We start from the raw sequence: 72,089 nt of genomic DNA on the forward strand, positions 1-72,089 counted from the left end.
AGTATCAAATGGATGAGTTAAAGGAGAAGTTCGAGTTTCTCCAAGCCTCCTTGGACCAGCAAGACCCAGAAGGTCTCGTTTGACTGGCTGTCGAGATATCTACGGTCTCTCTTGAAGACCTGGCTGCTCGTCAGAAGAAGGCTCAACTTGAGGGTCAGATGGCAGCGCTGGTAGATCAACTGGAATCTATGCAAGCTAAATATGATGGCTATAGAGCCAATCTTCCGTTTTAGGCTTTTAATTTCTTTTTGTATCTCGCCATACCTGTAATGTCCTATTCTGATTAATGAAACATTTCTATTTTGACAATCTCGACACTTTCGTTTATTCGATTTTGACTTCATGCAGCATTGACTTATACGCTTTTAGGTACTTGCCATTTATTGTAACAAATTGACGTTGACCGCTTAATTCTTTAATCAAGTAGGCATTATTAGACAGTGCTTTCTCGACTTTAAACGGCCCTTCCCAATTGGGGGCCCATTTTCCGTAAGCCCTATCTTTCTTGTCAATTGGCAGGATAACCTTCCACACGTAGTCCCCTGTGACAAAAGATCAATTTTTAACCCTCTTGTTGTATGCTTTAGCTATGCGATCCTTCTGCCTCATTAAGACGTCCAGCGCCAAGACTCTTTCCTCGTCGAGATTTACCAATTCGTCTAGCATCATGTTCCAATAGACTTCGCTAGGGATTTCTTCTTGTCTTTGAATTCTGCATGATTGCAAGTATACTTCTGCTGGTAGCACCGCTTCTTGGCCATAGGCCAGTCAAAAAGGTATTGTTCCTGTCGCTTCCCTTGATGAATTCCTGTAAGCCCACAGGACTTGGCTTAAAGACTTATGCCAGCTTTTTGGCTTTCGACCCACGTGCTTTTTAATCAAGCTTATTAGAGTTTTATTGGCGGCCTCTACTAGGTCGTTTGCCTGAGCATAGTAGGGGGTCGAGGTTAGAAGTTTTATGCCCCAGGATTCTGCAAAGGCTGCTACTTTTCGTCCTACGAACATTGTACCTTGGTCCGTTGTGAGTGACTCCGGCAATCCAAAACGATACACAATGTGATTCTGTATGAACTCGATTACCGTCTCTTGTGTCACGCTTTGTAGTGGAATGGCTTCGACCCATTTAGTAAAATAATCTATTGCTACAATTGTATACTTGTGCTGCCTTGACGAGGCTGGGTGAATCTCGCCAATTAAATCTATAGCCCATCCCCTAAAGGGCCATGGCTTGATAATAGAGTGTAACTCGCTAGCTGGCACGTGTTGGATTCCTGAATGTTTCTGACAATCTTGACAACCTTTTGCGTATTCGATGCAATCTTTCATGATAGTTGGCCAATACATCCCTTGCCTAAAAAGAATCCATTTCATCTTTGCCCCTGCTTGGTGAGCGCCACATAGGCCGTCGTGAGCGGCTGACACAGCTATGAACGCATCGTCTTCGCTCAAGCACTTCAACAATGTGCCATCGACATTCTTCTTGAACAATTCATTGCCTATGATGGTATAATTTAGAGCCCTATATTTGACTTTTTTGTCGGTTGACTCTACAGGGTTCTGGAAGTATTTGACGATTGGCTTTCTCCAATCATTGGGCGTAAGGTTATAGATGGCCATAACGTCGAGATCCAAAGGACTCAATTTCTCCTTGATCGTAATCAACTCTTTCAATTTTTGTTTATCTATCATGTACCCAGAAGCAATTTGTGCTAACTCATTGGCCTCTTGATTGCTTACCCTAGGTATGTAGCTAATTCCTGCTTGGTCAAAATTGGCTAGTAAACTCATGGCCTTCACGTAGTATTTTGCCAAATTTTCACTTATGCACTTATATTCCTTGGTAAGTTGCTTTACAACCAATTTTGAGTCACCTCTAACTTCGACGTTCTTTGCCCCCAAGGCCAACAATATTTCGAGGCCCGAGACTAAGGCCTCATATTCAGATTCGTTATTAGAGCAACTTTCTCGAATTCAAAACATGAATTTGGTTGGGATGCCTTGTGGGGATACTATGAACATACCGATTCCTGATCCTTCCTTATGGCTTGAGCCATCGAAAAGCAACTTCCAAGGCTGTAATCCTACATAAGCTATCTCTTCAGGCAAAGTGTGATCTGCCAAGAAATCAGCTACTGCTTGCCCCTTAATTGCCTTTAAAGGAGCATAAGTGAGCGAATATTCGGTTAATGCTAAAGACCATTTGCCAATTCGACTATGCAAAATAGGCTTGGATAACATGTGCTTTATTATATCAAAGTGAGAAAAAACCATTACATCAATTGGCTTTATATAATATTTCAGCTTGGTACAAGAAAAGTACAAACACAACACACAATTTCTCGATCATAGTGTATCGAGTCTCAGCATCGTTTAACACACGAATCAAATAAAATACGGCTCTTTCGATGCCATCTTCGTCTTCTTGTGCCAACATGCTGCCAATGGTTTCATCTGTAGCTGAAATATATAACCTCATTGGCTTCCCTTTTATAGGAGGAATCATCACCGGAGGGCTTGCCAAATAGTTTTTTAGCTCATCAAATGCTTTTTGGTGCTCTGCCTCCCAGCGAAAAATGTCTTCCTTCTTTAGTCGAAGAAGGGACGAGAAAGGCTTAGTTTTGTCGCTAAGGTTAGCAATGAACCTTCTAAGGAAATTGACTTTGCTCAATAGTGACTGCAGTTGTTTCTTGCTAGTTGGTGGACTTGTGTCGAGAATAGCCTTGGCTTTGTTCTTGTTGATTTCGATGCCTTTCTTGTGCACCACAAAACCCAAAAATTCACCTGCAATTACACCAAATGCACATTTAAGAGGATTCATTTTTAGGTCATGTATCCTCATTCTCTCGAATGACTTCCTCAAATGCGACAAGTGTTCATCCCTGGATGGGGACTTGACTACTATGTCATCAATATAAACCTGCATAAAAATTTCAATAAAGTCATGGAAGATAATATTCATTACCCTCTGGTAGGTCGCGCCAGCGTTTTTCAAACCAAATGGCATGCCCACCCACTCATATGTCACTAAAGCACCAGGACACCGAAATGTTGTTTTCGACACATCCTCCTTGGCAATGAAAATCTGGTTGTAGCCAGAATATCTATCTAAGAGACTTAAGTATTCATGGCCTACTGCTGAATCTACCATCATCTCGGCTATGGGCATGTGATATTCATCCTTGGGCGTGGCAGCATTCAGGTCTCGAAAATCTATGCAGACCCTCATCTTACCATTTTTCTTGATTACCAGGACTACATTGGCCAGCCACTCAACATATTTGGCCGCTCTAATGAACTTGCACCGTAGCAATCTTTCGATTTCTTCCTTGATTTTCACTAGAACGTCTGGATGGAATCTCCTTGGCAGTTGTTTTACTGGCTTTCTGTCATCTTTGATTGGCAGTTGTAATTCTACTAAGTCTCGACTCAAACCAGACATCTCATCGTAATCCCAGGCGAAACAATCTTTGAATTCTTTCAACAATTCTATCATTCTGCCTCTAAGCTCTGGGTCGATCAAGGAACTTATGTAGGTTGGTCTTTTCTTCGAGCCATCTCCCAAATCTATTTCCTCCAAAGGGTCCTGAGCCTCCATTTTCATGGCGTCCACTAAAGGTTTTTCGAACCCCAACAGACCATCATCATAAATGCAATCCAACCTCAGATCATACACGTCTTCTTTGGCCTCTTCACTTGGCTCATCTCCGCGTGCACTATCATTTCCATTCCGAGATAGCATCTCGACAGGTGAAACTACAACTTCAATCTGTCATTTAATAGCCATGTTTTTAGCCATTTTGTCGGCCTCTAGAGCCGTTTTTACCTTGGTTTCGGCCGCGTAAGCCGAAATCCAAGCCAAGCTCGAATTAATCATCATTATGCTGTGTTGCCACATTGGTGGCAGCCTCATCACTTGCCACTTCTTTATCGGCAGCTTCTTCTTCTTCACTGTGCCATCCACTCATAGCATCCACCTTGCAGGACTCATTGAGGTGCAATCCTCGAATTGGGTCTAGTGTCACTGAGTATTCTGAGTAAGGGTTGAAGTACTGATTGACCACTGTGTCAAGTGGAGCAATTGTAGCCAAACTCTTCTCAAAATTCTTCTTGTCGACATAGCCTGCTTCTGCCAAATAGTAACTTTGGTCAGCTTGCACATTCTCGACAACTCCATCTGCTTTCTGAAGGTGTGAAAAACGACTAGAAGGGGGGGGTTGAATAGCGTTTTCAATATAAAAGCTTTCCCCTTAAGATTTAAAGTAAATCTTTTCGGTTTCTCTAAGATAGATGGTGCAGCGGATAAAGATAGAGAGAAGAGAAAAGCACACAAGTATTTTATCCTGGTTCACTTGATAAATCCCTCAAGCTAATCCAGTCCACCCGTTAAGGTGATTTCTTCCTTCTTAGAATGAAGGCAATCCACTAATCAGATAATTGTTACAACTGCACTTGAAACCTACAAGTGACTAACAATACACTGACTTAGCTATCACTAAGATTCACTCTCTTAGTCTTCTCTAGGATCCGATCAACCTTGATCTCCTAAAGGAATCACCACTAAGATTCACTCTCTTAGTCTTCTTAAGGATACTGACCTACCCGGTCCCTTAAGGAAAATCAAACAACTGTTTGAGGTTGGTGTTTACAAAGGTTTGCTTCTAAATAAGCTGAGTGTAAACTAAATAAGAACAGATGAAGAAAGTAGAGGCTTGAATCTTTTCTTGTATTGCAGCTCTTGATTTCTCTCACTCTTAGTCTTTCTTCTTTTCTTCAGCCTTTTATAGTCCAAGGTGCAAAGGATATTTCTGTTGAGAGAATATAACCGTTGGAGGGCATTTCTGGAACTTCCAGAACCTGCTGTGGCTGAACCTTGGTAGGTAGGCTTTTCAGAATAGTACACTGCTCTTGTACTTCTCGATAGAGACATTTGCCTTTAACCATTGACTTCTGATCAGAGTCATGCTTCGTGTTGGAACTTGTGAAGCTTGGTGATCAGAGTCAGAGGGATGCTTGGATCCTCTGACCTTCGTAACTTCTGCTTCTGGACCTTCAGAGCTTCTGAACCTTCAGAGCCTCTGGTCTTCAGATCTTCTGATCCTCTGATCTTCTGATCCTCTGATCCTCAGATCCTCTGATCTTCAGATCCTCTGATCTTCAGATCCTCTGATCTTCAGATCTTCTGATCCTCTGATCTTCTGATCCTCTGATCTTCTGATCCTCTGATCCTCTGATCCTTCTGACGAATATATCTTCTGGTGTCAGAATCAGAACCTGTTTGTCAAAACACTCAAGACAAACATTAGAGTATCATAGTTGTTCATCCACAAATAAATACTTGTTATCATCAAAACATAGAGTTGTACCACATGACCAAATCTTGATCTTACAATCTCCCCCTTTTTGATGATGACAAAACCATGTATTTTGATGAGCAACTCTAAACAAATAAACTGAATACACTCAGAGTATAAGGTATCAGAGTTAAAACTTATCCTGATGTGTATAGTTTATCTTGCTCCTTCTGAATCCAAGACTCGTGCTTGATTCTGAGCTAAGCTCCCCCTGAATCTAATACTTAATATCAACGTTAGTAATATATAGATTCTGAGCTAAATAATATAGGAGTTGTCAAGATACTATAAGTTCTCCCCCTTTTTGTCATAAGCAAAAAGAATGAAGGTGGAAAAAAAATAGTAAGAGCATAAGACGAAATACTCCCCCTCAGAAGGAATACCAAGGGATACTTGGCTGCTGATTAGTATATCTTCTTATGAGAGCAGAAGTGTCAAAGTCCAGAGGTTCTGGTGACATCTCCATTCTGGAAAAAATTCCATCTTCAGATGCTTCAGAATGACAAGCTATGAAACTACTCTTCTTCTGATGACGCAAGTCAGAAGTTGTAGTAGCATCTTCTGATGTTGTTGCTTCTGGTTTGACAAGTTCTGAGTCTTTGTTTCTTTCTGAAACGGTCATGCTCATCTCTACAAGCTTTTTCAGCTAGCTTTGACTTGACCAAAACTTACTCTACTGATGCCTCCAAGATTAACTTCACCTTCAGGTTCAAGTTTTGGATCTTGGGACATATGCCTTTCTCCCGTCATGTGTTGCTTGCATCCACTGTCCAGGTTCCATGGTTGGAGTTTCGATGGACCTATTGAAGATATCTGCAACATATATAATCTTATCCCTAGGTACCCACTTTCTGGGTCCTTTCTTGTTAGTTAGCCCAGAAGTTCTGACAACTTTGGGTCTTTCAACAGGATAATATAAAGGAATTTTAGCATGATATTTTGACATAGAGAGAGTTCCTTTTATAAGAGGAGGTTTAGCAGCTTCAGCAGGTACAGGGTCAGGCAATATGGTACTAGAGGGAACAAAGCATTCATACAAAGATTTAGCTTTAGGCACAGAGGGCTCATTTCTAATTGGTTTAGAATACCCAATGCCACGCATTCCATTTCTGCTTACGCCATAGATCATTGAAGCCATCAAGCTTTTATCTACGCTTTTAGCCAGGAATCTTTGAAAAGATTTTTCATACTTAGATTCATGCTTACTATCAGAGGCATCGCAGGCAATAACTTCTTCTAACTTAGCAATTTGATTCTTAAGCACAAAGTTAGAATTGATCAAAGCATGATTATCATTTTTCAAATCAGAAATAATTTTCTCATGTTCAACAGAAGTTTCAGAGGCAGCAGAGAAATTCTTTTTCAACCTTTTATGCTTAGTCAAGAGAGAGTTATATTTATCCATAATTTCAGACAAAGCATCTTTAAGTTCAGAAGTTGAGAAAGAATCAAATACCTCATTTTCATCGTCAGAGTCTGGATCTCCTTCTGATTCTGAGTCAGAGTCAACAGCATCCTTTGACTCTGCTCCTTTGTCTTTGACAATAGCCATGAGTCCTTGAACTTCACCATCAGAGTCAACATCCTCTGACTCTGATTCATCAAAAGTCACCATCAGACTTTTCTTTGGTTTGAAATGCTTCTTTAACTTTTTGTCCTTTGATGAGCCTTTGTATTTGCTCTGCCTGTGCTTCCAGATGCAGTTGAATTTTCTGGATATCAGAGTCAGCTCATCTTCATCAGAATCTTCTGATGCTTCTTCAGATTCTTCTGCTTCAGCTTGGAGAGCTTTTGACTTCTCAGATTTAGCCTTCTCAGAGCGCTTCAGCTCATGGCATTTCAGTATGCTGATGAGTTCTTCTAAACTCATATGCTCAACATCTCTTGTAAGCTCTATTGAAGTCACTAAAGGCATCCAGCTTTCAGGAAGACTTCTGATGACCCTTATGACATGATCTTTTGTAGTGTAGCTTTTGTTGAGAGGTCTTATTCCAGCTACGAGCAACTGAAATCTGGAAAACATATCCTCAATGGATTCGTCAGGTTCCTTAAGGAAATTGCTGTTAGTGAGGGCGCAACTTTATTTCCTTATAGCACAGAGTCCTCAAGGGGCTGCGATGTTAAGCGCCATGGGGTGGGATGTTAAGCCCATCGAATCCTAAGGGTGACGCTGGATTAATAAATCCAACAATCTCCCCCCCAGTGTTAGCCGGGGGATTCGAACCCATGACCTTGCTCTGATACCAATTGAAGGTGTGAAAAACGACTAGAAGGGGGGGGTTGAATAGCGTTTTCAATATAAAAGCTTTCCCCTTAAGATTTAAAGTAAATCTTTTCGGTTTCTCTAAGATAGATGGTGCAGCGGATAAAGATAGAGAGAAGAGAAAAGCACACAAGTATTTTATCCTGGTTCACTTGATAAATCCCTCAAGCTAATCCAGTCCACCCGTTAAGGTGATTTCTTCCTTCTTAGAATGAAGGCAATCCACTAATCAGATAATTGTTACAACTGCACTTGAAACCTACAAGTGACTAACAATACACTGACTTAGCTATCACTAAGATTCACTCTCTTAGTCTTCTCTAGGATCCGATCAACCTTGATCTCCTAAAGGAATCACCACTAAGATTCACTCTCTTAGTCTTCTTAAGGATACTGACCTACCCGGTCCCTTAAGGAAAATCAAACAACTGTTTGAGGTTGGTGTTTACAAAGGTTTGCTTCTAAATAAGCTGAGTGTAAACTAAATAAGAACAGATGAAGAAAGTAGAGGCTTGAATCTTTTCTTGTATTGCAGCTCTTGATTTCTCTCACTCTTAGTCTTTCTTCTTTTCTTCAGCCTTTTATAGTCCAAGGTGCAAAGGATATTTCTGTTGAGAGAATATAACCGTTGGAGGGCATTTCTGGAACTTCCAGAACCTGCTGTGGCTGAACCTTGGTAGGTAGGCTTTTCAGAATAGTACACTGCTCTTGTACTTCTCGATAGAGACATTTGCCTTTAACCATTGACTTCTGATCAGAGTCATGCTTCGTGTTGGAACTTGTGAAGCTTGGTGATCAGAGTCAGAGGGATGCTTGGATCCTCTGACCTTCGTAACTTCTGCTTCTGGACCTTCAGAGCTTCTGAACCTTCAGAGCCTCTGGTCTTCAGATCTTCTGATCCTCTGATCTTCTGATCCTCTGATCCTCAGATCCTCTGATCTTCAGATCCTCTGATCTTCAGATCCTCTGATCTTCAGATCTTCTGATCCTCTGATCTTCTGATCCTCTGATCTTCTGATCCTCTGATCCTCTGATCCTTCTGACGAATATATCTTCTGGTGTCAGAATCAGAACCTGTTTGTCAAAACACTCAAGACAAACATTAGAGTATCATAGTTGTTCATCCACAAATAAATACTTGTTATCATCAAAACATAGAGTTGTACCACATGACCAAATCTTGATCTTACACTTTCCATATGGAGATTCTCTGATGTAGGGTAGAAGGCACTGGCCCTACTCCATGGATCCATTCTCTGCCCAATAAAAGGTTGTAGTTGGCCTTTGAGGGCACAACAATGAACAAGGTCGACCTACTGTCCCCACTGTTATATTCAGCATGATCGCACCCATGGAGGTGCTGGTCTTACCTTCATAGTCTGATAAGACCATGTCATGGGGAATCAAATCTGTCTCTGTCTTGCCCAACCTCTTCATCATGAACTTAGGCATTAGGTTGATAGCAGCACCACCATCGACAAGTACCTTATTGACCCCTTTGTCTTCCACTTTGGCCCACACAAACAAGGGCTTCAAATGACTCTTCATATGCTCGGAAGGCCTTTGGAAGATGGCCCTATCGTTTTCAACAGCTCCCCTCTGCATGACATAATAGCATAAAGGGTTATCATCAGCCTCTTCCTCGACATAGTAATCTTCGTCGCCTTCAATGACCTCGGATATTCGGTCAAAATCAGCCGGGAGTATGGACACTATGCAGATGATGTTGAGGTCTTCCCCATCACTTTCGTCGAAGTCCTTTAGCATGTCTTCATCTTCATCTTAATCTCCAGCAGCTACCTTTACCTTCTCTTGGGTGGGATTTGGCAGGGTCATTCCTTGCTTGATGGCTTGGTCCAGATGATTGATGGTGGACGCCACGCTTGACTTGTCTTCTGGGGCATCTGAAGGCTTGACATCCCACAGAGATCGAAATTTGCCACCCCTTTCCCGCTCCGCCTTTCTTTTCCTTAGGAAGCATCGAAATTGGGTCCTGGTCATCTGCTTTGGCCCATAGTAGTTCCTCGAGCCATAGGAGTAGTTCCTTGACACCTGAGAGTTATTAACGTATGAAGATCCTTGGCCTAAGTCGATTTTCTGCCACTTCTGCCTTGGCTTTGGTTTAGGTGGTGCTGACCTAAACCATTGGTTTCTGTGCACCTCAACATGGGGGAGGTAGGTTTTGTTCTTCCCCATTCGATCTTGGCCCATATGGCCGTAGTGCTCCTGGGTGGTCATCTCTTCATGAGGGTAAGTCAATCTTCTGGCCACATGCGCTTTCTGTTGATAATGCCTCTTCATTTCAGAGTCTTGGTAAGCCTTTGCTGCTGACTTGTCGAAAACGGCGCTGCATCTAGGGCACAACATGACTTCCTTCTCTCCATCTTGGCTTCGAGATAGGAACTCGACAAGAGTTTCTCCAGCTTTGGGGTAGACCTCCTCCAAGCTAGCTTCTCCACCTGGCGCTTCGACTGCTGCTTCTTTAGTTTCTGTTTCTTCCAGAATCAAACCCAAGTCGAGCTTCTCAGTGATGTCTACCATGCAAATGTGGAGGGGCTCCACATAATTGGCTTCAACTTTCTGGAGTGGATCTGAGTCGACCTTTGCTTGGCCTTTAGTCTTTTCGCCGTACTTGAGCCTACCAGAATCCAGAGCTCCTTGAACAAGGTCCCTGAAACGAACACACTGTGAGGTCCAGTGGCCAAAAAAGTTATGATACTTACAGTATTTTTTGCCTTTCTTCTGTTCAGGAGAAGGCAATTTTTGGTCTTTAGGGACCACAATTAAACCATCAGATACAAGTATGTCATAAATTGCATCACATTTGGTCATGTCGAAAGTATAAGTTTTAACAGTAGGAATACTGTCTTTGGGGGATTCTTCTCCCAACTTGTTTTCATAAGGCTTTAGTGCCTTGCACACATAAGGGTCTCCTGGCTGGAGCTCAACCAGATTGACGTCATTACGTCATTAATGTCGACTTCGGGGGTGACCTCCTGGTATGCGTACTGAGTTGGACATACCAACTCTGTATCTATGTAGGCCACTTTCTCTTTTTTAGGCCACTTGTGAGTTGTCTTAGCTTTCTCGTCGTTCTTCTCCGCTTTGAGTAATTCGACATACCTTACTCTATCAGCGAGCTGAGACATATCTCGAATATACTACGTATCGAGTTTCTTCCTAATTGAATACTCTAAACCACCTGCGGCCAGAACGACCAGTTCATGTTCTGGGACGTGAGTAAAGCATCGAGATTTCAACATCCTGAATCTATTCAGGTAGTCATCAATGGATTCAGCATTCTTTCTTTAGACGCTAGCCAAATCCTTTAGACTCACTTTAGTCCTACGTGTTGGTAGGGTTGTACGGGCCCGCGAGCTGGGATTGCGACCGGTGGAATTAGTTCAATCCTTGGCAGAGGTGCTATCTCGTTTTGTGCTCCTAACACTGTTGCCAGACGCCCCATCTGCTGGGCTAACTCTTGGTTATTGGCATTGGCGTTCTGGATCAAGGGATTGAAGATCTCTCCCATTTGTCGAGATAACATATTAACCATCTCGTGTTGGCTATCGTCAAACTGTTGCCTGATAGCCTGAAGTGACCCTGAGTTCATGCCCGTGGGCAAGTACATCTGCGAACTTTGCCCCGTGGCAAAGCCAGGAGGGCTCACTCGATTTCCTAAGTTCATCATTGTGCCATTTTCCCCGAATGGAGGCATCCCAAGAGGGGGCACATTCTCGGAGAACGTCGAGTAATTGCCCTGCAAGCCATGCATTAACGATGTAGGCATGCCAAAGGGCATATCTCTCGCAGGCGGCGGAAGGTTCGGTATAAACGATGTTTGTGCCACGTTGGCCACTCCTCTCGTCACATTTGGCAGTGTGACGGCGTGAACCGTGGTGGAGATAGGTATCTTGACCATGGTTGACATTACTATGCCCTGGGGTGGTGCTATAACGCCAGAATTCGTTCCAGGAGGCAACTCCTCCTCATTGTTACTACTGCTCCCACCAGGGCTATTCTGATTCACCACATTGGACCCTGCGGGGAGGTTCTACCTCGACTATTCGCCATACTTACTGTCCTACCACTTCTCAAGTGCATAAAACTAACTCACGCAAGCAAGGACGAAAAACAAGTAGCAAAAACAATAAACTTCACACAAAACGCTTCTGTAAAACTTGGTTTTCACAAAAACGGTCCCACTGGGCGTGCCAATTTGTTTACCGTGATATTTGGTAAACAAACATCTTCCAAATTTGACTGGAAAAAGTTTAAGAGTTTTGCGAATTAAGGGTTCTTTTGGGAAAACGTCTTGCCAAAGCGCGTGTGAAATCGGGTTTTTCGACAACCGTGTGTCAAAGGATAAAAGGAAATAATGATTCGAAAGCAAAACGAAAGACAATCAAAAGTGCTTGAGGATAAAATTCACTAAGTAAAAAGCTTTACATCAATCCAAACCCATAAAATCGACAGGAAATCTAATAAAAGCAACAATGACAACAAGTTCGAAACTATCTAAGTGCAGGAATCATAAACGGCTGGTTCGGCAACATACTCCTCCATGATCACGTTAGGCTCGTTGAGTCTTTTTGATGCGGACATGAGAGCTTTGTAGTGATTTTTAGAGTTCAGTCGGGAACCCTTTTTCTGCATTAAACTCCCATATTTATAGAGCTCTATGTCCTGTATGAACTTGACGGTTTCTTCTTCCTTGCTGGACGAGTTAGTGGGTCTTACCCCCCCCCCACGATCTGCTGCATGCTCCGGAAGTTCCATGCGTAGTGGTGGAGATGGTGTTCTTCAACCGTCTCTTGACCACATCATGGGAAGCGCACGTTCTCTTTATTGACTTAGTCAATGGTTGCGCGTGTTTAGTGTGCCCGCGTTTGTAGCTCGATTATCAACGTCCCCTCGTCGAAATCTGCTATCCATTTAACTTGGCCTTTTTCCTCACCTCTCATGGTCCATTTTCGACTGCCCCGTGCGTTTTGGGCCAAATATTTTAGGCCAACACTAGGTGTAATATATTATTCAATCACTTGCAGGGAAAAGTGGGGTGGAAAATAGAGAATGATGTGAAGGTGAGAAAACTTGTTGACCTTCTTTTCTCAAAGCGTTTGTGCTACATGCTCTTCGAACTGCGCAAAAAAGAAGAGATACCTCATTGGATTGTGGACCGGGCGAGCCCTTATAGGGGCAACGCCCTAACATAGCCCGCCATTGGCGCGTCCGTTGGCCTTTAAGATGGGCCTAAACACATGGCCCAAGTGGCCCATCAAGAGTGGGCTAACACGCGGGGCCCACGCCCCTCACCTATAAATAGGCCGGAGTTATCAATTGTAGATGACTTTTGCTCATTTCTCAATATTACAAGTAAAATTCTGTAATATTCTCTCTCTAATCTCTCTCTTTAGTGCAATCTCTCTTCACTCTAGGTATTACCCTACCTCACAATGTTCCATACTGGAACAGATTCTTGAAGGGGATTGGTTCACCCTACAATCATATTGGATGACTGATGATTAATTATGTGGTCTGCGGTCATGGGCCAAGTTATGGAGAAAAAGGGGTTCCCTTCACATGTTGGCATGTTGCTCTATTTCTAGCATGTTGAATGAATGATAATTAATTTCTAAGTTTTTTAAATAAATAAGTTTACATTTGTTCCGTACTAGGGAGATCTGACGGAAAGTAAACCCCTAGCAGAGTACTAAAAATATCACAAAAGGAATATTCTCATTAAATGTTTAAAAGGTTAAGTTCGTACAAGTGGGTGACCTCCCCTTTTATAGAGGGTGTGGTCATGACATGGACTTTTCCTATGTTTGGGCCTGACATCCAGGGCCCAAACCCCTATGCATACAGGACAAATACAAAAGAATCTTCCAGCTGGCTCGTGGGTCCCCCTAAGGGAAAGCAAGGATATTCACCGCGTCGCTGATTCCCGCCATGGCTGTCTTTGCTCAGTCGTTCGCTTGCTCTTGGGCGGGGCGTGAGTATCGTGTATGTCCCGCCCAGTCCACATGCCCCCAAGACATGAGACTCAGGTAACTTAAGTCGAAATGTCTTTAATATGTAACTTTGTTGCCCATTTTTATCATTTGCTTTGTGACGTGTCAGGATACCGCTATTTCTCGCCGCATCGTTGAAACATCACCAATTTATTTTCGTTGTTACATCGCCATTTTATTTTCGTTGTTACATCGCCATTTTCATATTTCGCCGCCTTTGTTACCGCTTCGAAGATAGATCGCCATTGGTCATAACCGTCAATCACGTCTTTTCAACTGACGCACGTTTCCTTATTTTCCGGGATTTCGTCATCATTTATCATAAATGCAATTTTCAGTTGTGCGTCTCGAGGAGTAACGTCTTTTCAAATTTCAAATCCCACGATCCCACGACTCTTCATGATCCCACGATCTTCACGGTCTCATTTCTCTCTCCTTCCTTTTCCTCTATAAAAACCTTTTTTATTTTTCACTTTTCACTCTCTGAAAACCTTTTTACCTTTCATTCTCCGAAAACCCTTACCCTCAAACTTTCTCTGCGACTTTCACCTTCTTCTCTCTGAACTCCGGCGAACCTCCGTCACACCGACCGTCGTCATTGCGCGGTGCTCCCCCATAGCCGACATCCTCTTTACTTAATCCTCCACTTCGTCCTCCGGTGAGTCCTTCTTCTTCTTTCTTAACATTGTTCGTCTTCTGCTTCTTTTTCTTTCTGCATCTGTTCATCTTCTTCTTTTTTTTTTTTTTTTATGAGATTTCCTAGTATGTCTACCCAAAATTTCAGCCTTTCTTCCTTAGAACTCTCTTCCCCTTCCACAGAGGGGGAAGTTTCTACCCTCAATGGGGGAGTTTCTGCCCCCACTATTATTGAAATTCATTCCTCGCCTTCCACCCACGAGGATTCCGGTCCCGCTGGCTCCCTAGACTCCATTCTCTCCTCCAATAGAGACTTGTCTTCACCCGAATGGCGTTCCAACGTGCATTTGGTTGAAGATAAATGTCTTTGGCGCTCAATCTGGGGCAGTGTTGGGAGCATCAACTCGCTTCGAATATCTTCCCAAGGGTTTACAAAGATAAATCCCGCCACCTCTAATAACGAAGATCACCTGTTAAATGTTCTTCCCTGTGGAGAGGATGATTGCGTTCTTTTACGCAAGGAACCTACTGATGAATCGCCCGATTTATTTTTTGTTTATGGTTATTTCTTCTTGGATTTGAATATCAAACTCCCTTTCTCGCCCTTCATATGCCACGTTCTTACCTTTTTGAACGTGGCGCCTTGTCAACTCCAGCCCAACGCCTGGGGTTTCATTCGCTGCTTCGAAATTCTCTGTGAACATTTGAGTTGCACTCCCACCTACCCCTTATTTTTCCTTTTTTATAAGACAGTCACCACAAAACCTACATCTGTCAAGTGGGTTCCCCTTTTGGCTCGCAAGAACATGAGCCGATTCACCGCCCTTAAAAGCCATTACAAAGTGTGGCAGAAAAAATATTTCAAAGTCATGGAGTCGCCTGAAATGAATAACTTGTTTCGAGATTCCAATAACCAACCTCTCTTCTCCTTTTACTGGACAAAAAACCCTCGCCGAAAAATATCCGTTTCATACGACGCCTTGGATGAATCCGAGCAAGCCATCGCCGATTACATCCGCACACTACCAGTGATCTCTGGTCATGACTTGATTGAAGCGTCGAAATCCGGCACTTTAAATCAATTTTTTAGTAAGTTCATAATTTTTTGCACAACTTGTTTTTCTTTTTGTTTATGTACCTCGCCTAATCGATGTTTTCCATGCAGCCACGATGGGAAAAAGCAAGGTTGATGCCAACCCCCTTAAGATGAAGGAATACCTCGCCCAGTCTGCTGCGGCGGCGAAGAAGAGGGCCGCCGAAACTGAGCAAAAGAAGAAGAATGAAGGTACTTCGGGCTCTGACAACGTCAGGGACCCTAAGCGTCAAAAAACTTCAGGCGCTGCTGGTGGTAAGCCTCTCCACCAATCGACTCTCGATCCAAAAGGTCATCCGGCTGAGAAAAAGAAGGGACATGACAATGTCTCGCCCCCTCAACAAGATTCAAGCGCGCTAATCAACCGCCCACCAACTCCATTTAACCAAGCTGGCCCTAGCTCAACCATTGGTGGCGAGGCTCCTCCCCCCTTGCTGAACTTGTCGGATCCTCACTTCAATGGGCTGGAATTCATGACCCGTACTTTTGACAACCGGATTCACAAGGACATTTCCGGTCAAGGCCCCCCCAACATTGCTTCCTTGGCGATCCATCACGCGCTTTCTGCCGCCAGTACTGTGGCGGGAATGGCTCAGTGCGTGAAGGAGTTGATATCGGCCAAGAACCGTTATGAAAAGAAGGCGGCTGATTATAAGACTGCATATGAGCGAGCGAAGGCCGATGCTGAAACCGCCAACAAAAACCTGAAGGCTGCTGAGGAGAGATGTGCTAAGTTAACTGATGACTTGGCTGCTTCTGACTTGCTCCTTCAGAAGACCAAGTCCCTAAAGGAAACCATCAACGACAAACACACTGCTGTTCAGGCCAAGTGTCAAAAACTGGAAAAGAAGTACGAACGCCTAAGTGCTTCCATCTTGGGGCGTGCTTCTCTCCAGTTTGCTCAAGGCTTTCTGGCGGCCAAAGAGCAAATTAGTGTGGTTGAGCCGGGCTTTGATCTTTCCCGTATTGGGTGGCTGAAGGAGATCAAGGATGGTCAGGTAGTTGGTGATGATGACATTAGCCTCGACCTCCTTCCCCAATTCGATGATGAAAGTGAGCCTGAAGAAGATGGCGAGGATGGGAATGAGCAGCACAAGAACGAGGATCACGAGAAGGAAGACCCTCAAGCTGGGACAAGCCAGGGCAACAACGCCAACAATGAGAATCTGGCTTGAATTTGTAATTTGTTTTTATTTTGTTGAGTCATCTTTATCTTTGGGGCCTTGCCCTTTTGTCTTTTATCATTCCAAATCTTGTACGGGCGTCGCCCCTTTTTCTTGCTTTTAATGAAGACCGTTTTAAATTTATTCGTTGTTACCTTGAGTTGTTATCAATTATTGTTGTTACTTAGGTCTATATACCTTAGTCGATTTTTCGACGAGGCTTGGTTTCTAGTGGCCACTAGAATTGCCAAGGCTTGCAATATTGGATGGCGATACTTTCTTATTCCGAAAGGTTTATTCGCGGTATTATATACCTTGATACGATTTATTTTGCATAAACTCGTAATATAAATTGAAAAAGCAACTTTTGTTGAAATAATCTTCATTTCTCTTTCATACATGAGAACAATTGTCTCCATTCTTTTTACATGCCGCCTCATTAAAAACCTCTCCAAAGAAAGGAAAAAAGAGTGCGGCTTCATTCACCTTTGGTTGTTTCTATTAACTAAAATACTGCTTTAGATGAGAGGCGTTCCATGTTCGTGGAACCTTTTGACCATTTAGTTGTTCCAACTTATAAGCTCCTCCTCCAACATCGCCTATAATCCTGTAAGGCCCGCCCCAGTTGGGTGAAAGTTTGTTGTGTTTATCGGGTATTGTATTTTTTCGGAGCACTAAGTCTCCTACCCTCATTTTTCTTGGCACTACTTTCGTTGAGAATTTTCTTGCAACCTTCATTTTTCCCGCCTCATTCCTTATGTGAGCCTCACGTTGTTCCTCGGGCAGCATGACTAGATTTGCTATCAAATTTTCCCCGTTGTCATTCTCATTAAACCGAGCCACTCGCCAATTTTGGTTTTCAATTTCCACTGGGAGCATGGCGTCAGTCCCATAATTTAAACGATACGGGGTTTCCTTTGTGCTTGTCTGTTCAGTGGTGTTGTATGCCCAAAGAACGCCTGGTAGTTCCTCCGCCCAAAGCCCTTTTGCTTCATCCAGTTTCTTCTTTAAACCTTTCAGGATAACCTTGTTAGCCGATTCAGCCTGCCCATTGGTTTGTGGATGTTCTACAGAGGCAAATCGCATCTCGATTCCCATTTCTGTACAAAATTCCCGGGTAACACTACTTGTGAATTGTGTTCCGTTATCCATTACTAATGCCATGGGGACCCCGAATCTACAAACAATCCTTCGCCACAAGAAGCTCCTGACCTTGGCGGCCGTGATAGTTGCCACTGCCTCAGCTTCTATCCACTTAGTGAAGTAATCAACCGCCACGATGATATATTTCATTTGTGCCTTCGCTACTGGGAATGGTCCCAAAATGTCTACCCCCCACATAGCAAATGGCCAAGGCGCCATCATGGTTGTTAACTCTTCTGGCGGAGCCTTGTGCAAGTCAGAGAAGACTTGGCATTTTTCACATTTCTTAACATACTCAAGACAGTCCTTCTTCATTGTCGGCCAATAAAATCCAGCTCTCACAATTTTCACCGCCAAGGATTTCCCGCCTATATGGCTTGAACAAACACCTTCATGGACTTCCGCCATTATTCCATGGGCGTCCCTGGTGTCAACGCATTTGAGCATAGGGGACATAATTCCCCGCCGATACAACTCACCATCCACCACTGTGTAAAAACTGGCTTCCCTTCGTTTCGCTCTTGTGTTCACATCGTCATCCTTTGGAGGGTTTTCTAGGAAGATTTTGATTGACTCCATCCAAGAAGGCTCGCCTTCAATTACTGACTTGACTGCTTTCAACTTTATTTCTACCAAATCAATGCTCGGGCGAGGCAGGGTTTCCTGAATGACTGTTTGGTAATTGCCCAATCTCCCTGTGCTCGCCAATTTTGCTAACACATCTGCCCTCTCATTTTGGCCCCTCGGGACATGTTCTATCTTAATTTCTTTGACCTCCATCATCAATCTGTGTACCACTTCCAAGTATTTGGAAAGTTGCGGATCCTTTACTTGGTACTCGCCTTTCACCTGTTTAACCACTAACTGCGAATCTCCCTTGATAAATAACTTTTGGACCCCCAGCTCAATGGCTAGCCTTAAGCCGGCAATCAAAGCCTCATACTCGGATTGATTGTTGCTCGCCTTGAACTCGAACTTCAGAGACTGTTCAATGACATTTTGTCTGGACTTTCAATTGTTATCCCAGCCCCACTTCCAGTCTTATTAGAGGATCCATCCACAGATAGGACCCATTCTCCTCGAGTCTTCTCGCCTTCCGTGGGTGTTAATTTCGCCACGAAGTCGATCAAACTTTGAACTGTGACTTGGCCCCTTGGCTCATATTGTATATCATATTCTGACAATTCCACTGACCAGCTAACCAATCGCCCTGACAAATCGGGCTTCTGAAGTACTTGTCTTAAGGGGACATCAGTTTTAACTTTAACTTGGAAACTTTGGAAATAAGGCCTAAGGCGCCTCGCAGTTTTCAAAATCGCCAATGCAGCCTTTTCAATTTTTTGGTACCGCAACTCTGCCCCCTGTAAAGTATGGCTCACGAAATATATAACTTTCTGCTTTTTCCCCTCTTCCTGGAGCAACACTGTACTCACCGCCTTGTCAGTAACTGCTAGATAGAGCACTAATGGAAAGCCTGGTGTTGGCTTGGAAAGTACTGGCAATGTGGCCAATGATTCCTTTAATTTGGTAAAAGCTTGTTCGCATTCCTCTGTCCACTGAAACTTTGAATTCTTTTTTAAGCATGTGAAGAATGGGGCCGCTTTGTCACCCGCCATTGGCAAGAAACGTGACAAGGCGGCCATTCGTCCTGTCAAACGCTGAACTTCTTTGACACTTGTTGGGCTTTTCATCTCGAAGATCGCCCTTCCCTTATCAGGATTCACTTCTATTCCTCTCGATGTCAACATGAATCCCAAGAACTTTCCTCCCTGGATCCCAAAAGAACACTTCTCAGGATTCAACTTCATTTGATATGTCCTTAATTGAGTAAACGCTTCCTTAAGATCGCCGCCATGATCACTAGCCCTGGCGGACTTTACGATCATGTCGTCCACATATACCTCCATATTCCTGCCCACTTGTTTTGAAAAGATTTTATCCATGAGCCGTTGGTACGTAGCTCCTGCATTCTTCAATCCAAAAGGCATTGTCTTGTAACAGTAATTCGCCTGATTGGTCATAAATGCTGTACTCTCTTCATCCGATGGATGCATCATGATTTGATTGTAGCCCGAGTAAGCATCCATGAGACTTAAAAGTTCATTCCCCGACGCTCCATCCACAAGTTTATCGACATTGGGAAGTGGATATGAATCTTTAGGACACACTTTGTTCAAGCTTGTGTAGTCCGTGCACATTCGCCACTTCCCATTAGATTTTTTGACCATCACAACATTGGCGAGCCATGTCGGGTACTGCACCTCACGGATGAAGCGAGCCTTGATTAGTTTCTCAGTCTCTAATTGTACTGCCTTATTCTTTTCATCACTCATTTTCCGCCTTGGCTGGGTGACTGGGGTCGCCCCTGGTCGAATAGCCAATTTGGGAGTGATCACATTGGGGTCAATCCCTGGTACATCATTGATGGTCCATGCAAAAAGATCCAAATTATCACCCAGCAGGGTGATCAACCTTTCCTCTTGCTCCTTTGTCAAACTGCTGCCAATCTTTAAAATTTTATCCTTAATTTGCACTTGCTTGGTTTCTTCCAGAGGTTGTGGGCGGAAATCATCAGCATCGTCTCTTGGATCCAAACTGAATCCCTCTTGCGGAAAGATCTCTGTGATTCTGTGACTTTCTTTGGCGGCCTTACGCCCATAAAGCGCCACACTTCTTAGATAACATTCTCTTGCTGAATTTTGGTCCACATGTAATACCCCCACCTTTCCATTGCAGGCTGGATATTTAACGGTCAAATGAGCTGTCGAAACGACCGCACATAGCTTGTTGAGGGTGTCTCGTCCCAAGAGTACATTGTAGTTGGCTCTGCACGCCAGGACTAAGTACTTCACTTGAAATTTCTTTACAAACTCTCCTTCGCCAAAAGCAGTTGGTATTTCCACATATCCTCGAACAGTGACACGGTCCCCTGTAAACCCTACCAAGGTTCCTTTATACGGCCTCAAGTCTGACTCTTTTAGCCCCAGGCGATCAAAGGCATCTCCATAAATGATATCCGCTGAAGACCCCTGGTCTAAAAATACTTTCTTAGTGACATAATTGTTAACCCTGATTGTTACCACAATTGGGTCGTTGTCATGGGGAATCACGTGCGCAAAATCCTGAGGAGTGAATATGATAGGGGAGTGATTCACCCAACACTCGCTTTCGCTTGCCTCATGTACTGAGTGTACTGCCGCCACATAGCGCTTTCTAGCCTTACTTGAAATTGCACCCCCGCCAAATCCTCCTGCAATAGATGAACATTCCCCAACAGGATCGCCCAACTCCTCCACTATCTCCTTGCCTTTGCCTTTGTCTCCTTGGGTGATCCTAGTGACTTCTGGCGTTGCTGTGTCTTTAACGAAGTTTGCCAGATGACCAGCCTTAATCAATCGATCAATTTCCCGCCTCAAATTCCAACAATTATCCGTCGTATGCCCCAACGCTTTGTGGTATTCGCACCACCTATTGGTATCTACATTAGCTGGCGGTCGCCGCGGTGGTGGCGGGTATTGCACAACATTTGTCTGCCCAACGGCCCTTAAAATGGTGCTTAAGGGCGCATTTAACTTTGTAAGTGGAACTGGAGCTGGCGTAGTACGATGCTGACCAGTTGTGGCTGCAGCGGGACCTTGAGAATTACGGTGCCATGTATTTTGAAATCCTGGTTTGGAGGTTTGGTATGGTCCCGGTCTTGGTACACGAGGGGTTTGTGCTACCCTGGTTTCCTTCCCTGCCTTAGGTTTATCCTGCGAAACCCCGCCGGAATGGGCTTGCTTGCGTCCTTCCTCTCTTTCTTGTTTTTTCTGATCATCCTGCTCAATTAATATGAATTCCTGAACACGAGCACGAAGGTCCATCATGTCTTTTGCTGGTCGCCTCGTCAAGTCCCGATTCAAGTCACCCGCACGAAGACCATTTTTGAAAGACGCCAAGCAAACATCCGGATTGTCCTCCTCCAGTTGAACCGCCATTTTACTAAATCGCGCCATGTAGCTCTTGAGCTTCTCCCCTGGCTGTTGATGTATGCTGATAAGATCAAACATGGTTGCCTTGGTAGTTTTATTGGCGGAGAATTGAGTTAAGAACTTTGTGGACAAATCAGTAAAATTGTCAATGGAGAAGGGCGGTTGACGGATGAACCATTGCATCGCCATCCCCTTGAATGTTGATGGTAACAACCTACACTTCACCTCATCTGTTGCTCCTCCAATAACCATTTTCGTGTTAAAATAACGCAAGTGTTCCATAGGGTCTGAGTCGCCTGAAAAGGCGTCCAATGCCATCGTTTGCAGATGTTTTGGTATGCCCACCCGTGTGAAGGCGGGAACAAAAGGTTGGAATTCAACAACGTCTTCGGCCTCGAGCCGTTGTTCTTGCTTATAGTCTTGTCGTTGAGTTAAGTACTGCACCTGGGCTTGCAACTGCTCGTTCTGGCTTTGTACTTTTTGCAAAGTGTCCAACATTTGTTGCAAGGCCGCCGGAGTGATTCCCGTCACCACCTCTGGAACTTTTCTCGGAACGCTGGTTTTGAGGTCATCCAGATTTACATACTCAGGCGGCGCTGATCGTCGCCTGACACCTGGATCTGATCTAGCTATCAGATCTGAAGGTCTTCCTGGAGCTGCATTCACCAACGAGACCGGTGACTGTGCCACCGAGTGAACCCCCGCCGAAGAAGCCTCCTGCTCCGGCTCTTGAGGTACTTCGCGGTTGTTGGACCGTCCACCGCCGCGGCCGCCGTGACGACCACCCCTCCGACGATGATCGCGGCGGCCCACACCACATGAACGAGTTTCCATGGATCTTAAAACGCACCCTCTATGTCAAGTAGTAGATCAGAGTAAGACCCACAGACGGCGCCAATGTTCCGTACTAGGGAGATCTGACGGAAAGTAAACCCTAGCAGAGTACTAAAAATATCACAAAAGGAATATTCTCATTAAATGTTTAAATGGTTAAGTTCGTACAAGTGGGTGACCTCCCCTTTTATAGAGGGTGTGGTCATGACATGGACTTTTCCTATGTTTGGGCCTGACATCCAGGGCCCAAACACCTATGCATACAGGACAAATCCAAAAGAATCTTCCAGCTGGCTCGTGGGTCCCCCTAAGGGAAAGCAAGGATATTCACCGCGTCGCTGATTCCCGCCATGGCTGTCTTTGCTCAGTCGTTCGCTTGCTCTTGGGCGGGGCGTGAGTATCGTGTATGTCCCGCCCAGTCCACATGCCCTGTTCCGTACTAGGGAGATCTGACGGAAAGTAAACCCTAGCAGAGTACTAAAAATATCACAAAAGGAATATTCTCATTAAATGTTTAAAAGGTTAAGTTCGTACAAGTGGGTGACCTCCCCTTTTATAGAGGGTGTGGTCATGACATGGACTTTTCCTATGTTTGGGCCTGACATCCAGGGCCCAAACCCCTATGCATACAGGACAAATCCAAAAGAATCTTCCAGCTGGCTCGTGGGTCCCCCTAAGGGAAAGCAAGGATATTCACCGCGTCGCTGATTCCCGCCATGGCTGTCTTTGCTCAGTCGTTCGCTTGCTCTTGGGCGGGGCGTGAGTATCGTGTATGTCCCGCCCAGTCCAACATTGAATATCTGTATTATACATATGCTTAATATTTATAGTATAAATTAAATAGGAGAGAGAGAGTTTGGACGACCACCACGTATCCAAGATGTCTTCAAATATACTCCCACCAAGAAGAAAGTGCATATTTAGGTAGACGTGAGGTCTAAAAATAATTATCTAACTATGATTAAACATTAATTGAATTACTAACATGTTAATATTAATTGTAACAAAACTTTATTTGTGCATCAAAAGTTTGAGGAGGGCAGTAGAGGATTGAGGATTAACTCCTCTGCTACTGTAACTCTAGGTTGATATGGTAGACGGAAAGCGCAAGAGGTGGATCTATAGTGTAGGTGATATGTCTGCGCGTTGCAAACTCGATGTTACTTTTCTGACTCAAGCTTCTTTGGGGTCTCAGAATTCACAGGTGGCCCTTGAGATTTTACAGTTTCTTCTCCAAATGATAGGAATAAAATAATGTGCTCATACTGAGGCTGGATCAACAAGAGACATTAAACACTAGCCTTGTTGCGAAGCTTTCCTAGTTGATGATAAAACAAGATAGGGGTGCTTTTGCTTTTGTTTCCCTTGAACACGATGATCACTTTCCTACTTATGAACCCGATGAAGATGTGGTTTATGTTGGATATTTGACGCCGAACAGCAACCTTGAAACAGTAACCGAACCTGTAACAAAATAAGCTGAGTCGCGAAACTCAATTCGTTGTCCTTGAGGGTTTTATCCCGGAATATGCAAAAGACCTCCCAAGGATTAAACAGCTTCCTTCGGCGTGGTCGGGAAACAGAACTGGTGAGAAACCAAATAATACTGTAATTGCTCAGGAACTAAGTAAGAGAAAGAAGAGAAGAGAAGAGAAGAGATGAGGATGATCAACAAATTGAAATTCTGCCTCTATTTATAGGCATGAAATTCGTTAGGGCTCGTGGATTTAACAAGTGCATCTTTATAGCATCATTCGAATCGTGGATTTAACAAGTGCATCTCTAGGGCTTGTGGAAAGGGTGAAGCAGCTCGTGGAGATGGAAAATGAGCTTTGCTAGGGCTCCGTCTTTGAGGACACCGACGAGGCGCTTCCGACCAGTGCAATCGAGAGAGGTGGAAAATGTCCTGGGGCTTCGTCGGAAGGAAGGTGGGAGCAGTTTGCAACATAGAGGAGGAGTGGCTGGAGTGTCCTTTTCAGTCTTTATTGATGGTCTCAGTGATGGTGTTATGAAAGAAATGGTCACAGCGGTATTTGCAAAACCAGGTGTTTTACAGGGTGTTTTTGTGCAATTTAAACGTCGTGAAGGCAGGAGATTCAGGTTCGGATTTGTTCGTTTTCAGAAGGATATGGATGCGCGACGTGCAATAAGGATGTTCAATGGTCTCAAGTTCAAAGGTGCCTTTCTCACGGTCAAGAGGGCGCGGTATCAGAAAAACCGAGTTATGACATCGCCTCCACAACAGAACAATTCAAGACTGAAGTTCGAAGTGAAAGGCAAGGTATGGAGACCAAAAGTGATGCTTCAGAATGAGACACAGGTGCAGATGGGGAATGATCGAATTTCAAACGTGATGTATTCTATGGAGGAGGAGGAGGAAACCGAGTGGGTTAATCGGTGTGCGTGTGCAACTTTTTATGGTGTTCACTCCATGGAAGCTGTCCAAGAAAAACTGAAGTCTTTTGGATTAATAAACATGAGCCTCAAAACAATGGGAGCGCGTGAGGTGCTGCTAGAGTTCGAGTCTAAGTCGGAAATGGAAGATACTCTCGCAGAAGCAGAGAGTGCTCTAGATGAGATCTTTGAGTGGGTAAAACCATGTTCTATGTTCATGGTGGGAAAATCTTATTTGGTATGGGTGAGGGTTTGGAGAGTTCCGGTTGGAGCATGGAATACGAGTTTTTTTGAGGCGATAGGTGATAAGCTGGGCCAGTTTGTGTGCGTGGATGGAATCACTTCTAAAAAAGAAAGACTGGATTATGGGAGGCTCTTGGTGATGACGACCAACCCGCTCATTGAACAACAGGTTTTAGTGGCAAACATCGAAGGTGAGCCTTGCGAGGTGCTGGTGGAGAAAGAGATGTCGGTGTATCAAGATTGGACGGGTTTGCGTCAGGGTAACCAGAAACAGTTGCAAGCAGAAGTTTCAGACTCAGAAGAGCAGTTTGATGAAGCGGTAGAGGAAGATCTGGAGTTGGCACAGGAGGAAGAGAAGGTAGATTTGGGGATGGCACACGAGGAAGAGGAAGTTCCGATGGGTGGAAGCACGACGACAGCTGTGGATACGCCATTAACGGTGACGGAGGCGTTACGTCATTTGAAAGACGCAGGTTATGGGGTGCAGGAGTTAATGACTTTGAAGTGCTTTCAAAACCTAGTTGTAACGGATGAGAATAAGAAACAGTTTCAGGAGCAAGTGGTGGGTCAAATGTCAGTTATTGATTTGAAAAATTTAAAGGTGCCTGCTGTGGTGCCTCCCTTCAAATGAGGGTGTGGTGCCTCTGTGTGCTTGGACCAGTAGGAACCCGCCATGTATTAAATGAGCTTCTTTTTTTTTTCCCGGAATGATTTTAAATTAATGGAAAATAATTTTGAAAAAACCGTTTAAAATAAAAATAAAGTTAATTATATTGCAAACTGGTCCTTCCCTAATTCAGTTACCATGGTTAAAGTAAGTTTTTTTAACCTTTCAGATTAATTGACTTGACTGTTCAGTTTCCCTCTCTTTTGAAAACTGAAACATTCATAATTGTTCATCATTCTCCATACTCCTCCCTTCCTCATTCACTATACTAAACGTTTCAGAGAAAAAGAGAGAGTTAGCAGAGACGACTAGGGTTCTTTGAGGTCCTGCGGCGGAAAGCACGACGCCGGCGAGAACGACGGTGGTTCTGTGAGATCGACGACGGGAAGGCGCGGTTTCACCGACCAAGGTATGCTCCATTCACATGCACTCGCTTTTGAACAAGTTGAATTAAAAAGTTTTGATTTTTTCGTCAAGATCGGCTAAATCCTTGAGAAAAAATCTTTGTTTTTCACCGTATATCATGCAAAGGTAACTTTGATGTTGATGGCTTCCTTCGTTGAATGATTTTTTTGCTGGAGAAACTTTGAAGTTGATTCAACCCCGTTTCCATCCCCAACCGTTTTTTCACTCACTGTATGCTTAAAAGTTATGATTTTTATGCTGTTGCATGACGTTTTGCATATGATTTGTTGGATGGCCTGATTTTTTTTCCGATTGCATGGTTGCTTGAATTGGTTGTTTGGAAAGAACAAATGTTTTCATGCTCCTTGTTTCCATCCCCAAGCTTCTCTGAAAAAAGTTTTGATTTTTATATTGTGGATCATGTTTATATTATGAAGAACATATGCATGTACGGTTTTCTTGTGATTGAATCTGGCCTGAACTGGAAAAAGGAGTTTTGAATGTTAAATTTAGCCTCATTTAGGCTACAAGTTTGGGTTTGGAATTTTTTTGTACTGAACATAACTGTAAAAATGAGTTTTTTTTTTATTTGTTAAATTTACCCTCTATTTTTTCCTCTACCTGTCCTAAACATATGCATGTATTAAGTTTTGTACTGAAAGAGAAAGGGCTACACTTGAAGATATAATTTATTTTGCATGGTTGTTGTTGAATGCATGGAATGCTTTGACTTACATCTATATGTGTGGATTATTAACTGATTTACTGTATTTTTGAAGAGATGAGTCCTGTCCAAAAGTATGCTCTGAAACCCTCTACTTGGCCTGATTTTAGTGTAGAGTTAGACCCCAAAATGGTAATCCTGTTTTTTTTTAATTTGAATTTGAATTTGTGTAGTATAGTCTTTTGTTTTTAAGTTTTAATAGGTTTATTTGTAAATTCTTAGGAGCACCTGCAAGTACCGAGTGATTTTTATGAGAAACATAAAACTGCCTTGGGGGATCGTGTTGTCATTATGGATCCAGTAGGTGGGGAGTTCTCTTTTAGGTTACTTGCTGGGAACTTAGGGGGCTTGATTTTTGAATGTGTTGCTGAATTTGTAAGGAGATATGGCCTGAAAGAAAATCACTTATGTGATTTTTTCTATTTTGGAAAAAACACATTTATTGTGAAGATTTTGGATGGTACCCTGAAAGAAATTAGCTATGGTGTTGGCACTTCCCTAAGCCAACCTATAGTAATTGATGATGGTGATGAGGAGGCTGTGGATGATGAGGATCCAGTGGGAGATGATGAGGATGCTGAAGTAGATGAGGAGGATGATGGAATTATGGAAGTTAGTGAAGGAGAGGAAGAAAATGGTGTGAACAGGGTTCTTCACCCATTTGATAAGGTGATTACTAAATCAGATTCAAAAGGAGATCAGACTTTGGTAAGTTCTAAAATAGATGAAGAAGTGTGTAAAAGTTCATTTTGCTCAAATGAAAGTTTCAAATTTAATCCAATTCTGTATTTTTTATTTTTTGCAGTCACTACCCATGATGTATGTTCGGAACCATGTTAGGCCAAATTGGCAGCACGTTGTTCTATGTAACACCCTCTAAACCCCGCATAATAATATATCATAAATCAGAGTAAAATGCATAACACAGAGGGTGTCACACTTATTCTCTAGAAACATAAATCAAAACACCTGTCATGCTCATAATAAATATATAAATTTTCCAACTTTAATGTCGCAACATCATATGCATAGCACAGCGGATTTATTTCAACTCCAAAATTTAACATAAAGAGAGTTCATAGGTAACTCTTAACATCAAGGTACAAAACTAAACGTTTCCCGGTGTTACATAACAGAGCATGACTCCCCTAACTAAACCGTAAATGAAAGACTAGCTCCTCCAACTAACCCTCGCGAGAAGCTCCACTATCTTCGGTACCTGAGCGATGTCGCATAAAACATCATTCCAACAGAAGGGTGAGAACTCATATCATATGGATAAGCATAATAATAAATAATGTAAAAGCTTATCTATGCTCCACATAAATTACTCACATTCACTAACAAATAATAAATTATGTAATTTTAACATAATTAATCAAGTTCACAGTTATGGCAAATACTCCATAAATTATAGCTCAATTAGAACATATATAATAGTCTCTAATTACCACCACATCAAATCTCTCCAAAAATATCACCATAACACATATGACTCAAGTGAGACCCGTGCAAATGCCTTTGGTACCAAAGTTGTTATCCTTAGCGGTATCACCGCGTCCACTCCAGACAGATAACCACCAATAAAGCCCTCGCTCTAGGCTTCAAAACCACTCCAGTTTTGGGACAAGTCACTAGCCTCCACGAGAACTAGCAAACATTGCCTCTTGACAACTATGCAGTGTATTGTGCAAAACTCAACTAACATATGCATATTCAGACCATCTCCAAGTCCTAATTATTTTAGCATATTCATCACCAGTTGCACAAAACACATATTACATGTTATCAATTATACAACTTGCAATCACAACAACTTAGCATCTCAAACATAACATCAATTCAGAAACAACATCATATAATGATTATGAAAAATAGATGTAAATTAAATATAATTCATATATAACAGGTTCTGCAACTATTTCCTAAAGACTGGATTTCTCTCTAAATTTTCCCAAAAACTCGCGACATGCTCATGCTCGCCATCTCGCGACATCTCACTGCACAACTCGCCATGTCGCGACATCTCACGACATCTCCCTACGCAACTCGCCATGTCGCGACATCTCATGACATCTCCCTACGCAACTCGCCATGTCGCGACATCTTGCGACATCTTCCTGCGCAACTCGCCATGTGCGCGCACCACACATCTAATGAACTATTAAACAGATGTAAATTATCAAATATACTCAGAAAAATCTAATATTTTTATCATGGTTCCGTATACACGTTTTGTAAACTTCTATAAATTTTCAAGTCACAATTCGAAGTACAAAAATCAGGAAAAATCGTACACTAACCGTAGTTCGTAAGAAACTGGACAACTTAACCTATACTCACTAAAATACACATAACTCGAGCTACAGATGTCGGAATGACGTGAAACCAGTGGCAAAGGTTTCGTAACAGAAAAACCTACAACTTTTATGAAGACTACTTCTTCAAATTCGGCCATTAACATAGCCCGAAAAAGGGTACAAGAGAACGTAAATTTCTGCGCATCATGCAAGCCTATCATCTACCCCAAAATCATCTAAAAACCAAACCCTAACTATTTCAATTTGAGAATTTTTGCAACCTAGGGTTCCTAAATCATGCTTTCTATCATTATCCACTATCATACCAATCCATAAAACATGAATTCAAACCCTTACCTCTTGTAGATCAGTTCTAAGTTTTCTCCTCTTTTCTCCTCTCCTTCTCTACTTTCACGTGTTTCTTGTTCTGCTTCTCTTCTAATCCTTATTTTTTTTCTTTTCTTTCTTTCTATTTCACTCCTAACCCTTAAATAGCCATACAATGGGCCCCACTCTCAATTACTCACACTAAACCCTAAAACCTTATTTATCTATATCACATAATCACTTAATTATCTAACAAAATCACTTAATTGCCATATACCATAATACTAATTAAAATAAAATAATAAATAACCTAATAACAGAAAATGGGGTGTTACATTCTACAAACCCCGGAGGGTAGAACCTACGCTTGTGAGTTGAAAAGGAGGAATCCAGGAGAGGATGATACTCCTTGCAACATTGGGAAGGATTGGAATAAGTTCGTTAAGGAGAACAAGTTGAAGAGGGGGGACACCGTGCACTTTAGACCAGATAGCGTTGCTAATAATATGATTTACGTTAGTATTATTCGTAGGAAGCAGCGTTGAATTTTTGAAGTTCTTGGTTATGTAACTTTTGGTGGTTTGGTGTGAACTTTGTAATGATTATGATGAATTTTGTGGTTGTTTTTGTATGGATGATGTTTGTTTGTTACAGTTTATGGATGCTTTTAAAAATTGCAATGTCATGTCATTATGTTTAAGGTTTCAATCTATTGACTTTATATTAGTAGATTTTGTAGAAAATTATCTATGGCATCCCAATCTTTTTGTTCACCACAAAGAAGAAATATTTATGCTGATGGAAGGTTATGCAACTGCGGTCTTGTTCCAGTCATTAGGACATCATGGTCCAGTGATAACTACGGACGAAGATATTATAATTGTCCTTTGCAGGTATAATTTTTTTTTTTACTTTTATTGTATTGTATTGTATGCAAGGAACTTAAAGCTTATGTAATGTTAAATATTTGTAGGCATGTGGGTATTTTGACTGGATTGATGCTCCTGGGCAAGGTGTTGTTGAAACCTCTGTGGCTCCTGTGGTGCATAATTTGCATTCTAATGCACCAGTTGTGGCACCAATTGCGGATAACTTTGAAGGCTTAGAGAGGACACAAGCTTTGATCGCTGAATACAAGAGAAGGGAGCAAATGTATCTGATCATTGTTGTTGTCTCATTGGTTGTTTCAATTCTATTAATTTTGTTTAAGTGAATTAAATGTGGTTATGTGAAACAGTAAACATGAGACGTGGTGAGATTGGTTGGATTGTTATGTTTAAGCTATTGACATTTGTAGTATTTTTTGAAGCTTTGGTCCCAGGTGAAGTAAACATGAGACGTGGTGAGATTGGTTGGATTGTTATGTTTAAGCTATTGACATTTGTAGTATTTTTTGAAGCTTTGGCCCCATGTTTTGCAATTGGAAACTTAAGTTCTTTTAAGCCAAATTGGTAGTATATTTGGTTGTAAAAAACTTTGGAAAAAATTAGATAAGATAGAGGGAAAATAAAATTAAGTGTTTAGGATCAATTTAAGCCAAAACGCAACTTAAGTGTTTAGGATCAATTTTAGCCAAAACGCAACTTAAGTGTTTAGGATCAATTTCAGCCAAAACGCAACTTAAGTGTTTAGAATCACTTAAGTCTTTAGAAACACTTAATAATACTACAAGTGTGTGGAAAAAACTTTGGAAACGCAACTTAAGTTTAGGATCAATTTAAGCCAAATCACTTAATTGAAAAATGATAGGTGATTTCTCTGAATCTTTTCTTTTTCAGATCAAGCGTAAACAAACCATAAGTCCACTTGTTTTTCCAGAGTAACGAGAATAAGCCATGACATGTAGTAAGCAACCTTGTCATAAAGTGAAATATCAAGTAAAAAAAGACTTAACAATTTTGATTTAATGAAAATAGATTAACTGTAGGAAGGCAATGTCATCAAAAGACAGTCAAAAGGCAGTGTATTAAAATCGAAAGATCACCAAAACAAAATCCAGCATACAAAATCAAAATTGGCTTAAAGTTTAACAAAATGGCTACAATGACAAGCGTCTAACACTGCGCAAGTTTCAACGAGACAAAACCCAAATCAACGAGACAAAAAGTTTCAACATAACACGATATTTTAGCAAGTTTGAGGCACTTTTTTCTTCTTTTTTGAAGCTTCAACGATCCTTTGGTAATAATCTAAAGCCTTTGTCAGCATCTGTCCTTGAAGCAAGTTATGTGAATGCAAAACAAGGTCCACACCCAGCTTCAATCTCGTGAAGTTATCTACCTACAAGAAATAAATTAATTTATTAATCAGTAAACAAAAACCTAATTTTGAACAAAAAAATCTTGAAGTTGCAATGTGGCTTACCTTGATATTGTACCCATTGCCTCCCATCTGGTTCATCCAAGAGGCGACCCATACACCAGAATCATTTCTATGACAGCAAGAAAAAGATGAATTAAGAGTTTTAATATTTGATTAACTTGTCAAGTAAACAAAATTATAACTTACGAATCATTGGGTTGAACCCTCCCTCCGTTAGGAACAACCACTTTGAATGCAGAGACAATAGGTTTTGGAGTATCAGAGGAGATATAAAATGAGCCATCAGCCAGAAGTTCCTCTAAATAAAGACACTAGCAGCCCCATAAAATACAAATTGTTAGCGCATGATTTGAAAAAGTGACCAGATATAAGTAATTTTTTTATACCAGCAGTTTTGTGTGTCTAATTCTGGTTGTCATTATGTCTTGATCCGGAAAGCTATCCAGATAGACCAGTTCCTTTTTGTTAAAGTCCACCACCAGAAGATACCAATGCTTGCTATCGTCATTAATAGGTACAAACATCTAAAAATGAAAGCAATATTGTAAGAAAACATTGTTTTAGAATTGGAAATTTTTGAACAAAAGTTATAGAAATACCTTTGACAGCAAGTCAATTTTCCCCATGAAGTGTCTTTTGTAGAATGTTTTGGTCGAATCAGGATGAGGAGTCCATGACAATACAGCTTGCTAAAATTTAAAGGAAAAAAATTAAGGTCAGCATGTATTTTTGATTAATTAATTTGAAAATTATGGGATTTAGGTAATTACCGAAACAGTTGTTGGTAAAAACCAAACTCCAGGATTCTGCGCAAATGACCGCTCCCTTGTAGTCAACATGCAAGCAAGCAAATTAATCACATCCTTAGTCAAGTGTTGTTTTGGCATTAGGCTGTGCAGTACACCTCGGGTGCCGTCTGCGAATGGGATGTTAGGCTTTACCAAATTCTCCTTCCTGCCAAGTATATGTACCAAGTGTTAATAACATTTTTTGGAGCAATAGTTTGTATTACATTTTTAGAATTAAGTAAAATTATGTTATAATAAATGGCTTACCAAGCATCATCTTCCTTTTTGGTTTTCTTGAAGACATATGATGCTACGGCCGTCTCAGCATATGACAGTTTATATGTGTGTTCTGCTTTGAATATTTTTGTTAAAAACTGCATAAAACATAATAACAAGGAAGACATTATAATAAAATAAATTTCACCTAAATTATATCATACATGTTACAATAACATTGTAATTTCATAGTAGCATAACTTACTGGTGGAATATAGCATGGTACTGCTATCTTTTGACAATTCAAGACCGACGGGGAGGACTCAAGGTCAGAATTCACTTGGGATTGGGAGAAGAGTTGCCTAACCAATGAGGTGGGGTTTGGAGGACACACCAAAGGCTTATATTTTTCAGCAGTTGGGTCAGAAGTACCAGCAGTTATTGCTGGGTTCTCAGGTATTTCACCAATTGGGTCCGGTATGTCAAAAATTGGGGTTGGCAGTTCAGCAGTTGGGGTTGGCAGATTTGTAGTTGGGGTTGGCAGTTCAGCAGTTGGGCTTGGCAGATCTGTAGTTGGGGTTGGCAAGTCAGGCGTGGGGCTTGGCAGATAAGCAATTGGTGTTGTCATTGGGTTTGCATCAGAAGGTGCAATCAATTGAGTCATTATTTCTTCAACCTCAGTGGGTATTGTATTACATGAAGGTACAATGGGGCTTTGAAAAACAGTTGACGAAGAGGGTTCAAATTGGGATGGCAAAGTGTTCTGAATGGCGAGATCGTTGGACTTCATCACTGTTTGGGTCAACCACCCAATACTCATCATGAGAGCTCTCATGTTTGCCTCCATCAAATTGAACTTAGTTTCATCCACAACTTCCTGGTACAATGATTAAAAAAAAATTAATAAAGAATCATGAAAAAACATCGAGGGATTCGAGTTCTGAAAAATTGCAAATTTGAACACATTTATGGGTCAAAAATTGCAACCTTTTTTTTCTTATCCTTTTGCTTTTGCTTATCTTCTGCGAGTTTCATGTGCACTTCTTCCAGAGAAATCTTATCACTACATGTAGCATGTCAGATAAGTCAGCAAAGGAACATCAAAATACAACAACTGGTGTAAAGCAGAAATTTTAACCCCAAACATGAACACAAATTTTAAACCCCAAATCAATATATGGGAATCAAAAACATCACATAAGTGTTACCTGGAAGACAGAAGTATCAAAGATGGGTTCGCCATGTCCGGGGAATTGACAGAGTTGCAGTCGATTTCCCGGTGACGTCTCTTCCGCTGACTTCGTCGCAATCCGGGGGCTGCCTTTGCACGCATGGTGGCTTCCAATCTGTTGATGGTGTGAAACTAGTGTTTATCTTCTTCCTTGTTGAAACAATCATAAATGGAGGCCATATATATGAGGAGAAATTGATAGTGGAATTGAGAAGATCAACTGACGCCATTATTATCATCTGCCCAACAAGTCCCAATGATAGAGCTACTCTGAAACGCCCCTCTCCCCCCACCCTCTTCAGCTTCCAATTTCATTGCCTGAAAGTCGTTTATCTTTATTTATATAGCGTTTTTTTTCTCTCTTATCCAGCCTAAAATATTTGCTTATTATACAACTTAAAATATTTTCATTATAGCTGCATTACCCACAAATTTTTTCTCTATTTAACCGTTGCATCACCCACAAATTTTTTCATTATTTTTCCTCAAAGTGACACATCGACGGATTCCTAAATCCTAACACATCGACGGATTCCTCAACGTGACCCATTAGGGGATTATTGGTGATCTACGGATTCCTAAACCCTAACACATCGACGGATTCTACAACTTTCATTGGTGATCTTAGTGGCTAAACCCTAACACTTGACGAATTCCTTAACGTGACCCATTGGGGTCACATTCATGATCTTAGTTGCTAAACCCTAACATATCGACGGATTCCTTAACAAGGTCCCTTGAATGATCACGGTGTCCTTCACGAGGCTCGAAGGGATCATTGGTGATCTTAGTGGCAAAACCCTAACACATCGACAGATTCCTCAACTTGACCCATTAGGGTCACATTGGTGATCTTAGTGGCTAAACCCTAACACATCGACGGATTCCTCAACACATCGACGGATTCCTCACATCTTAGTTGTTGTGATTGTTTTTGTGAGGCGCGTAATATGTCTTTGGAAAGCTAACTTGAAGACCTACAACTTTCATTTTCGAGAAAGCAGCCTTTAACTTGGCTCGAAGCTAACTTGAAGAACTACAACTTAATTCTACAACTTTCATTGGTGATCTTAGTGGCTAAACCCTAACACATCGACGGATTCCTCAACACATCGACGGATTCCTCACATCTTAGTTGTTGTGATTGTTTTTGTGAGGCGCGTAATATGTCTTTGGAAAGCTAACTTGAAGACCTACAACTTTCATTTTTGAGAAAGCAGCCTTTAACTTGGCCCGAAGCTAACTTGAAGAACTACAACTTAATTATACAACTTTCATTGGTGATCTTAGTGGCTAAACCCTAACACATCGACGGATTCCTCAACTCATCGACGGATTCCTCACATCTTAGTTGTTGTGATTGTTTTTGTGAGGCGCGTAATATGTCTTTGGAAAGCTAACTTGAAGACCTACAACTTTCATTTTCGAGAAAGCAGCCTTTAACTTGGCCCGAAGCTAACTTGAAGAACTACAACTTAATTATACAACTTTCATTGGTGATCTTAGTGGCTAAACCCTAACACTTGACGGATTCCTCAACGTGACCCATTAGGGTCACATTCATGATCTTAGTGATTATACCCTAACACATTGTTTGATATCTCTGGTTCAATTCTCACTGAGCATATTTTTGTCAATTTATACTATTTAAAAATCTTGCTTTCGATATGCACATTAATATTTGTTTAATATTAATAGGTTCAATATCATTTTCAAACTACTACTATAGCTCAAATGGTAAGAAAGAAAGAATTAATGGTATATGGTGGTCCTGAGTTCAAATCCAACCCATCAAAGTTTTTTTAACTATTAATTAAGTTTTTTTCTTTCAAATTTTCAATAACAATGTGACATTATTGGTTAATTTTAGTACTATACCTATAATTATTATTATATCAATAAAATAACAAAAATAATTCCAACGATAGCAACATAAAGTTGCTTTGGTTCAGTGGTTAGTCTAATTTAATAGTTGTTGGTGGTCTTGTCTTTGAATCCACCACATCAAACCTTAGCCTGATTTTCAATTTTTTTTCCAGATAAAATAAAAATTATTAGAAAAAAATAACAATGACATCATCCATTATGTAGCAACATGATTCAATTCGTTCAAAAAAAAAATGCAACATGATTCAAGGAAAATGATTGTCTAATACCACCATAAGTCAAAATCATCCTGGACATAAACAAAGCCCCATTTAAACATGATATAATGCAAAATATGGTAAACATAATTTGGACAAAACTAATCCCTCTTTGCCATCTTTGCTCTCCTCTCAACCTCATGAATAGTGGACAAAAACTGCTGACTTCCACTGGAAGAAGGGAAAGAAGAATATGGCGGGAACGAATGGAAAATCTGGCTAGGTGGGGGAAATTGAGGGAACATATTCATTCCGTCCCCAAAATTCAGCGTAGGACCTGCAGCATCAATTTGTGGACCAGCTGACGGTGATAAAACATCGCGTTCATTACCTTGAACACTACCAACATTGCCATTATCTCCAACCTAAAGTTTGTACCCAAATATTAGTTATTATTCATTCAATTACAGAAATGTAATATAAATCAAGGCAACAATAAACAGTGTGTTTACGCTTGCCTTTCTTTTGGCTGTGCCTATTTGCCTTGAAGTAGAACCTCCATTATCTCCTCCTGCTAATGACACCACAGTCTGCAATTTCAAATAAAATAATCAAAACATCATGTTTCAATAATAACAAAATGACAAATACAAGAAACAACATTGCCTTACATTTTCAGTAATGCTATCATCATCCAGCTCAACAGATGAATCTCCTTCATCTACTTCATCATCTTCGATTCCCTCAAACAATGTAGGACATGTCCGGATTGTGTGGCCACTCTTTCTGCAATTAGAACAGAGTCTTTTCTTCTTCTTAGTCTTCAACTTCTTTCGTGCACCTCGGGTTCTCACGACAACTGGGTCACGAATCACAAATAAATTACCTTCAGTAGATTTCGGATGACGACGTTTCTGAACTTTCGAGACCAGTTTGTATATATCCTCAATTACGGCTGAAAAATCTGTAGCATCATCAGCGGCATATTCACTAAGAAAATTGCATGCAGCAGAAATGGCACCTCTACGCAACAATTTCACTTTTTCAGAATCAAGCTCAATGGAGGGTATTGTGTGTATGTAATCCACCTTCGCAGTCTTGAACCACCGGTTGGAAACAAGAGATGCAGGAAATGTGGTGAAGTCCTCAATCCTCATAGCACATATGATGTGAGAACAAGGAATGCCCTTAAAATCAGATAGCCCACAATCACACTCAAATGTGGTCTGATTATTATCATAAACAACTAAGAATTGAGAACTGGATCTGCCACATACACTCAGCTTTATCATTACTGTGTTGCACACCTCTGACCGTTCAACAAGGTTAAGGCTCAAAGCTTGTTCCATGACATGTCTAACTTCCCTAAACATATTTCTGGTCAACAGTTTAGCAGCTCCTTGTTCAATGCCACTCAAAGCAGTGGTTAACACAGGCTCCCCATAACATGACCTAAAGTCAGAGGCTAACTCATTGTGCCTATACTCTTCCACAGCTCTCTCAAAATTATAAATGAAATCCAGCATACTATTTTTGCACGTCACATACTTCTTAATGAAAGAGTTGATACCTTCGCATAGCGAGGTAGTCCTAATTCCAGCAAAAAATCTCTCTCTCATAAATGCAGTTGCCCACATCTCCTTTGTTTCATACATTTGTTTAATCCATTTGTCCTCACGAAGATCATACTTTTCAATCATACTCTCCCACTTTGATTCAAACCGCTGAGGACTGAAATTACCAAAGATCAAATAGTCAAAGTCATCTAAGAATTTAGGCAAATGAATTTTCTTAACTGCATTTTGCTGAATGTGCCATCCACAAAGCCTGTGGGTTGAATTTGGAAACACTACCTTAATTGCCTCACGCATAGCTTTATCTCCATCTGTCACGGCAGCTTTAGGATGCTTCCCAAACATAGCTTCATCCAATCTTTGTAAAACCCACTTGTAAGTATCCACAGTCTCGTCAGAAACCAATGCACATGCAAAAATAGTAGTCTCCTTGTGATGATTGTAACCAGAAAATATAACAACAGGCTTGTTGTACTTGTTCTTTTTGTAAGTGCTGTCAAACACGATTACATCTCCAAAAGCTTGGTAGTCAAGACGACTGGTTCCATCACACCAGAACAAATTTTCAAGATTATCATTACTTGTTCTCGTGAACCTGAAATAAAACATCGGATCCTTCTCCCCTTTCCGCGTAAAATAGTTTAATGAACCAGAAGCATCACCAGCACCTAAACTGATCCTTTTATTCTTATCGACATGGTTGTATAAGTCCTTTTTCAAAAAACCAACTGAATCATGACCTCCTTTTTGTCCCATCATGAGACCCATTATGTTGCAACTCCTCACGCCATAGAGCTTTAGTGTGTCAACTTGAGCCTTATCACCATTAGTCAATCCCCTGAATGCCGGAATTAAATGAACTTGCTTAGCTAGTGTCAACTCATGATTGTGCTCAGGTTCAAAATAAACAACCTTCCACTTGCTGGAGTTTGCCTCGAAACGTACACGAAATTTAGCTTGGCATGATACTCTGGTAATTGGCTTAGCCTCTTTCACTCGACTAACCTTTTTCAAATGCTTCTCATGTCTCTCACCTTCCCTATTACAAACAAGCTGGCGACTAACAACATTACCTTTTCGATCGCGCCGAACATCATCCTTCCTAACCCCAAAACCTTTAAACTGGGCATAGTGCTGGTAAAACTCAACGGCATCCTGCTCAGACAAAAACTCCAGCTTCCTAATTTCATCAATAGTCAACTCAGGAATTAGCTTGCACTGTTGTTGGGAAGAATCATTATTGACCACATCATCTCCATCAGAATTATCTGAGATATCATTCAGAGCCTCAGACTCATTCATGCCTCCAGAATTAGACAAGTCCACATGAGCCTCTTCATTAATTTCAACCATTTTGGAACAACCTAAAATGAAACAGAGACATTAATCCCAGCTCTCAGTTCTTGGTTGTAATAAGAAACTCAAAAAAACAACTAAATGAAACAACACCAATATAGAACAAAACACCCTAAATACCATAAAGATTCAAATTTGCAGTCACGTCTATGAAGAACTACTAAATGGAGAAATTTGAAAGGATTTGGATTCACATTGACTATATGACGATAAAGCACAATAAACATGAATCCCAGTACCTAATTTATATCTATTAACCATACTTCTCCACTCTGCTAAATGACATTGATTTTTTTTTTAACTATAAAGGATGATTCATCCAATTAGAAAGTCCTGAAATTTGACGGGAAACTCTAATGCAGTAGCAGATTTATTTGTTCAGACTTGAACATGGAAGAGTTTTACTAAATTTTCAGTAAGCTAAGTTTGGGAAAGCCTCATGGTGTATTGCAAGAGAACGATTTCTAATTGACTCCAAACCTAAAACCCTTATACCCAAAATCACAGAAACACAAATCGGGTTTTAAAAATTTTGAAAGGATTTGGATTGTCATAGACTATGACGATAAAACCCTAAACCCGAAAAGCACAATAAACATGAATCCCAGTATTTTTGAAAACAAATTGACTCAAAAGCTTTTAAACCCTAATCCCCAAAATCACACAAACACGACTGCAAAATAATGGAAGATATTTTCAAAAACACACCTTTAGATCTTGAATCTTGACCGGTGAACGAGAACGCAGACGGAGGATGAATCGAAACGAGGATTTCACCGATTGACGTAGCAGAGAGCAGAGAAATTAGGGCAACGCGAATTAGGTGATGGTCTCTTGGATGATTTCTGTCGTCACTGGTGAAGATGAGTGCAGTAGTTGAAGATGAAGATGAGTGGAAGAGTGAGAGGTTGAATAGGAATCAGTTCCAATCTTCAATGATGGTAAAAATCAGTAGATAGATTTTTACCACAGCCAAGTTTCAAACAATTGCTAAAAGGACCTTCCTATTTTTAATTTCGGTATTTTTTTCGATTTATTGGAAAAAGGCTGAAAATGGATGAAAAAATAAAAAATAGATGTAGTAGTGGCCACATGTCACATTCCTATTGCACAGACCTCAAGGAGGCACCACACCCATACTTTACCACAGGCACCACAGAATTCACCAAATTTAAATTTGGGTGGATGGAAAGAATCATGTGTTGGCTACAAAATTACGGGAATCATGGGACAAGAAGGTGGGCTGGGCTCAGAATTGCGTGATGTTTGGCAACCTATATGGCCGTGTGTGAAAGTGTGGGCAAATCCTATTTTTATAGAGGTGGGGCCGACGTTAACAGCAAATCTTTTTGAAGATAGAAGTTTAGTGGGGGATGGTAAGTTGCAACAGGGCCACTTGCTAACGAGCCACGTGCCACAACAGGATACGCCGGTGCAAACTGGTTTAGAAGGAAAACGGCTATCGTTGAGAACGTTAAATGTTGTTGCGAGCTTAAGGGATTCAGTGGAGACACAAGCAGGTGAAGGTGAAGGTTCTTTCTTGGCGGATGAATTAAAATCTGCTGGGACCCGTGAGGTGGATGACTTTGAGGATCAAGTAATTGATAATGATTTGGATTGCACACTTGAGGACATAAGAACAGCAAACAGGGAAAGAAAGAAGTGTGCGAGGAAAAACCAGGGCAACAAAAGGGTGAGTAAACAAGCTAAGAAGACAAAGGGGAAGAGAGGGAGACCAAAAGGGAGTAAGAACAAGCCTAAATGTGTAGTGGTGGCTGATGTAAACTGGTCGGAAGGTGTTTCGTGTGAGGTGGATTTGGAGACAAGAGCAAAGGAGACTTGGTTGTTGGGAAAGGAGTTGGGCTTGGTGTTCAGAGGAGATGAGGAGGTAGCACTTCAGGGTCTCCTGGAACAAATAAAAAATAATCATCCGCTATTGTTTGGGTAGACAAGAGCATAGGCCATGAAAGCTTTTTCAAGTAGTAATGTGTTTTGATAGTTTGCTGGGAAAGTTGGAGGCTTATGGCATATGTTTTGAATTTTGGCATCGGCTAATCTGAGTGGGTGGGGTTGTTGATCTAATGCTATAGTAGCAGATATCGGTTCATGATTTCTGGTGTGATGATGCAGCTGGGGACATTTTTCTACTGGTGTAGCAGGGGTGAGTTTCTGGATAGCAGTAGTCTTTTTATGAGTTTAAATGGTGGTTTGAGGATGGTGCTGGTTTATTTGAGTGAGGATAATATATTGGTGGGGCCGTGGGGGATAGGTGTATGGTTGAGTTTTGGATGGGGGTGTTTCCTTTTATTATGGCAGAGTAAGATTATGGTTGAACATGGATTGTTGCAGGGGCTTTTCTTGTATGGTTTTTGGCATAGGTGTGATTTTTTCGTAGCTGCAAGACGCTTTTATGGGTCATGGGTTAACTTATGTTTTTTTTTTGTGGGTATAAAATTTGATATTTTGTTTTTGATGTCATCTTTAGAAATGTGGCACTCTTTTTTCTTCACTAGGGTTTTTCCCATTGGGTTTTTCCTAGTAAGGTTTTAACGAGGCTCATTTCTAACGTTTGTTCATCATTCGGGTCGTTAGGTGGTTTGGCTCTTCTTCCGTGAGAGGTCTGTTCTTAGGAAATTTATTTCATTCTATGAATAAAGTTCTGCTTTCAAAAAATAAAAAAAAAGTAACTATGAAGTGAATATTTTTATAACAAATCAAGCGTAGCCAAAGGATAAAAGGGAACAATTTCTGACTTCAGATCAATAAAATATTTTCCCTAATGAAGAACACTATAAAATTTGCATTTCTTTAATTTCTACATTGCTAGCAAGCTATTAATTGCTCTCCAAGCTCACATGGCCTTCTTCAACAATTGCATTGCAGGCAAAGAAGAAGAATGTCTAAGCTAAACACTCATAGGGCAGCTCACCTTTGGCAAGTCACTGATATTTATTTTGGTTTTGCGATAAACAAAAACCAATTAACCGGTCGCCATTACCTGCCAAAAGAGAGATGCCCGATGAATGATTTGCTTATTAATGAGTACTGAGTATGAGTCCTACTCCTCAAGTATGTCAAGCAGTGACTGACACTCCCTACAAGTTATATAGCAAAAAACTCAGGAATCTGCTTGAGGTTATACTTTGGATATACTTATACTTATGTGAAAATTACTATACATACTTCTTTTTCTTAACAATTAATGGCATATATATCTTGAAGGTTCAAAAGATGTCGACATAGGATTGAAACATTTTTCCATACTTGAGATTCTTCTACATTTTAAAGTTCAGCTTTTAATTGAAGCAAGAATCCTGAAATTCTCCACTACATGAACTTGTTGAGTGACTATATATAGCTTAAGTGATTATAATGAGTAATGTTTTGTTTACAATTGTTTTCCACCTCCACCTTAGATGAGTATGAAGAAAAAAAAGAGAAGTGTGATATATAATACGTGATGTGATAAGAAATGCAGAAAATGATAGAAAGAAAAATGTGTGGAAATGAGATGGAAGAGAAGATGAGGTGTGAATGAATCATTACTTAATTATAATTGACCTTTGTCTTCTCGCTTGAAAAAAGATTACTTGATTGGTAGATAGGCATCTCAAAATATTCCCGATAACGTGAGGTTGGGAAAGTAACATTCTCGTGTTAGATAGAAGTTTAAATATTTTTTTCCCGGGTATGAAAGATTCCAAAGCAAGTAAATTACACATGATTTTTTAAATTTCATTCTCATCTCAAAGAAAGAATCTTGCATTTCCATGGAAATGAAAGTTATTGTCCACGAACTCTCTCTTCAACTATTTATTTTCCACTTTTATATTTTTTTCTATTAAATGATTTTAAAAAGCATTGTCTAACCAAACACATTTTTCATTTTACTCGGGAATGACTTTGCTGGTAATGCAATTCCTGAGAAACCTTATGGACGACATCACATATGGCAAGCCATCATGACTTCTCATCTTATGGACGGGCTCACACCATTCATTGTGGCGTCCCACACAATTTATATTTTTCTCACGCGTTGTTGGCAATTAATGCACTTTATAGACTTAAGCGATCCACCCCCTTCATGGACGAGTTATGTTTGTATGGGCCGTTTTGCGCACACCAAGGCCTAAATCCATGTATCTAGGTTTACACTCCAACCCCTACAAAAGGGGGAACCTCTTGTAATCTCTATGTTCATCTATATACTAAAGCAGACATATCTTAAGGGTCTCCTACCTCCATTAATCTGATTTGCTCACTATTGTTTTATACTGGAATAATTATCTTTTGATGGAGGCGACTTTATAAGTACATCTCATTTTTCTCTTTATTTTTTCCTTGTTGTCACATTATATTATATATCATATCTATCATTTATATATTTTTTATTTTCCTACCTCACTTTAAATGTCTCTACGCCTAATTGTGGAGGTGTACACCAATCATTTTCGTATTGTCATTAAACACACCCAGGTATGCAACAACATTGCACATCAAGTTGGGCTGGTTAAGAACAGTGTTGTATTTACACCTAATAATTATTGAATAAGAGTTGGAAAAATGAAAGAGATGGAAAGAGAAGATAAAAAAATTAATGAGATGTTACATGTGATATGATAAGAAAGGAAGAGTGGGGTAGAAATAAAATTAAGTGAAAATGAAAGTGTTATATATTTGGAGTGTGAATCCCTGATTATTGGCTAGTTAATGTCTCCCAATGAAATTTGTGATGTGTTTAGCTTCTCTATTTTTTGAGTGGTCGATCAATTAATCCACTCTTATGTACTCAATCCCTGTAGATTCTATTTGGGTTGGTAGTTACCCTTGTATCATTTTAACTAATTTTATTGGCTTTTTAAAAAAAATCGTCTGCATAGAAATATATCTATGAAACGTCTCTTTGATATTTTTTATTTGTTTTGCTTTTCTCACACCAAATCATAGGATCGAAAAGAGTGTTTTCATAAGGAGGAGAAGTAAAGAACACTGAATGAGTAGTCATTATCTGATCTCCCTTCTGCTACACAAAAGAAAATTGAGATGAATTACCAAGAGGAATCAGCTCCTTGGATATCCATAGCATATCTAAAGCATATGCTATTGTTTCACCGGTTTATCCTATTTCTACTGCACAAATTGAAATAGTTAATTTTTTTGCAGGATCAACTTGCACAATGCACTTCAGTGCAGGACATGCATTTATATTATGCAGTAAGGGGGAGCCCAAAAGATAAGGGTGATTGAAGCAACTTAAATCAAAACTGATAGCACTAGGATAATAGGATTCCGTGGTGAATAGTGTAGCTTAAATTAATATCATGAACTAATGAAAACAGAAAGTGAAAGAGATCAAGTGATAGAGAAAAATCTGATTTGGAAAAAGTAATCAAACAAAAGGCCAAATGCAGTTTATATACTAGTAGTGAACCAAGTACTAACTAATCACCAAAATGACTATACAAAATACCAAAACTAATTAAGCAATATAACTAATGAAATTAACCAAAATCAATTCCTTCAATATAAGACTTTCCATGTCTGAATCAGTCTCGCTCCTGATCAGAAATGAAAGTGACTTTCAAAAGTTATTTGCCTTATTTCCGAACATAAATAAAACTATACGAGTCCTGATTTAAAGTATACAACTATGATATTCTTTAAAAATACCCTGGTTTTGTTCACAGCTTCTTTTTTCCACTTCCCTTCATTAGAGAGAATAATATGAAATGGTTGGATGGACCAATAAAGCTTTTTGTGCTCTGACTCTAGGCTATTCGGAATCAACAATTTAATGGAGCAAATGTGAGCCTGAAAAAAACTGCTTTTAGTGGATATCCATAGCATATGCCAATGTTTCAGTGGTTTATTCTATCTTCATTGCTATAAAGTCTGCTAAATTGTGTCACACTCAAATCAAGGAAGATCAGGGCACAAGCACGGAATCAATTAGTGGAGAGCTTATCAATTAATAAGCAAATCAGCAATAGGGCCCCTCTCTATTGGCAGGTAAACAGTAAGTATTCTTGAAGCTGCCTCTAGCTAGAATCCATGTGAATAACTTGCCAAAGGAGAGTTGCCCTGTGGTTGCTTTAGCTTAATCTCGTAGAGAGAAAAAGGTATTTCAAGATTAAAGGAAATGCATACTTTTAGTCTTATAGCATGTTTGTATAAACTTATATTTTCCAGAATTAATTCTAGCAGTTAGAAGCTACTCAGGTTAGCTTCTCACAGTTTAGTCTCACGTAATTGATTTTGGCTCAAGAATTAATTGTAAAAGATGCACTTAGTGTCTCAATCTTGTTGACTCTTGGGGAAGTTCTCTTTAATTACATTTCACTAGTGTCATAAGAAGTAAAGTTTTGAAAGATGCATGGGCAGGCCAGTTTTCCATCAATGTGCATAAGTCAATTTTATTCACCTTTAAGCAATAGCAGTTTGGACTTTGGTGTAATTGGCCGGCAAACTAAATTTTTGGTTATCTATGTAAGCTTACATAAAATTTAAGTTAAATCACTTAGTCTTAAGTTTAAAATAAGTGATAGTAACACCCTTGTCTTAAATATCATTGGCCCACCTATGCACTACAAAAAAAACGTTATTTAGTGGGGGTTATTTAGCGGGGGTTGTTAAAACCCCCGCAGATTACATTAATTTTCATTAGTTAGGGGAAGTTTTAATAACCCCCGCAAAAAATTACGTTATTAACTCTCCCAATTTTCACTCTCTGAACTCTCATCTCACTCTCACTCTGAACTCGTTTCTCATTCTGACTCTCTCGATTGCAACCTGATTCGTTAACCATGGAAGCTCCTGAATCCTTTCCACCGATTTGATCTCTCGATTTCCACCGATTGCAACCTGATTTGATCTCTCAATTTCCACCGATTTCAATATGATTCACTCTCGATTTCTTCTGATTCGACTCTCAATTTCACTCTCCTGATTCCACTCTCGATTAAACCCTAAAATCTACTCTCGATTCTCTTCATGATTCCTCAATCTCCAGTGTTTCACGAGAAAACGCTCAATCTCTGCTTCACTTGCATTTCTATGGCTGGATTGGTATGATATGATCGAGTAAAACTGTGGAAGTGAATACAGGTTTTCCAGTTTCAATTGACTTCTGGGAGTGTTGACTTGTTTCATACGATTGATAACTTGGATCTATCCCAATTTTTCAATGAAATACTCAAGTTGAATCTGAATGGGGAACCCCTTTTAGCTACTAAAATTCCTATATTAGAAACAAAGCGAATAGTATAAAATCATTTATTCTGTTTGATATCAGCATCTAGCATTGACATCAGCTGCATATTCTGTTATAGAAGAACGTTGCACACTAGTATTTATATTTACTTTTCCAAGTCTTGTGTTGGTGATGTTTGTAGCCAGTATAAATGGGATTATCCCTTATAGCTGCATATCTCTATTTTATATTTCTATAAGCAGTGATGGTATTATGTTTTGCTTGCTCCCCATAAGAGCTTGTTCTTGTTGATGTTTAATGGCTTGTTTTCTCCTTTTAACTGTGTTTTAGGCAGGAATAAGTTTCAAGGCAATCTCTATTGCACTACAAGAACATATTTTCCTTATCATTTCAATATTTTATGAAGCAGAATTTTTTTTATACTGTTATTGGGAACTGATTGGTACTGTCATTTTGAGCTATTAATCATTTTGTTGCTTGATAGGTTTTTGCTTTGTTTATGCAGTCATGCCAAGGTTCAAGCGTTTCCACAACCCACAAAAATCAGCTTACATACACACAAGATATTAATGAGCTTTTAATGGTTAGCCTGCAAAACTTGAGCTTAACTCATTTATATAAACTGACTGTTTGGTGAAATTTAATTTCGCCATTTGAACACTTTCTTCTTAAACCATGTATCGTTTTCAAATCTTCCTTGGGAGAAATAAATACTGCTGAGTAGAATATGTATATGCTTTTAGTGGTGCGTTATGAGTTTATGACTAATTAGCATCTTAGCCTGTGTGCACTACACAGAAAAAATAATATAGACCAGATTCCTATGATCCTTGTTCTGGAGTGCATCTACTTCAATGACATCAGTTTTCTTTCTTCTTCAATCTTCAGTGGTTGTTTGTATCAATTCGTTTTGTTTTTATCCAGATTCACATGTAAATTGCATTTCAAAGGGACAGTGTAACAGTGAAGGTTGAAGTATTGATAGATCATGCGAGAAACTTGAGGATAGCCATAGGTTGTATTTTTTTATCCTAGACATGTTTGGTTGTCTAAAGTGTACGAACTATATAGGTTAGAGAATGAAACATCTATTTGGAGTTCGTTTAAACTAGTGAAGTAGGATGAAGTTCTGAAACATTGGTGAGGGTTGTTACTTCTAGGAAGATAAGAGCAGGCAAGAATGAGAGTTGTTATGATGGGGGGTGGCAATGAGTGAGGGGTGTGGAAATATATTTATACTAGTTAGAATGGGAAAAGAGAATATTAAAAAACAAATGAATGGATTGGTTTTGATATTTGAACGAGTGAAAATAGTAACTGACAAAGTTGAAACTGAAATAAAGAAAGAAGGCCTAGGATGCTGCAGAGAAAACTGTGTGTTCATAATCATAGAATAATTTATAAATAAATAAATAAGATCATGACACTTTAGAAGATATATTTATACTAGTTAGAATGGGAAAAGAGAATATTAAAAAACAAATGAATGGATTGGTTTTGATATTTGAACGAGTGAAAATAGTAACTGACAAAGTTGAAACTGAAATAAAGAAAGAAGGCCTGGGATGCTGCAGAGAAAACTGTGTGTTCATAATCATAGAATAATTTATAAATAAATAAATAAGATCATGACACTTTAGAAGATGGACTTTTGAAGTGGTTTTAGTGTAATTTCTCTAGAAAAATGAGATAGATGCTTTGAGAAGTTTAGATTTTTGGTGTGTTGTTCATCTTATGTCCATCTTAGGAAACAGTCACTTGCCCCTTCTTCTATAGTCTCTGCTAATTTTAGCTCAATTTGTAGGATTTGTCAGTTACTAGTGGTTCTCCAACTAAATTTACATTTTAAGCTTACTTTCTTTTCCTTCCTTTTTTACCTGTTATAGAAGATGTGTACCGACCTATGCTGTAAGCAATAGCATATACCTTGAGAATGAAAGAAATTAAGACCAGTAGTGCACCCAATAAACACATGCTTCTTATCCTTAATATACTACAGGTTCTTTACTTAACTCTGTTTTATCTTTCAGAGACTCAAACAGGGAAATTGATGGATGTAAATTTTCTCTCTTTGTTTCTACTTTCTACTGTTGTTACTTATCTGAAAGGTTTCTTGCTATAATCTCAGTTTCTCAAGTTTTCATTTTCAGGTTGTATGGAGTACTCTCCAAAATATATCATTGATTTCTTTCCTAATTGGTATTACTCTATTTGGATGGGCAACCAAGCAAGTTATAAATGTTATTCAGGTTGGTTCATGATACATTTATGCTTGATATTTAGATGATGATTGATGAGGTGTTGTATAATGTATCTATCTAGTTTTTTTACCAACCCCTACCCCATAATGAAATGAGGAAGAAGAAGAGAAGCAAAGCATGTAAGAGAAGAAAAGAAAATCCAAACTCCAAAGAAAACCGAGCGGAACTTAATAGTCTATATTTTTCAGTTTGGAATATTCATCTTGACAGAGTAATGGGAAATTTGTAACCTTTGAGTTCCTGTAATCTGAACTTTCTTTTAGCATGACTCAGGAACTTCATATTGTGACCTGATAACTGGCTTCAAAGATTGTTTTTTACATTCTAGCTATAGGCTTTCTTGGATTGAAAGTTGTGTATGGGTTATTTTGGATTGTAAGTTGTCTATGGGTTTGTTTCTTTAATTGAAGTGTTTTGTTATGTTGGATTATGAGGTTAAAAATGTTCCTAGAATATATTCTAGGCTGTAAATAATCTCTTGCATTTAAGGGAGGTTTAAAACTCCCGTTAAAAAAGCTTGCGGATAAGGGAGGTTTAAAACCCCCGCTAAAAACCGCCGCTAAATCCATATACAGGTACCAGGGTTTGCTGAAAAACGCCGCTAATGATTTGTGGGGAGTGTAACTTCGGGATTTTTCAAAACCCCCGCTAAGTAACTCGTGGGGGTTGAAAACCCCCACTAAATGCAAAAAAAAACCCCACTAAATAACATTTTTTTTGTAGTGATGATTATGGAGATTTATCCAAAACTTTTTTGAAGACATTAGACGATCCTTTTTGTTTCTTTGAAATGTTTTCAATAAGTTATAAGCGTGTATATATACTATTTTGTGATCAGATTGTGAAAGCATTACAGCCAAGGTGTGATGCAAGTACATTTTGGAATTGGGAGGATATCAGTAGGGTGCGAGAGCTTATGGGGGACCTTTCAGAGCCTCAATCTGGTGCATATTGAGCAGAGTAGGAATGGTACAGTGGATAGTTTAGCGCGGGAAGCTTGCAGACTTGGATCGCGAGTTCAAGTTTGGAATAGACCCCCCTCTTTTATTTATGCATCTCTGTTTTTGAATGTAATTAGCTAGTCTTTTTCTTCTATTATTTTTTCTCTTATAACAAAAAAAAAATTATTGTCCAATAATTATGGGAGGAACGACAAGTTTTTTCTTTTACCTCATACAGTGAATATTGTAAGTTAAAAATTTCAAGAATCAATTTCATACAATTAAAGCACCAATACTTACATGTTTAAGATATGATTTTGGAGAAGAAAGATTGATGTTCTTGTCTTCTTAATTCAGAATACCTGCAATGTTAAGATTAAAGTTTCCTCTATATCTCACATTCCCTTTCACAACTCACAATGACATGTTGTGGAGCTGTCAGTTTTTAATTCAGTGATCACAGTGCGACCTTGTTATACCTGTTATAATCCTAATCCTACCTATCATTGGCCCAAGGGTTACGTCCCCCTACGTTTACCCACACCAATAAGATTTTAAATACTCAAGCCCAAAACAAAAGGATCACTTAATTAATAAGGGAGCTTACTTATGCACTCCCATCAGAATCATGAATTAACCTGTTTTTTAAGTATAAAATAACAATTGGTTGCGGCCCACAAAACATTAGATAATTCTAGGCTTAAGTGCATTTTTTCGTCCCTAGTGTTAGGTCTATGTGCAATTTGAATCCCCTTTATTTAAAAAGAGCAATTTTGGTCCCCTACAAATCAATTTGTGCAAATTGAGTCTGGTCGTCCAATTGCTAACAGAAATTGTTGAGCTGACATATTCATTTAAATTTTATTAATATTATTGCCATATAAGCATTAATTTTTCTTTTTCTTTTAATTTGTTTTTACCATGTCACCTTCTTCTTCTTCAATTCTCATCCTTATTTCTCACCTTCTTCATCTTCAATCTACACATGTGTTTAAAATAAGAACACGCGAGTTTAGATCAAGAACTTCTGGTCCCAACACCAATAAACAACCCAGAAATCACACAATCCTAAAAAATCCAACTATCCGCAACTCATTCCTCAAACCCCCAAATTTGAACCCATTCTCAGTTCCAATAACTATTTTCTTCAACCAGAACATGAGAAGAGATTTTGAGAAGATCAGTCAGCATAAATGGCAGCTCCGCCATAAATCTGCATAATTAGGGAAGGAACGAAAAACAATCACACCCTAAAAACCAAGAAATCACACCCAGTATCCAACACCACACTTCTTAAAACCCAGAAATCACACACATCAACACATCATTCCTCAAAACCCTGATTTCAGAACTCAAACCTCAAAAATACAAAAGAGAACAAGTAGTGATGGACCCAGATTCAAAAAAGGAGAAGAAAAAAAACCCCCTAAATTCTGCCCACAAAACCCTAGAGTTTGGGTGTGGGTCCTAAGATTTTGACAGAAATCCTTAGAGGGATGTGAGAATGGAAGAGATGGATTTCGTTGGAAGGGGAGATGCGGCCAGTCAAGATGTCGTTGAAGGCAGAGGACAAATTTGATGTAAGCGTTTTGTGCAAGCCTTAGCGGTGGATTCCCGATGGTTCTGGGTCGTGGCCGCGTCCATGGTTTCACGGTGGTTCTTCAACGACGGTGCAGTCTTCAGATCGGTCTCCAACGTCGATTTTGGTGGGTCTATGGAAGCTTCCTCTGGTTGGTTTTACCACAGGTGTGAGAGGAAGGGAAAGATTAAGTAGTTCTTGGATTTAGGTGTGTGATGATGAAGGTGGTGAAGATGTTGATGTGAAGGTGAAGATGAGATGATGGAGGCTGTGAAAAGGGTGGAGATGATGAAGATGAGATGATGAATGCCGTGAAGATGTTTTTTTTTACTCTTGTCGTGAAGATGTTGAATTGTGGAGGATTAGGTTTTTATTTTGGCAATTTCTTTGGAACCCTTTCAAAAATGGAGGGTTCCATACCTTTTAGTCATGTTTTCTCCATAATAGACTTTTTAAATTTACAAATACGACCTTTGTATGGTAAAAAATGAACTAAAGGGTATTGTACCCTCTTATTTTCAATGGGTACCGGAGCAACGCCCATTATGTGCTGAATTTTTTTTTATTTACTTAATTATTATAATTTTTATTTGGTGAAGTGGCATTCCAATGGCAAAGAAGCCAGGTCAACAAAGCCACATAGGATAACGTCGTTAACAATTTAACAGAAGACTAACGACATGACTCAATTTGCACAAATTAATTTTTAGGGGACCAAAATTTCTCCTTTTAAATAAAGGGGATTCAAATTGCACATAGGCACATAGGCCTACATCAGGGACGAAAAGTGCAATTAAGCCATAATTCTAATTCTAACATTCTTCAACTTAAGCAAATCAATTGTATGATTTAAATTTTAAAAATACTTGTTTGAAAGCGACTCTCAAGTTAAAAACAAACTTCTTAGCCCCCATTTTAAGAAATTGCATGATTCTATATGTAGTATTTGAGTACGACTTCGTCCAACAAAAGTCAAGAAATACCGATTTGTTGCGCTTATGATATCCTTCATTTCTATAGAACCTTTGTTGGTTACAAATATCACTGACTCCGTTAACTAGTCATTAGTGTGCATGAAAGTGTGATCCAACTGCCAAACTGCTATTTTCTTTGTCAATCCCTACAATTGATCTCAAATGCTTTAAAGGAAAAAAAAAATCATGATTTTATAAACCATCAAATCTCAGCTCCAATATCACATCGACCACCGACATAGTGGTCCTGAGGTCTTGATGACGCTAAGAATAATATTATAGTTATGCCTCGAGCTCTAATATATTGTTGACCACAAGCATGGCGGTCCCAAAGACACTGAGTTCCAAAATTACAAATATGCCTCAAACTCCAATTTAGTGTCAACCACATGCACGACCCCTAATGACACTAAGTCCCAAACTTTGCAATTGTCAATTGCTCAATGACAAATAATAACTACATTACAGCGCCACCACCAGCACCGTTGCTACCTCCACAACCACTACCACCCTCCAACACCACCCCTTCCACCTTCACCGCCACCGCCGACTCCACTGCAACCACCACAATCACTGCAACTGCTCCATCACCACAACAACCACCACATAACTGTCACTACTGTCATCATTGCGTCACCAAATAACATCTTCTCTATCACCACACCTTCATCACCACCACAACCACCTCCACTGTCACCACTACTGTTGCCGACATTGACACCACAATAGACAGTTAGACACTACCACCTCTTCTGCCGCCACCACCAACCATGTAACACCCCGATTTCGGTGGCGTCACTTTAGTAACTCAAAATAAAATAAAGCGGAAAAAGCAGGTATTTTTTTTTTTGTTTTGTTTAAATAAAAAGACTTGTCGAAAATAAAGACTCAACCCAATCGCGATTAACAGCGATTAATATACAATACAAGCACAGCCCTCGCTGCAACTAAACATCGTCACGAGTGACCTCCAGTGACGGAAAGGTAGTGCCCGTGGGCAAATATGTACAAACTAAAACAAAGGTTAAGTATTCTGAGTACAGTCCTCCAACGAAAGTAAGTCGGCCCAAAACGGCCTCAAAAGACTTCCTACGTCCGACAAACTCCCTGTGATCCTCATGGAAGGGAATCACATGAAAAGCTAATAGTCGGGGACCTGCCCTGCCCCAAAATAAGGAATGACAATCAGAGCTATGACTCTTACAACCATCTCAAAGACTCTAACCACCCATAACCCACACTACTTTCATCGACCCTTCCTCGATCAGACCTGAAGTCCGGGTCCTCGTCGAAAGCTTCAGTAATAGTCATTACGCTTCGGGTCTTTCCCGCACAACGAATCATCATGAACCGGCTGACGGACGCCTGGCAGCAGGCCGACCGCCCAAACACAAACATACACACAAAGCCAAGGCGCTAGGGTCAACTCACGGAATAAAATAGATAATACAAACAACATGTGATAAAGGGGGTATATATATATGTTGTATATATACGTATAAGTCATGTATTGCCTACCCTAAGGTTGATACATAGCATGTTTATCAACATAAAATCATCAAGATATATATAACGATGTTTATCAACAACAAATCACAATAACATTCACAAGTATGGTTAGGGGCATGGCGTGCCAGTGCAATGTCATGCTCAAAAGATGATCCGGATAAAATGTCACCATCTCGATGGATGGGACAAGCCAAGCACCTCGCTTCGCTAAAGCACCTCGCTTTTATGAAGCAGCACGCTCCTGTGAAGCAGCACGCTCTTGTGAAGCAGCTAGCTCCATTTGGGGCATCTAGCTCCGTTGAAGTCCGATCTGATATCGTCCTTCGGAAAGCAGCACACTTTCCAAGAAATGTATGCATGAATGCAATATGGTTAGCCAAACAACGAATCGTCCTCACCAAGGCACGCGTGTCTAGCTAGAGTACATTGTCTCTACAATACTCTAAGGTAAACAAAGAAGTGCTAATCGCATTTGGTAACTTTACTAGTCACTTGGGCTCACCGTCACGATGGCCAAACAAACTGCTCAACGAGCAAAAGAATGCATCTGGCATTCAGTGACTTTTCAAGTTACTTTGACTCACCAGCTCGATGGTCGAATAGACTGTTCAACGAACAAGGAGAATGCTGCTCGCACTCAGTGACTTTTCAATTTACTCAGGCTCATCAGCTCGATGGCCGAAAGGCTGCTCAATGAGCAAAGATGGTGCACTCGCACTTGGGGACTTTCCAATCATCCCAGGCTCATCCTTTGGATGGCTAGATAAACCACTAAAGGAACAAAAGGTGCTATCGCACTCAGAGTTTTCCTCACACTTAGATTGTCGACCCTTCCCGTTTTCCAAACCATTTTCACATCCTAAGTCTTTTCCAAGAGGTTATCATCATTATTTAAAAGTGTTCTATCTTTGATTAGTGTATTATGAATTTCATTTACAAATCAAGTTCTGATTTCGTTTGTTTCAAAACTCTATAAGTAAAAAGATCCCAATAAACCCAAGTAATTCCCCGGGAAGGTCTCGATTCCTAAAACAATAAAGGCTCGAACCTTGGTTCGACCTATCAAACATTCCCAAAACAAACCCGTCATTGCCATGACGAAGATAAGTGTAATCCACACTCCGAAAGTCGCATTAAATGCACGAATACAGTCAGCACAATTTAATCTTAAACACAAATAAATCAAGCTCTATTGAGCGATGAAACATTAATGCAGTGCTGCAAAACATAACCCTGTCATGTCCACTAGAAAGCGATAAGACAGAAACCAGTAAACGGCCGAAGCCTCTCAGAAAACGGAGACACACGTCTCATATAAGTTCACTCGGTCGAAGCCTCTAGAAAACATTTTTCAGAACAGTTCATGCAATATTTGTGCAGAATTTAACAAATAAGTCGAACAAGTCGACTCTAGGTCATTAACTAATAACGGTGAGTTGCCACTCACGATCACAATACATTCAAGTCGAATTTATCGACGCCTACACACAAAAATAGCTAGTAAGTAAGTTGCCCTAACCTCGAGTTGTTCCAGTCTCGCGGTGTAGGTCTCCCTCACAAGCTTGTTCAGTCAATCCCAAAGTTTCCACAATTGAACCTTTGAGCAAACAAGGCAATAATGAATCAATCACAAGTCGATACAGTCGAAACAATCCTAACTAATGTTCGACTAAGCTCAAGAAACTTCAGAGTACAACATTTAGGCACGAATGGAAGGGCTTCCCCCGAATGGATGAGTTTTGACTCGATTCAGGTTTTGTACAAAAACACTTTATTCGCTAAAACGTGCATAACTTGAGCTACAGAACTCGGAATGACACGAAACCGGCGCCAAAATTTCCACAATGGAAAGAGCTACGCAATGGCTCAGGTCATAGAGACTCAAAAATTATTTTTGGACACGGTACCCAAGCAAATAGGTTTCGGCCACTATAGAAAATAGGGTTTTCGAACTTTTTCTTCGATCTAAATCAATCCCTAGGTATTCTTAGGCGATATCTAGGCCAGGGAAACTCTCAGAAAAATTATCGGGTCGAAAATTGTCGCAGGGGTATTTTGGTCATTACTTTTAGCTCGGAAACTCAAAATCAGAATTTCGAAAAACAAATTTGATGAGCTCGATCCTAACGACATTTATAACAACTAATCCTACTGAAGCTAAGCTCAGTCGAGAGTTTTTGATCCAAAAAGCGGAACCTCTGTCAGAAAATGGGTATTTTCAGAAAACTTGACCTCTGCGACGATTCGGCAGGATTCAGTCGAAAACAACTGGATATTCATGCTCTAGAGCACGTGGGCATTAAGTTTAGACACCAAAATCAGCTTATTTGGACAGTTTTACAAAAAGCTCCAAACTTTGAGCTCAGAAAAACATAGAAAAAGTCGACAGATCTGACGATCAGAAGTGATGGATAGTAACTATACCTCGATGTCTTCGATTAGCAACGAACGGTGAAGCAATCGGGCAAGAAACGACGAAAATCAACTTCTTCCTTTTTCCTCCTTGCACCCCTCGGCCGTGTGTGTGTGTTTGTGAATTTTTTTGTTTTTTTTTTTTTCATTTTTCATACTATATATAGGAAATGGGAAATGCAGAAAAATGAGAATTTCGCGATTCCGATTTTTCCTACTGATTCCAACGTATTTTAGACACGATATTCTTCCCGCTGAATCTTCTAATTCTCCAAAGAAATATCAGTATGATTTTTGGTTTTCGAGGCTTGTTTTTAATGTTTACCGGCTTAAAAATGCACTTTATGCACTTTATGCTTTTGACCTCGGATGCAGAAACTTCCTTCTGAAGAAAGATTCGGAACGTCGATTAGAGTGGGCGTGCGCGGATGAAATCTTTATTTGAAGCTCCGAATAGAAAAAGTCTTCATCGTCCGTCGATTTTAGGGTTTTTGAACTATCAGGGATTCCGTTTCGGCAAACTTCCGAGAATTGGAATTTGACGTTCGTACATTCCAGGGTTTCGCATCGAAATACTTGTTTACTGACGAATAAGAGAAATTCTAACATTTCTCTGAAGATTTTTGGAATTAGTTTCCATCGCGTCCTAAAGTGTAAATTAGCTATTTACTAGTGTCTTTGACCTAAGATTAGGCGAATGTTAGTCGTGCTATACTTTTATCGGTTTTGATACAATCCTTGAACTTTTCCTGAACCTTCTCCTTCATAAATTTATTTCATCCAATAAACTCTTGTTCAGGTTTCCCTTCACGATACATCGAACTTATTCGTTAATAAGGAATTTCACTAATTTATTCTAAGCTTAAAATCTTGGGTCTCACAAACCACACCATTGCCCCCATCTCAACCAATGCCACCTTCACCCTCCACCACCACCACCACCATTGTCTCCGCCACTGGGTCACATCAACTTCTACAATCACTACTATCTAGTCTCTATGTTATTATGTCGCTGCTACAACTTATTTCCTCCTATTTTATTTCTATCTCTCTGCTCTTATCATCTATCATATCTCATACTTTCTCTCTCTTACTTTTCTTTTTTTCCTATCTATCTCATTATTCCACCTCTTTCCACCTCAAAGTGATGCGCGAAAGAAACATTATTCCATTGATTGATATAGTTGACAACAACATTTTTAAAACTAGAAACCTAAAAAGAAAATTATAACTGAATTTATAAAACTGAAAACTAGTTTTAGTTTTTAAAATTTCAAAACACAAAATCAAAAACCACCTCGAACGGGCCTTATAATCTACATTCTTTGTTGAAAATGAATTTCTTCATCATCAATTGTAAGAGTGAGTCTTTCAACTCTTATTTACTTGTAACTCTTGAAAGTGGCACATACAGTTGGTCATGGGTGAATATTGGTCTTTGAAGGTATAAGTCAACATAAGAAAGATATTTCCTTTGACATTTTCCTTGCAAAACATAATGAATCATGCTTAGCAACGTAGAATCTTTAAAATGGAGCTTGTAATTATGATTTGTGGCTCTATATGGGCCGGTATCTTCTACTACGCCAAAATCATGAAATTGATAAATGTGTCCTTCTTAGAGTTCTTTAAAAAAACCATGTAAAAGAGAATTTTAATTCAATCTTGAATTTTATGACCCTGAAAAGCACAAAAAAAATTTAAAAAGAAGAGAAAGAAGTTTGGAAATTCAGTTTTGAATAAACAAGAAAAAGTGAAAATAACATTTGCATCAAACCGTCTACATAATATGTGAGACGTTAGGATTATTATAACTTGGAATAATTTAAAGTCAGAAAGGCTTTGAAATCTTTGTCTAATAATTCCTCTCTCTCTCTCTAGGCAAATAATTGCTCTCTCTCTCTCTAGTGTACTATGGCTGACTCCGGTACCCTACCAGAGGGTGACAGTGGTGGCGGGGACCAACCTCAAGAAGCGTCGACGGTGTTCCCGTCACGCAGGGTGGTCTCCTACAAAGATATCTGCCTCGGTGTTAATGGGGGCAACGAGTCCGAGGAAGAAGATGTCCCTACAGAGGGTTGGATGTCAGATTCAGAAGACAGTGAGCACGAGGGGGATCATATGTCTCAATCAGAGGTGCAAGGAAATCCTCTCTGCCCGGTGATCAAGCTGTCAAAAAAAAAAGTAGGAGCTCCGCCGTCGGTGGAAAAACTCGATCATAGTTAAACTACTAGGCAAAAGGATTGGGCTTGGCCTACTCAAGGATCGCTTGAGGAGGTTATGGCAACCCTCAGGAGATATGGAGGTGATCGACCTTGATTTTGACTTCTTTGTGGTGAGATTTGCGAATAGGGTTGACTATGCTCATGTCTTTTCTGGGGGACCCTGGGTAATCATGGGGCACTATCTAGTAATTCAACAATGGAGACCAATGTTCATTCCCTCAAAAGGAGAACTGACAAGAGTTGCAGTGTGGTTCAGAGTTCCAGGCTTCCCTATGGAGTGTTATGACCAAGAAGTGTTACAGGAAATTGGCAAGAACGTGGGAAGGTTTGTCAAAGTAGATGACCACACCTGGAAGACCATGGCGGGCAAGGGTCAACCGGGGGAGACCTCTGAACGCGCCCGATTTGCACGAATTTGTGTGGAAGTTGATCTGAGGAAGACTCTTGTCTCTAAATTTGTCTTCGAGGAGGAAGAATTCAAGATCGAATATGAAGGACTAAACTTAATTTGTTTCGATTGTGGTAAATTTGGCCACAAAAAGGAAATGTTCCCTTAGAAGGTTAGGGATGAAGGTAATCATGAGATTTCGTACCAGGTCAAGGGAACTGAATCCAACAGGGAGGCACATGGAAAGGACTTTGGTCCATGGATGATAGCCAAGAGAACTGCCAGAAGAAACACCAAGCAACCACCAGTGGCGGCCAACCAGACCAAGCACTCCGACGGGAAGGGCGCCGAAACTAGGTTTTCCATTTTGGAGCAAATGGACGTGGACGCAATTCACTGGTCTTTTGGGATTGGTGTCAGCAGTTCCGGGATTTCAGCATCAGTGCAGATTCCGGTGCAAAACAATTTGAATCAGAATACCCCGACCAATCAGGAAAGTCAACCTCAACATATGGTGGACCCTGCTGGCTCGGGAATCTCTCCTAAAAAGGGAAGATAGTTAATACCAATGATGAGCCTAATCATGAGGGAAGCTCTTCAGTCCCGAATGATGAAACCATGATTTCGGGCCCCATAAAGATCACCTCTGCGCCGACAGGTCCCCAACCACATGATGGTGGCATAGGGACCAAAGTAAACTCTAATTCTCAGGGTGCCATCCCACAACAGTCTAGGGCTGACGTCACTCATCCCTCCCACTTTAAGTCCGGTCAACACGACAAGTTGGGACCCACCTCGGGGTCATCTTCCTTAAAAAAGACCAAGATGAAAGCTCGCAGTCATCAGCGAGTGGAAGGTTCTTCTGAACCAAGACGAAGCCCTAATGCCTCCTCCAATGCTCCAGGAGACATGGATGGTCGTACGTTCAGAGAACGTGATAGGAGTTTATCTCCTAGGAAGCACAGGAGCTCTTAAAGAGCTTTCCCCTCCATCTCTACATTGTTTATGATGTTGTACAACCTATTCAGTTGGAATATTAGATGTGCTGGTGCTCAAGGAGTCCCTCTCCTTCTTAAAGATATTGTAATGAGGCATAGAGTCTTGTGTTTAGCTCTCTATGAACCTAGAGTGCAGGCTACTAATCTCCCCAGGATCATGAAAACACTTGGCTTTGATGATTTCTTTGTGGTTGAAGTCGAAGGCTTTTCGGGTGGAATTTGGGTCTCATGGTCTAAGCATTGGGGGGATGTGGAAATTCTTTCATCTCATCCCCAATTTGTTCACCTACGTATCCACCCGAAGAACAATGTGCCCAAATTCTTAGTGACGTTTGTTTACGACAGTCCGAATGCATCTATAAGAAATTTTCTTTGGCAGGAGCTACGGAATATTGCCTCTCAAGTAACAGAACCCTGGGTGACACTAGAAGATTTCAATACTTATCTTCAGGCCTTCGACAAAATGGGAGGTGGCCCTCCAAACCTTCTAAGCATGGCGAAATTCAGAGATTGTTTAGATGCTTGTTCTCTTTCCGACTTGGGCTTCAAAGGCCCCCCTTTCACGTGGGAGGGTCATAGAGTTAAAGAGCGCATATACTGGGCCTTGGGGAATGCTCGGTGGATCTTTTCTTTCCCAGAGGCCATGGTTCTACATCTCCCCAAACTTAAATCTGACCACAAACCGATTTTAATTCAATTGGGACCGGAGCAGATGGACTCTTCTCAACGTCCGTTCCGTTTTCTCGCGGCCTGGCTAATCCATGAGGACTTCCCTCGCCTTGTCAAGTCTTCGTGGGACTCTCACCATGACTCGTGGATTCCAGCCTCAGAAGCCTTTTGTGAAGAAGCAGCTTCATGGAACAGGGATGTCTTTGGCGAGATTGGCAGGACCAAAAGGAGACTTATGCGCAGATTGGAAGGTATTAATAATCACTTACGTATGAGTCATTCTCCTTACCTATAAAAGCTTTAGAAGAGACTGTGGAAGGAATACCAAACGGTTCTTATCCGTGAAGAGCTCCTTTGGCGCCAAAAATCGAGGGTGAACTGGCTGAACCATGGAGACCGTAACACTCACTTTTTTCACATGGCCACTATGGTCCGCCGCAAGCGGAATAAGATCGAGGCTTTGAACAATGATGTTGGTGAACTTATCACGGACCAGGACCAACTAAGGTCTATGACTGTGACCTTTTTCTAGAATTTATACACTAGTCCGGGTCCTAGTGAGCCTTACCACGTCCGTAACGCCTTCCCTTCCCTCCCAAAGGAAACTTTAGACGAGATTATGGGTCCACTTGAAGCTGCGTAGATTAGAGCTGCTGTCTTCAGTATGGGTGTTATGAAAGCACCGGGTCCGGACGGCTTAAATCCTCTTTTCTTTCAATCCCAATGGCAAGTTATTGGTCCTTCGGTGGTGAAATTTATCCATGACTGTGTACAGCAACCGGAGAAAATCAAAGAGGTAAATGATACTCTTATCGTCTTGATCCCAAAGATTGAGAAACCTAACCTCTTATCTCAGTATAGGCCGATTGGCCTTTGTAATGTTATCTATAAAACCTTGACAAAGGTTCTTGCTAATCGTTTGAAGAGTTCTCTTGGCCTCTTAGTTATCCCCAATCAGTGCAGCTTTATCCCTGGCAGGCAAAGCTCAGATAATATCATTATTGCCCAGGAGGTCTTCCATTCTATGCGTTTCTTGAAGCGTAAGAAGCGTTTCTTGAAGCGTAAGAAAGGGTGGGTGGCCATGAAGATTGATTTGGAAAAAGCCTATGATAGGCTGGATTGGTGCTTCCTCCGGGACACCCTCTTGGAGGTGGGTCTGAAGCAGGACTCTTGTAATCTAATTCTTAATTGTGTCTCTTTGAGTTCTTTTCAGGTTATAGTTAACGGGAGTAAGTCGACAAAATTTACTCCCTCACGAGGTTTCAGACAAGGCGATCCTCTCTCACCATACTTGTTTGTCCTTTGCATGGAGCGTTTGGCTCACCAATTGAAGGTATGAAAAACGGTAGAAAGGGGGGGGGGTTTGAATAACGTTTTCAGTACAAAACTACCACCTTAAAGATTTTGACAAATCTTTTGAGAACTTAAGTGCTAAAGATAAGAGATAGAAAAGCACACAAGGATTTTATCCTGGTTCACTTGATAAATCATTCAAGCTACTCCAGTCCACCCGTTAAGGTGATTTCTTCCTTCTTAGAATGAAGGCAATCCACTAATCAGGTAAGAGTTACAACTGCACTTGAAACCTACAAGTGACTAACAATTACACTGACTTAGCTCACACTAAGATTCACTCTCTTAGTCTTCTCTAGGATCCGATCAACCTTGATCTCCTAAAGGAACTAAACAAACTGTTTATCAAGGAAATGTTTACAAGAGATTTGCTTCTAAAAAGCTAATAGTAAACACAATGAATTTCAGATGAAAGAAAACTTAGAATATTTTGAATATCTTGCGCGTGTGTATTGCTTCTAGTATTCTCTTTTTCTTTCAATCTTCAGCCTCTATATATACTCCAAGGATTAGGGTTGAGCGTTGCATGGGAAATGCTACCGTTGGAGGGCAGTTCTGGAAAATCCAGCTTCTGCTGTGGCTGAGAACGTTAGGTAGGTCGTCAGGAAGGTACACTTGCTTTTGTACTTGGATAGCGACTTGACCTTTTAACCTAGGAGACTTCTGATCAGAGGAATGCTTCGTATTGGAACTTGTGAAGCCGGTTGATCAGAGTCAGAGGGAAAGCACAGATCCTCTGACCATTGTATCTTCTGATTCTGAACTCAGAGGGAAGAACATGGCCTTCAGAGTTTCTTGCTTCTGGACTTCAGAGTTTCCACTATTCAGCTTCTGGATCTTCAGAGTCTTTTACACCATCAGAACATCTGAACCTTCAGTGTTTCTTGGTTATCAGAACTTCTGGATCTTCAGAGCTTCTAGCGACTGAGTCCACATCAGAGTTTGTATAGCTCCAGAACTTCTGAAGCTTTTCCACTGTTCATACTGAACATGGTGAATGCGAAAGCGTTGCTTGGGTTACCCTTTATACACAGTGCTTCTGATTTGTGTGAGATTGAGTTGAGGTCAGAGCCTGTAAATAGCACACTCAGAAAAACACGTTAGAGTACCACAATTGTTCATATCAAAAGGTTAACTTGTAATCATCAAAACATAGAGTTGTACTACTAGATCAAAACTTGATCTTACAATCTCCCCCTTTTTGATGATGACAAAACTCAGATTTTTGATGAACAATTCTTAAACAATAAGCTGAATTCACTCAGAGTTTAGAGATATAGAATAAGACTTATCCTGATGTGAATAGTTTATCTTGCTCATTCTGAATTCAAGTCACTGCTTGATTCTGAGCTTAGCTCCCCCTGAATCTAATACTTGATGAAAACGTTAGTAAAGTCTAGATTCTGAGCTAAAACATATAAGAGTTCAGAGTGAAAAGCTTATGACATAGATGAAAAAACGAATAATCAGAGCGCATAAGTGATCAGAGTCATAGACAGGGTATCAGAGTCTTGGGTATCAGAGTCAACTTAGAATCACTTCAGAAGAAGTGAAATGTATTCCTTGTATTTGCCCAGTGACACATCTATGGTCATGAAGGTGGAACTCTTAAAATCTCCAAAAGAAAAATAAGTCACACTAACACATCTTACACATCAAAAACTGGGTTTACTCCCCCTTTTTGTCATAAGCAAAAAGCTTGGGGTGTGAAAAACTTAGCTTGAAGTACAAGGTACTCCCCCTTAGAGAAGGTCTAAGTTTAAAGAAAATGAAGACGATGTAAGAATCAGAGTTAGGCGATAATAAGTGGAAGAGTTAATGCAAGGGATGAGCGTTTACCACCGGCCAAGTGAGTAAATAGAAGGGTCAGTTACCAAGAACGTAACCTCGAGAAACTGTAGGAGCATTAACTTTCAGAGAGAAAGTGAAGCCTATAAAAAGCGTTGGAGAAAAAGGTAAGCTTCACACCTCGAATAATTTTCAGTAAAAAAAATGGCATCATACAGAATGGCATTAGAAGAGCTCAGAAGGAAGGCTTTTGAGGAAGATATGTTCCTCAATATTAGGCATCCCGATGGTACAAAGACCATACAAGAGCTGACGAAGACACTACTGGAAGAAGATCTTGGTCCAGAGATGGAGAAAGATCTGAAGGAGTTCCTCTGCTTCGTGGAAGAGATTCAGGAGCTTTGCCGGCGGGAGCTGAATCTGCTGGAAGAGAAGGAGACTGTGGAAAAGAGACTTAAGACGACAGAAGATAGTCTAGAGAGAGATGAGCTGAGCATCAGACTCGGCAACATAGAGTATACACTGGATCGTCTGGAGAAGGAAAGAGTGGAGCAGCGCCAAGAATGCAGAAGAATGAGTAAGGATCCTCCATTCTAGATATAGGGAATAATGTATGATGAAAAGAATTATGATGTAAACATAGAACAATTATGAATAAAACAGGTTTTGCAAACATATGTGACACAAATATATATAGATATATGCATATAGAATCACAGACGAACAAATGAAAATAAGTAAATAAAAAAGAAACAGAGTTTAACAAAAAGGAAAACAAAGTAAACGAAAGAAGAAAAAGAAGAGATCCTAAGACTAAGGTTTGTCAGTGCGGCGCAGAAGTTCCATCATCATTTGCTTCATCTCAATCAGCATGGATTCATGAGTGTCAAGACGGTGTTCCATGATGTCGAGTCTGGATGAGCTTGTCTGAGTAGAGCTGGAAGGAACGTTCTGAGCAGCTTGAGGTTCTGGAATGGAAGCAGAAGCAGCAGGAGTAAACATAACTGGTGCAAGTCGCTCTGCCTCAACCTCAGCTTCAAGACGCTCTGCCTCAAGTCTGGCTTGTTCAGCCTGAGCTGCTGCTTGACGTGCAGCTTCTGCTTCTTGCTCTTTCTTTCGCTTGGCTTCTTCAATAGCTTCAAGAAGCTTATTTCTCTGTTCTAGTTCATGAAGAGCCACCCTTCTGGCAAACCTTTGCTTTGCAGCCTCAACACTCTGACTGCCCTCTGCATGCAGGAGCTGCATCATAGCGGGTAACTGAGCCACTAGCCAAGTGCTCAAATTGTTCCACTCATCAGCCACATGTTCAGCATTCTCACTGAGGTCAGTCTGACCGTGCACATTGCGGAGCCTCAAGGAGGCTTCATGATTGAAGATATTGATGCACTCAGAGAGAGATGTGGGTTGAAGGTGAGTATAGGGAATTATGGAGAGGTTGGTTTCAGGAGAGGCTGGGTGATTGCTGCTATGAGCTTCAGAGGCACCTTGTGGAGAGCCAATGTTAATCATGGGAGCATTGGGTTCAGAGGTTCCACGGTGAGGGTCTGAAGTTTCAACCAGAGGGTGAGGTGATCTAACCGAGGATTGGTTAGACACTGATTGTTCGGGTTCAGGGTCTGGTTGAATAGGCTCATGTTGGTCAGGGACAGGGTGAGCTTGTTGAACTAGGGGATCTGCCTCTTGGATAGGATTGGCCAAGATAGGTTCATCTGGGTCAACTAGACGTTCAGGTCTAGGGCCAGGATATTGCCTAGGGCTTGGACATGTAAGGTAATATTCTTCCAAGGCAGATACCTTCTCTTTCCTAACCGCCATGAATTTTCTAATTGATTCAGAGGTATTGGAGGGAGGAGAGTCAATGACATTGATGGGGAAGGATACAGGTGTGAAGGCTGATGAAGAGTCTGTATCCGTGGTTCTGACAGCAGGACGTGCTGATGCTCTGGGAGCAGAGTGATCAGACGTTCTGGGTTGTGGTTCTGTTGGTTTGGGTTCTGGTTGGTTTTGGATGAGTGGTTCAGAGAGTGATGGGTCATATGGAATGGTAAGGAGAGAGGTTGGATCTTCTGACCTAGAGGGTTGGTTCTGAAGCAAATTCCAGAGAGGTGCTTCAGTAGGAGAAGGTTGAAAGAAGGAAGATCTTGGGGAATGTGGTGGAGTGGTGGTTTGTGCGGCTGGCTGGGATTCAGGAATAGGAGTGAGGGGATTTGAGGAGTGTTGAAGTAAGGCAGAAATAGGAAGTGCATCAAATAAATTCAAATCATCATCAGAAGCAAGTGCAGGCTTACTTGAATGTGCTGATGATCGAGTCACTCTGGCAGGAGCTTCAGTCCTTCTGACCTCTGCAGCAGCTGGTTCCACCCGAGTAGGCTTCACCATAATTCTGACCTTCTTCTGCTTCTTCTTTGGAGGACCATCCTCACTATCATCACCATCATCATCAGCAGGCTTGCTCTTGGGTTTCTTGACCAGAGGGACATCAGATTCCTCTGAGGATTCTTCCAGAACCATCTTCCTCTTGGTTTTCTTCTTGGGAGGAGAAGAAAACTCTGGTGCTGGTGGAAGTTTGCTGACAAACTCATCAAGGTCAATCTCGAATCCTTGAGCCCTGAGGTCTTCAACATAGCATCTGATGGCGTCAGGATGGTCTGCTTGAGTCCACAGAGGGTAGTCATTCAGAGGCATTCTTCTTCCTCTGATCTCAGAAGATGTGTCTTCATGAGCAGGAGCAATCTTCTTCTGGATTAAGCCCATTTTCTTCAGAGAGTTGGCAGTGAAGACGTCACTGACAATTGTGCTCAAGTCCTCTGTGCAACCAGCATTGATCAAATCTTGCACCAAGTTGCTTTCAATGAGAAAGTCTGAGAGCAGCCTCCCAAAAGGGATATATTTGATTGCAGACTTGATGGAGGCTGTGGTGCGAGACTTCCGGATGCATTCCTTCAAATAGGAGAACAAGAAGTAGGGAAGGCAGATCTTCTCCTTGTCTTGAATGAAAAACAGCATCGCCTTCTGGTTGAAGTTGATGTAATCTGGAGAACTGCCCTTCGGTCTCTGATTGATGCAGTTGAGCAGGATCTTGTGCCAGATTCTCAGGTTGGGGTGTAGGTCCATCACCTTGTAACTCGTCTTGCCCGGTTTGAAGGTGGTGTACAGGGCCTTGTTGACGATGTCCTTGGTGCTGGGTTTCAGCTTGGATTCCGTCAGTTGGAACCGATACCCTAAAGCAGTTTCTGCTCCTAGCAGATTCACGAATGACTTCTCCGTGATGATGATCTTCCTGCCAAGAATGTGAGAGACCACCTGAGTGTCATCGCAGTCTGCGTGCTTCCAGAATTCTTTTACCAATTTCTCATACACCGGTCCTCGAAGTCGATTGAAGTAGTTTCCCCAACCTTGAGCTTGGACTTCAGGACGAAGATCAAACCCATTTGCAGCCAAGTTGTCGAGGTTGAATCTCCATTCTGCCAGGACTTGGAGTTCCTCAGGAGGGAATACACAGTGAACGGCACAGCCCCGTTCTGCAAGAGGAACAACCTGCTCTTGAGCTTCAATTTGTTCTTGTGCCGGGTTCTCAGAGCCTCGTTGACCCGTTGCCAAACCGACTACCATGTGAGGGAACTGAGGTACATCTGCAGTAGATCTTCTGGTTTGTCTCACCATTTTGAAGAGGTTGAAGGTTTGAGGTAGAAGATGAAGTTTGAAGGATGAGGAGAGATCGAGAGAGAAATCACGAAGGAGGCGGTTTTGAAAAGCAGAGAGTGCGAGAGTGAAAACCGGAAGTGAGAGAGAACGTGTGTGTATAGTGGGTTTTATCAAATAACCGTTGTTGATTCAAAAAGCACTTTAAGATCAACGGTTGAAAATTAAAGATAGATAGTAACAGTAAAATACACAATCACACACAGGAGATAAGCATATCTACACGCAATCATAACAGACTGTCACACGGGCACAAGGAACTATGCATCAGAAATTCTGACGCACATGTTGTTGTCTCAGCTTCAGAGTCAGTACCAGTGGGCACACACACTCTGATTGAGTTACCTTCTGAACTAGACATCTTCTGATCAAGAAGTATCATAGTCAGAGGTTCTGATCCATCTTCACTCTGGACAAAAGTCCATGTTTAGATTTTTCAGAATAAAATTAAATCTATCTTCAGCTAAGGGCTTTGTAAAGATATCTGCCCATTGATGGTCAGTATCAACAAACTTCAGAAGAAGTACGCCCTTCTGTACATAATCTCTAATAAAATGATACTTTACCTCAATGTGCTTTGCCCTTGAATGCAAGATAGGATTCTTACTCAATGAGATTGCAGCAGTGTTATCACAATAGATTGGGATATTGCTCTCAAGGATCTGATAATCCTCCAGCTGATGTTTCATCCAGAGCATCTGAGTGCTGCATATTGCTGCTGAGATATATTCTGCCTCTGCAGTTGATAGTGCAATGGTTGATTGCCTCTTGCTTGCCCATGAGACTAGATTGCTTCCCAGAAATTGACAATTTCCAGAAGTACTTTTTCTCTCTGTTCTATCTCCAGCATAATCAGCATCACAATAACCTGAAAGCTTATACTCTGATGTTTTCTTATACATCAAGCCAAGGTTAGTGGTGCCTTTCAGATACCTTAGGATCCTCTTAACAGCAGTTAAGTGGGTTTCCCTTGGATCTGATTGGAAACGAGCACATAAATGAACACTAAATAATATGTCTGGCCTAGATGCAGTTAAGTATAGAAGTGAACCTATCATGCCACGATAGAGCTTCTGACATACTTTACCACTTTTATCTTCTTTTTCCAGAATGCATGTTGGATGCATTGGAGTCTTGGCCACTGTAGATTCCAGCATATTGAACTTCTTCAGAAGTTCTTAAGTGTACTTGCTCTGATGGATATATGTTCCTTCTGGTGTTTGATCAACTTGTATTCCCAGAAAGTACTTTAATTCTCCCATCATACTCATCTCAAATTCAGCCTGCATCATCTCAGAAAATTCTTTGCATAGAGATTGATTAGCAGAACCAAATATAATATCATCAACATAAATTTGCACAATTAAGATATCATCTTTATGAGTCTTGCAAAAGAGAGTTGTATCTACTTTACCCCTTACAAACTCATTCTCCAGAAGGAATGAGCTAAGTCTCTCATACCATGCTCTGGGAGCTTGCTTCAGACCGTAGAGTGATTTCTTCAATTTGAACACATGGTCTGGTTTCTTTTCATCTTCAAAACCTGGGGGTTGATGAACATAGACTTCCTCTGAGATATAACCATTTAGGAAGGCACTCTTTACGTCCATCTGATGTAGAATTATGTTGTGATTTACTGAGAAGGAAATCAATAGTCTGATTGCCTCCAGTCTTGCTACTGGAGCAAATGTTTCAGTGTAGTCTATTCCTTCCTGCTGGCTGTAGCCTTGAGCAACTAGCCTTGCCTTGTTTCTGACTACATCTCCTTTCTCATTTAGCTTGTTTCTGAATACCCATTTCGTTCCAATAACATGGACATTCTCAGGCTTCTTCACTAAGCTCCAAACATCGTTCTTGGAGAATTGATTCAATTCTTCTTCCATGGCCAGAATCCAATCCTTGTCCTGAAGAGCTTCATCTATGGACTTGGGTTCAATTAAGGACACCAATCCTTTCAGGCTCAGCAAGGTCTCTTCAGAGGGTCTGAAGGCAGATCTGGTTCTGACTGGTTCATCTTTGTTGCCCAGAATCAATTCCTTAGGATGAGCTGCAGTGATTCTGCTCTTCTTCAGAGTTTGTGAGTTAGAGGGACCAGCTTCTTCCTCTGGTTCATCTTCCTCTGGCTCAACTTCCTCTGGAGCTTTGCCTTTGTCAGAAACATTAATGCTTAAATCTGCAAACTTTTCAACTAGCTTTGACTGGTCAGAGTCAAGCTTATCATCAAATCTAACATGAATAGATTCTTCAATAGTCTTAGCATCAGTATTATAAAATCTAAAACCTTTAGATCTATCAGAATAACCAAGTAATAGACACTTAGAAGACTTAGCATCAAATTTATGCAATCTATCCTTAGTATTGAGAACATAACAAACACAGCCAAAAGGATGAAAATAAGAAATGTTGGGTTTTATGTTCTTCCACAATTCATAAGGAGTCTTATTCAGAATTGGTCTCACAGAGATTCTATTCTGAATGTAACATGCTGTGTTTACTGCCTCTGCCCAAAAGTGCTTAGCCATGCCAGTTTCTTGGAGCATGGTTCTAGCCATCTCCTGAAGAGTTCTGTTCTTCCTCTCAACAACACCATTTTGTTGAGGAGTTCTGGGACAAGAGAAATCATGTGCAATTCCATAGGAATCAAACAGACTCTCAAACTTGTCATTCTCAAACTCTCCACCATGGTCACTTCTGACACGCACAATTCTACAAGCCTTCTCGTTTTGCACTTGAGCAATGAAGGTAGAGAACACAGCATGAGACTCATCCTTGCGGGTTAGAAACTTTACCCATGTCCAGCGGCTATAGTCATCAACGATAACCATCCCATATCTCTTGCCACCTATAGACTCAGTTTTCACTGGTCCAAACAGGTCGATATGCAGAAGTTCTAACGGCCTTGAGGTTGAGACAACATTCTTTGCCTTGAAAGGGACTTTTGTGAATTTGCCTTTCTGACATGCTTCACAAAGAGCGTCTGAAGCGAACTTCAGATTGGGTAAGCCCCTGACAAGGTTTAGCTTGCTCAGCTGAGAAATCTTTCTCATACTGGCATGCCCTAACCGTCTATGCCATACCCACTGCTCTTCATTAACAGACAGAAGGCACTTCACATTCTGAGCCTCCAACTCAGATAATCTGATCTTATAAATGTTGTTCTTCCTCTTGCTGTTAAACAGAACAGAGCCATCGATCTGACTTACAGCCCGGCAGGACTTTTGATTGAATATAACATCATAACCCTTGTCAGCTAATTGACTTATAGACAATAAGTTATGTGTTAAGCCGTCTACCAATAAAACATTATCAATGCATGGACTACTATCTACACAAATAGTACCAGTACCAATAATTTTACCCTTTTCATTTCCTCCGAAGCCGACTTCGCCTCCAGGCTTAAGTTTCAGCTCTCGGAACATACGCTTTTCTCCCGTCATGTGACGCGAGCATCCACTGTCCAGATACCATGATTGGTGTTTCAGTGGAGCTATCAAGGATATCTGCAACATAGATAATCTTGTCCTTAGGTACCCACTTTCTGGGTCCTCTTTTGTTAGTTACCCCAGAGGTTCTGATCACCTTGGGTGTCTCAACATAATATTTTAAAGGAATATTTGCATGATATTTAGTCATAGAGAAGGATCCCTTTTTAAGAGGGTTTTTAGCAACTTTAGCAGGTACAGGATCAGGCAATATGGTACCAGAGGGAACAAAGCATTCATATAAAGATTTAGCTTTAGACACAGAAGGCTCATTTCTAATTGGTTTAGAATAGCCAATGCCATGCATTCCATTTCTGCTTACACCATAGATCATTGAAGCCATTAAGCTTCTATCTACGCTTTTAGCCAGGAATCTTTGAAAAGATTTTTCATACTTAGATTCATGCTTACTATCAGAGGCATCGCAGGCAATAACTTCTTCTAACTTAGCAATTTGATTCTTAAGCACAGAGTTAGAATTAACTAAAGCATGGTTATCATTTTTCAAATCAGATATGATTTTCTCATGTTCAGAAGGAGTTTTAGAAACAGCAGATAAGTTCTTTTTCAGCTTCTTATGCTTAGACAACAAGGAGTTATACTTATCCATGATATCAGACAAAGCATGTTTCAGTTCAGAGGTAGAGAAGGAAGCAAATACCTCATTTTCATCGTCAGAGTCTGGATCTCCTTCTGATTCTGAGTCAGAGTCAACAGCTTCCTTTGACTCTGCTCCTTTGTCTTTGACAATAGCCATGAGTCCTTGGACTTCACCATCAGAGTCAACATCCTCTGACTCTGATTCATCGAATGTCACCATCAGACTCTTCTTGGTCTTGAAGTGCTTCTTTGGCTTCTTGTCCTTCTTCAATTTTGGACAGTCACTTTTGTAGTGCCCTGATTCTTTGCACTCAAAGCAAGTGACTTCCTTGATTGATGACTTCTTCTGACCTGAGGATTCAGACTTTCCTCTTGCCTTTCCAGAGCCTTTGAACTTGCTCTGCCTGTGCTTCCAGATGCGGTTGAGTCTCTTGGAGATCAGAGTCAGCTCATCTTCATCAGAATCTTCTGATGCTTCTTCAGATTCTTCTTCTTCAGCTTGAAGGCCTTTGACTTCTCAACTTTAGCCTTTTCAGATTTGGATTTCAAGGCTATGGATTTTTTTCTCAGATCTTGCATCTCTGAGCGCTTCAGCTCATGGCATTTCAAAATGCTGATGAGTTCTTCTAAACTCATATTCTCAACGTCTCTCGTGAGCTCTATTGAAGTCACCAAAGGCATCCAACTTTCAGGAAGACACCTGATGACCCTTATGACATGATCTTTTGTTGTGTAGCTCTTGTTGAGAGGACGTATGCCAGCTACAAGCAGTTGAAATCTGGAGAACATTTCTTCAATGGACTCATTTGGCTCCATGATGAAGGATTCATACTTTTGGATCAAAGACAATGCCTTTGATTCTTTGACTTTCTTGTTTCCTTCATGAGACATCTTCAGAG

General features: G+C 40.7%; 2 protein-coding genes across 2 annotated transcripts; one reads left to right on the plus strand and one right to left on the minus strand.

The window, feature by feature from the left end:
* Positions 1–25,861: 25,861 nt before the first annotated feature.
* On the plus strand, positions 25,862–27,781 carry LOC130736651 (B3 domain-containing protein REM20-like). Its single transcript, XM_057588453.1, has 3 exons — positions 25,862–26,181; positions 27,124–27,609; positions 27,707–27,781. Exons 2-3 carry the CDS (start codon positions 27,193–27,195, stop codon positions 27,779–27,781), a joined length of 492 nt encoding a protein of 163 aa, XP_057444436.1. The 5' UTR covers positions 25,862–26,181; positions 27,124–27,192.
* An 8,543-nt stretch (positions 27,782–36,324) lies between these two features.
* LOC130738363 (protein FAR1-RELATED SEQUENCE 5-like) lies at positions 36,325–39,992 on the minus strand. Its single transcript, XM_057590335.1, has 4 exons — positions 39,808–39,992; positions 36,841–39,107; positions 36,688–36,759; positions 36,325–36,594 (listed from the first exon to the last, which is right to left on the minus strand). Exons 2-4 carry the CDS (start codon positions 39,094–39,096, stop codon positions 36,331–36,333), a joined length of 2,592 nt encoding a protein of 863 aa, XP_057446318.1. The 5' UTR covers positions 39,097–39,107; positions 39,808–39,992; the 3' UTR covers positions 36,325–36,330.
* Between the last annotated feature and the right edge of the window lie 32,097 nt (positions 39,993–72,089).

Source organism: Lotus japonicus, chromosome 2 (genome assembly GCF_012489685.1).
Source record: "Lotus japonicus ecotype B-129 chromosome 2, LjGifu_v1.2".
Classification (NCBI taxonomy): Eukaryota; Viridiplantae; Streptophyta; class Magnoliopsida; order Fabales; family Fabaceae; genus Lotus; species Lotus japonicus.

Coding starts and splice junctions, on each gene's coding strand:
- LOC130736651 (XM_057588453.1), top strand. CDS start 27,193: ATGGATCCAGTAGGTGGGGAGTTCTCTTTTAGGTTACTTGCTGGGAAC. Junction 27,610..27,706: donor CAAAAGGAGATCAGACTTTG/GTAAGTTCTAAA, acceptor TATTTTTTGCAG/TCACTACCCATGATGTATGT.
- LOC130738363 (XM_057590335.1), bottom strand. CDS start 39,096: ATGGTTGAAATTAATGAAGAGGCTCATGTGGACTTGTCTAATTCTGGA. Junction 36,760..36,840: donor ATGATAGCATTACTGAAAAT/GTAAGGCAATGT, acceptor TTGAAATTGCAG/ACTGTGGTGTCATTAGCAGG. Junction 36,595..36,687: donor TAGGCACAGCCAAAAGAAAG/GCAAGCGTAAAC, acceptor TACAAACTTTAG/GTTGGAGATAATGGCAATGT.